The sequence below is a fragment of the Lagopus leucura genome, unplaced genomic scaffold, assembly GCF_019238085.1.
Source record: "Lagopus leucura isolate 7727_CA_CO unplaced genomic scaffold, USGS_WTPT01 Super-Scaffold_100157, whole genome shotgun sequence".
Lineage (NCBI taxonomy): Eukaryota > Metazoa > Chordata > Aves > Galliformes > Phasianidae > Lagopus > Lagopus leucura.
This window is the reverse complement of record NW_024962334.1, coordinates 9,072,807-9,143,822: the sequence shown is the minus strand read 5'-3', so window position 1 is coordinate 9,143,822 and position 71,016 is coordinate 9,072,807. Positions and strand designations below refer to the sequence as shown.

Here is a 71,016-nt window from a genome sequence, read left to right as displayed (position 1 = left end):
CTGCCCTCTGAAGAAGAACTTTTACCTGACACCCAACTTGACCCTCCCCTGTCACAGCTTCATGCTGTACGTGACACCAAGTAAAACTGAGACCTTTCCCTTTTTGTCACCAAAGTGGTTCAGTTCAGCCTGACTGAATTGCTCTGAAATTGCCAAGCTGGTGGGGGGATTTCTGCCTCCAAACTGGAGAAAAATTTATTCTGACAAATTCTGGCCAAAGCATTGTCACTTTTCATGTTTTGAATGTGTCATTTTCAAATATTTTCTTTATATAAATAACTTCTTCTAAGACTCCTTCCTCAAAAACACACAGGCACCTAAAATTCCAAAAAACTTCCAGTAGAACTGAGATCTGTTGGTTCTGCTGATAGCAATTTTTTTTTTTCCAGATTGATCAGGAAAACATTGACTTGTATTGCTGTATAACAGTGTGTAGTGACACATAGAAGCCTATATTTGGCATTGTTCTGCCCATCTCCTGCAGCAGATGCTGGTTGCAGACAAAGAAGCTGGCAGCCAGGGAATCCTCTGAAGACTGATGCTGACTTTGTTTGGGAGGAACAGCTGGTGGTGTTCTGTGGGGTCTGGGTCACCTCCCTCTTCTCCACGCTTTGCTTTCCACTGTCAGCTCTAAAGCCGCACAGATTATGGCTTTGACAGCTGCAGACTTGCACAACCGCTCCATTTCACCACAGCAAAAATCAGCGTGTTGCAAAATGTCCAGGACAGTAACTCATTCATAACAATGTGAGCAGGGAATGGGGTTTTCTCAATCATGTTTTGTGACAGAGTCACTGCGTGGCAGAAAGAAGCAAACAAATACATCTCTTGTGTACAGGATCCTTGAGAACAAGGACCCTTCTGTGCTCATCTCTTGGATGATGCTACTTTCACATCCTGTTTCTTTACCACTTAAGTTTTTAAATTCTTGCTGTCTTAGACCTTTCAAATGCCAGCACCTGGGCAACTCTGCTTTGCCTCAGGGCTGAGTGCAATGCAAGCAAGGATCAATTAGCAAGGTGACAGAAGACAGGGATGGATGGGATACTGAGAGGACCCTTAGCTCAGTTCCTTCTACATGGATGCTCAGCCTGCTCCTACAGCCCCTGCTTTTCCCCAGTGCCTTACAATTCACCCCAGTGCTTCTGCAGCCTCACTCCTAGCAAAGCTGTCTTAATACTCAATCCAAAATTCCCTTGGTGTGATTTAAGTCAGTTTTTTGTCCTATCTGTGGAAGATCAGGTGCTACTTACTTCCAATTTCTTTTCTCTTTTTTTCCTTTTAGGTCATGCTTTCTAAAGTGTTAATAGTAGCCAGTCTTATTTAGCAGCTGTCCAGTTGTCCTTAACCTTTTTCCAATACAATGCTCAAAACTTGATGCAGAGCCCCAGCTGAGGTCTGACCCCTGAAAAGCAGGACAAATGAGTCCCCTCCCTGGAATAGCTGTTGACTTCTGCAGTCACGTAGCATCACTGATTCATGCTTCCCTCTTTTTTCTCCAGAACTGCTGTCTTCCTCATCTCATACCCTTGGCTGAACTTGCCCCAGTGCAGGACTGTTACTCCTGGCCTTTGTAATTTATCAAGCTTACTTCGAGCAGTCATCCTGTCCCTCTTTGCCTTTGAAGGCATACCTAAGGTGGTGGAAAGCAGAAATAAAAGGATGAAAACCTGCACTGTTTCTTCATCCAGAGCATTAATGAGAATGCTGACACCTGCAGGGAAAGAGAGTACTCCAGGGGTCAGTACTAGATCCAGTTCTGTTAAGCACCTTAATTAATGACATGAAACCAGGCTGAGTGGCTGATACACCAGGAGGTTGTACTGCCATCCAGAGGGACCTGGACAGGCTGGAGAATGGGCTGCCAGAAGCCTCATGAAGTTCAACAAGAAGTGCCAAGCCCTGCACCTGAGGAGGAACAACCCCAGGCACCAGGACAAACTGAAGCACAGGAGGTTCTCTCTGAACTTCAGGAAGCACTTTGATGTGTGGGTGATGGAGCTCTGGTACAGGTTGCCCAGAGATGTGGTGGAAGTACCCGTCTCAAGGAGATGCATTTGTGCTGTGGTTCTATCTCTCCCATCTCCCCTTGCTCTCCCCAGGGACAAGAAGAGAGGTTTTCTTTGTGCTGCCCACAGGGAGGTGTGAGGAGGGTTTGGTAATGCTGCAGATAAATCTGTATTTCAGCTGCTGGTAAACAGGAAGCTGCTGAGCAGCTTCGTGCTCTTTCTCGGTTTTTTAGGTTCTTTTGGTCTGCCTTTTGTAGCTGTTCTTTTTTGCTTATTTCATCTCAGGAAACACATTTTCTGCCACCTCTTTCAGGAAATGTGCAAGATAGAAAAAGTGTTGTAAACCTCATGGTTAGCTCAGCCTGCTCGGAGGTTGGCGGTGAGTCAAAGCACCGGGCACCAAGGACAGCTGCACTGGCAGAAGCCCACAGTCAAGCTAATGGTGGTAGTAAGGCTAAAGGGATTTGACTGCAGAATACAGGCTCTTGAACATAGTTATGCTATGATCAGACTTTGCACCAGTATCAGTAATGGCTTTCAAAGCCTTTTAGTTGAGCATCCGGGCACAGCTGCTGTCCACAGTTGCAGCACCAGGCTCTTTGGAATTTATTTTCAATCCCAAAGGTCCACCAGTGATCTGCTGAGCTGCCCAAACCAGGCTCCCTGCCACCCACTGCAATCAAGAGCAGCCCCTCCAAGCCACTGCTGCAGAACTTGCTGGGGAGAGAGACAGCCACTGCAGATATGTGGCCTGCAGGGATCGGTGCTCACCACCTTCAGATCTACCCCTGATCTTGCTGCTAGTGATACCTTCAGGCCCTCCATTAACCTTGAAAGGGAAGATGGGTTTCCTGCCAAGGGGCTGACTTTGCACTGATGGGATGGAGTTCACATTGCACATCTACACTTCATACCATCTCTTAGCCTTCACACCAGGGAGGACAATTTAGGCTAGGGAGGTACAGCAGAGACCCTATGTCCATCACCTACACTCGCCTCCTCTCTGGTGGGCTGGGAATAGATGTGCACAGCTCAGTAAAAATAAGAAATACAGCCCAAAACATTCTGAAAAATGCCTGGTCCAATGAGAAGCTGGGTTGGAGAGAGGAGACTTTCCAGTATTTTCCAGTACAGGTGCTTGGGGTAGTTTTCCTTCTCAATGCCAGCCTGCAGTTTCATGTTTTCTTAGTTTATTTGAAATGCAAGAGGGATTCTTCTGGTTCCAAATGAGTGGGACAAAACAGATGGATTTTTGCCAGTGCATAGGTAAAATCTATATTTCCTTTTGCGACATCCAGATTTATTTTTTTGCTGTCTTATTCTTTTCTGATACACTGCAATAGTTCCAAGAAGCACTAAGATTTTGTACCTTCCCTTTTTTAGGTTTATAGGTATAGGATTAAAAGTCAAACATTTAGTTCACTGCAGTCACTAGGTATGGGTGTGTATTTCTGACCAAGACCAAACACAAGACCACCATTCACATGCAGGATTCATGGTGATCTCTCCACATTTCTTGAGGAAAGCAAACAATACCCAAGTAATCTGGAAGTCATGGCTGAGCCACAGGGCTTTACGCAATCTTTGAAGAAAAAGGAAGTTCTTGGATTTGTCTCAAGTAATATTGAATATTCAGTCATGAAAAAGATTGCCTTGGATGCCTGTTGCATTTACAAGCTGCTCTGCTTGTTTCATGATTATTCTATTGAATATTAACAAAGTAAATGATATCAAACTCAAAAAGCCTTCCCAGCATGAGCCTTCCTTAAAGAAGGGCCCAGAGCACAGGTGATGGCAGTCAGTGCTGGGAGACCCTCACAACTCACTTTGCCAACAGCAGTTGTCAGAAGCTGGGACAAAGAGGGTTTGTCCTTCTGATTACATAGGACTGTTATCAGAATGAGGGGTCGAAAGGCAAAATTTCTCCAAAAGAGCAGTGATGCAGTGGCACAGGCTGCCCAGGGAGGTGGTGCAGTCACCATCCCCACAAGTGTTCAAGAGCCGTGTGGATGTGGCACTGAGGGACGTGGTCAGTGGGCATGGTGGGGGTGGGATGGCGTTGGACTACGTGATCTTAGACAGCTTTTCCAACCTTAACGACTCTATGATTCTATGAAAGACAGATCAGAAGAACACCCCCCCCTATTCTTGCAATGTCTCGCTTTAATTTTCTAAGTCTTCAGTTTTGGAAAATGGAAAATTAAAACAGAAATTTTCCACTGCAATGCAGTAAAATAGATCTACAATTCAAGAGAGTAAAATGAAATCATACCATTAAAAAAAAAAAAAAAGGTTTTGGGGTTTTCTTTGCCTTTTGAAATGTGAATTGCTATTCTGATAAGACATCAGACAGCAGCTGACCACAGGTACCACAAGAGGTTAACAATTGATGTACTTCTCAGTAATGCATGCTGCTCAAGTACGAGTGTGCTTCTAATATGTTTTATTTTGTCAGTGTCAAGCTTTGTGTAAAGCACATCTTTCTCCTCTCCCATTGCACAAAAAGAGGAGGTAACTGTACAGAGAAATAACACAGCTGTCTTGAGCCTCTGCAGAACCTCAGATAGAAAAGGATTATTATACCTCTCGCCTCGTTACAAACTCAGTCCTGCCTGCCTCTGGGAATCACAAGCATAACATCGAAGAAGATTTTAGTAAAAATTGGGTTTTGTTACATCTTAGGTCAAGGGACCAAAACTACAGTCTGGTAGTGGCCAGCATCATGCAAGGGATCCTCAGGTGTTACAGGACCTGCCAAGAGCAGCTTTCTCCAGTCTTCCACCTGATTTCTGATCCCAAGGATGCTTAGTGGTCCTCCAAGAAATGGAAGAAAACTTGTGTAGGCTTTTGGGCATGCATGAAACAAACAAGGAACCTCAGAAACAAACTCAAACTCAGAAGTCTGGAAATGACACCAAGAAGTTGATCTGGCATAACCTAGCCTCAATTACAGTGAGCATAACTCCTGTTTCAGCACAGCTGTGCTGTTCCACATCATGTACAGGAAGCACAGCAGAAACATCTGCCTGCTCTGGCTGAGAATAGGAGCAGCAGGGAGATAGTTTTCATGCAGAGAGAGAAAATCATGCTTTCATGAACGACAGCCAGGGATATGAGGTCTCCTGAAACAGAGGTGACCTGTTTCACTTGAAGCATTTTTGGAGATCTAGCTTGGTGTGTAAGGGTGACCCTCTGGCTACTTCTGAAGTGTGAACATACAGTGCCTGAGCCGAATACATCCTCTGTTCCCTTCCTAGCACATCTGATTTCAAATCCTCCCTTGTCTTGGGTGCAGGTGCTGGGGACCAGCTTACAGCAGGTGGAAGCCCCAGGTTGCTGTCAGAGGCATTGACTTACTGCCACCAGAACACACAGGTGCAACAATATGGTGATAGAGAATGCTGGAGCAAGCAATGCAAGCAAGTGGAGGTGCAGCCGCAGGAGGAGGCATGGAGCAGCTATTTGGCCTCAAGGAGTCCAAAATACAAAAGGATGGTGCAAAAAGGGAAATGACAGGGCAAGTGAGAGGGTTTGGGAAAGTTGGCCCTGACAGTGGCTTGGCAAAATGCATTCCCATGCGCATGCCTTCAGATGCTACCTACCTCTCCGTCAGTTCAGCTTCAGCCTCCTCCTTCTCCTCCCGGGCTGGTGCTGTGAGAGCTGTGTGCAAGCAGCGGGGGGCTGCAGGCAGGAGCAGTGTTCAGCACAAGCAACAGCTGTTGGCTGCAGGCTGCCGGGACGTGTGGGCAGGAGCAGAGGCTGGCATGGAGACAGTGCTTTGGGCACAGAGGCTGCCCCCCTTCTAAGAACTCAGTTACACTTACAGCCCAGTTTTCTGGACTACGTGTTGCTCTGTATAAAAGCTGTGATCTCCTCGATGGCTGTGGCTGCCAGATTTCTTCTTTGCCTCAGACTGTGAGATGCGATCCTGCCCAATAGCCAGAGCTCCCTCCACTAGCAGGAGAGGACTTGGGCTCATCCAGGCCTCACACCTCAATCCTCCTCTCCCTGGAAGCCAGCACCAATATCCTGATGGACAAAATGTCCAGGGGCAAGGGCTGCCTTGAGATGTCATGGGATGGCAGAGGCCACCACAGGACATCAGAGGCCACCATGGGAGATCAGAGGCAGACATGAAGGACATCCAGAGGGCATCCAAACACCATAGAAGGGCAGCAGGAGGAGGGATACATACATTAAGCTGTCCAGACCCAGTTGCTGCCATGAATCCAACACAGATACAGTTGTCTCTAAAGCACCTGGACACATATGTCCCCAGTACATCTAGAAACAGGTGTTTTGGTGTTCGTGTGTTGGGCATTGCTTGCATACGTGTCCCAACAGCTGTGGGCACACAGACAGAAAGGTGTGAGTGAGTTCTGCATTGAAAGAATTCACTCCCCCTGAGGATATGTTTGAAATAAAACACTTTCCTTGAGGATAAGTTTTGAACTAAGCATGTGGCTGCACTGCTGCTGAAATATCATTTCCTTCATGGCTGCAGCCAGTTTGGGGTGTTCAATCTGATCCTGCCAATGTCCATTCTCCCTCTGCTCTTTTGAGCCCACATCGCCTGAGGAAAGTGAGCCTGGCACGATTTGAAATGCAACCAAAAGGAAAACCAGAGCTCCTTCTGCCTCTGAAGCAAATCTCTGCAAACCAGAGAAACCTGCACTTTGAGGGAGTTTCCAAGATAGCCTCAGTGCCCAGGGAGGACTTAATGGTTGCAGGAAGCATTCACCTCCCGTGTTTGCAGCTGAGCTGTTTGATAGCACTACTTGGGCTTTATGGGCAAGGGAGCATCTATCTTACTGCAGATCCTGGCCAGACTGCATACGCATGGCCATCTCTGGCAGGGCTGGGGGAGCAATTAATCCAAGCAGCAATTGTGGTTGGGGAGCACAGCCAATGCCCTCACCAGCCCACGGTGAAACACAGCCAAACTGTGCCTCTGCCACCTGCAGCAGCAAGGCCTTGTACCACCAGAGGTAGGCAAAGAGCTGAGGTGAACAGTGAAGTCAGGTAATGAAAGTGAGGATTGGCGTACTGTGAGGGAGAGGCCAAGCGGTGCCATGGACATGCAGGACAGGTTGGAATGGGCAGTGCAGCACACAGAGAGAAACAGCGGAGGCAGGAGCCTTGGCCACACTTGAGTTCATCTTTCTTCCAATGCCTCTCTCATCTGTGTAGACCTGAGGAACCAATCTCTGCTGGCAGCATCACCAGATGGACAGAGATGATCTTCTGCCACTAACAAACACTTACCTTATCCTGCTGCAAACTTAGAGCAGGACCTGGCCACCAAGCATCTGGTTCCCCTTTATGCAAAGCCTATTTGAATACATGCCTGGGTTTCCACTTTTGGCACACAGCTGCATGCCTGTCTGGCTCTGCAGAGCAGGTGGCTGGGTGCCCACCCACCAAGTGCTCTGTCACCAGCAATCATCACATAGCCTGGAATTGCTATTTTATGTCTCTCAGAAAAAGAGGAGACATTTTCCAAAGTATGTACGCTTCTTTCCCTTGCCCCGTAGTTTTTCAATATTGTGAGGATCAGGCTTGCCCAAGATTCCTACCAGCAGAGGGGACAGGATCTGGACAAAACTCCAGCTGGGCAATGGCAACCAGGATGTAATCTATGCTGCATGACCAACAGCTGGGAGCAAGCCAAGCTCCACCATTTACCCCAGACCTTGATCACTGTCTGCTGGCCTCGCAGCTCAGGCTCAGCCACCTATTCTGTGGTGTTATTTTTGTGGTACCCTAAAGACACAGTACTTTCCCAAACATATGCTATAAAATAAGCTGAAGTGTCTTCAGAAGAGATGAATTCAGAAGCTTTACCTTCTGGAGGCAGTTTCATCTCACACCCCCATCTAGCATCCAGTCTCAATGAACTTGGGGGACTCCAGCTCTGACCCCATTTCCAACAGCCCAAATGAATGGAGGAAGAAGATATGGGGTAACTACAACAGTGCTATGCTGCAGTATTGCTCTTGTTTTGGGAAGCACTCCTGAGACACAGCAGAACTGGCTCTCTGAGGCAGCACACAGCAGCTGGACGCGGAGCCAGCGTCTGGCCTGAGGTCCTGACGTCAAAACCTGCACTGTTGAAACATCTTGAACATTCACCATCACACATCAAAACCAATTGGCGTCAGGGGACTGTTGGTATTGCTGTCCAGCCTGCAACAGGGAGCTGAGGTTACAAAATATCTCGTGTGAAGGAGGGGGCCAGAGCCAGGACTGGGAGGGAAGGAAGTGGGAAGAGAAAGAGGCATGAAGGCCACATTGTCCTCACCCACCTGTCTGCTTTTCTTTTTGTGTAAGTAAAATTAAGAATGTATATATTTCTGATTGCCACAATGGCTCCAGTTCTACAGCAGGACCACAGCTCTCTCCTTCTGCAATGAACTCACTCTCTACCTCAGCTATGTTGAGATTGAGAAATCTCTGGGAGAGGTCCCCACAGAAGAGGTTTCCAGTGGAAAATACTTAGGAAATCATCCAGTCCAATGGTCCACCTATCACCAATAGTACTCACTAAGCCATGGCGCTCATCACAGTGTCTAAATGTTCCTTGAACACTGCCAGGGTCAGTGACTCCACCACCTCCCTGGCAGCCCATTCCAGCACCTGACCACTCTTTCAGAGTAGTATTTCCTAACGTCCAACCCGAATCTCCCCTGCTGCAACTTGAGGCTATTCTTCTTGTCTTATCACTAGTTATATGAGAGAAGAGGCCGGCCCCCAGCTCACTACAACCTCCTTTCAGGTGGTTATAGAGAGAGAGAAGGTCTTTCCTGAGCTCCCTCAGTTGATCCTCATAAGGCCTGTGCTCCAGACCTTCACAGCTTCATTGCCTTTCTCTGGACATGCCCCAGGGCCTTGATTTCTTTCTTGCAGTGGGGGGCCCAAAACTGAACACAGTACTTGAGATGTGGCCTCACCAGTGCTGAGCACAGAGGTAAAAGAAGAAAACCACTTCCCACTGCTATTAGTCATCTTACATTCGCCAGGTACAAGAACTTCTCTGCCTTCTGCCACAGAGCCCTTCAGGAAAAGCTTAGGAGTTAAATCTAATGGGCACTGTGAATGCAGGCAGAATTTCTACTTTTCTACTTTTGTCTGTATTTAAATTTCTGAATGCTCCTGCATGTCATAAAGATGCAGATACAAGCCAGGGTGCAAACCATGTTGTTTTTTGCTGTCATCATTAAAATGAAATAGAAACTGCTCTTTCAGCATAAAAGACCAAAATTATTTCCTGTGTTGCCCATATACATAGCACTGGCAGATGTTTTTATCATCTCTTTTTGCCAGCTTCTGCATGCTTTCATTGCCTATCTCACATGGACAATTAGGAACAACCCTCATTAGTGCTTATGAGTGATGTAGCTGTAGCCAGCTGGCAGCCAAGACAGTGCAACATACCTCAGCATCATTGAGAAAGCGAACTTTGAAACCTAAATATCTTGTCATCACATTGGGTGTGAAAGTAGCTTGAGGAAGGGGAACATGAAGGAAAAAAATGTGCTGTCTTCTTGTCAAAAATTCACGGAGAACATAATACTTATCCAATCAGACTTGGCCAGATTGCACTCCCATTTGAAACATTTAAGATGCCATTGAGCCCTGACTTCACTCACCCCCAAAGAGAGGGTCTTCAGTTTGCAGGGTCCCCAGGGTTGCCCAGCCATCCCTGTCCAGGGCCTCCTTCCCCTCTCCTGGGACACATTCACACCCACAGGGCCTTTCTGGGAGCTCACACACTGGTGTGGTCCCATCCCATGTCCCTGCGGGTCCAGGGCAGGTGGAGGAGAGGGGCACTGTCCCACTCACCTCCCACCACTTCCCTTGGGAAATGTTATGGAAAGTCAGTACATGAGGTTTCAGCTTCTAAATGCAACAGTTTTTTTGGTCCCCAATAGATGGGTGTTTTTCTTCTCTTTTCACTAATAGCAAACCCCATAAATGTTCATTTCAGGTGTACCTGAAAATTCCCTATTGCTGCTGAGATTTCCATCTGACTTCACGACCAAACCGTAGATCACCCACACAGATGCAGTCAGTGCACAGAGCCTTGCAGGAGAGACACAGCTGTGTGGACACCACAGGTCGGAGAAGCAGCCCAGCTGGACACTCCAATCAGATCTGAGCTCCCAGCCGCTCTGCTCGCCTGTATCAGGGGCAGATGCAGGCGTGGATGTAGATGCTGTGTACACCTGCTGAAGAGCAGACGCTCAGCTAAGCCTCCCTTGGAAGAGCTGCGGCTGCACAGACCCCTGCCTGCTGCTGCTGCCCATGCAGGGCGGTGGTTCAGTCTGTCCCAGCGTGCCACCTGCTGCCAGCCCGCCCCACTGCGCCGCCAGCACTGCACAGCCCGGGCAGGCAGCGTGCCGGGCACTCCTCTCGTATCAGCTGGTCTTATTCGATAATGACACTAATCTCTGGGTTTAGGAGCCTTTCATTTTTTACAAGTCAATTCAAGAAATCCACAAAATCTCAAAGGATTCCGAAAAACTTGCCCGTGCACGCACATGCCTCACATCCTTGAGCTGGATGAGAAGGGCAGTGCTGTTGTGGCTGGGCACGGGCAGCACAAGCTGTCACCCATCAGGACGGGCATCGCGGCAGGCAGCCCAAAAGTCTTCCTGGATCTTGGGGGTCTCCTACACTGAGCGTGTGGGCTAGGGAAGTTCATCATAGCTGAGGCCCAGGGAAGCAGCTCTAGTCAAGTCAGTAAAATGCTGCCAATTTACGTCAGCTGAAAATCCCCTACTAAATGTGTTTTAATGGAGAACTGCCCAAGGTTCCTCCAAAAGCTGTAGTTAGATACCGTCACAATCCATCCTCACTAATTGATTCACTGTATGCCCTGTTTTGCATCCTGTCCAGCATCCTCCACAGGCTGGGAAAGTCTTCACCAGTCACACTGCATCAGCAGCAACAGGTACCATCTTTTGCATTGGTGGGAAAAGAGAGAACATGTACTCAGGCAGCTGAGCCGTTTGGTATCTCAATAATAGAAGAGAGCTTGAAAGTGAAGGGCTTTCTGAGTCTTATCTGCAAGCAGACAAGCTCTCCAAGAATCTTGCTTTTTTTTTTTCTTTTTTTTTCTTTTTTTTCAGTCTGTGTCAGCTGCTGTTTAAAACCTCCTTCTGCAAACCTCACTTTGCTCATATCAACCACATAACACTACTGCAGCAGTGGCTTGCGATGGGGTTTGGCAGAAGTCCGGCTTCTCAGGGCTGTGGGAAATTCTGTAATAGAAAAGAATCTCACTTTGTTTCAGAAGAAGAAACAGTAGTTTTTGACAAAATGGAAAGAAACATGGAAACTGCTCTGAAATAATGTGGTCTGAGCTGGGAGTCCACACCGAGAGCTGTGGTGTCCACCTCTAGGAAGCCCCAGAACATCAGCACCCAGAGCTCAGCCATTCTGAGGCAGGGTTCTGAAGCTCAGTGAGAGCAGAATAAGCATAAGAGCCAGAATGGAGCTCAGGATTGGTTTAGATGCTTTGGTTGCTTCATTTCACACAGCTGTGGCGGTGTGGTGGCATCTGCCTACATCTTCTGAGAAAGAGAGGCCACCAGAGAGCCCCAGGCCAGGCAGCATAGTATCAATGGAGAAGACAAAGACTCCTCTGCCACGTGAGTTGAGTGGAGGAGAGATCCTGCAGGACTGGCGCTGCTCCCAAGTTCCCACTGTGCAACCCAGGAGCCAGGGAACAGCTTCAGGAAACAGCTTGCCAGCCCCTGTTGCACAAATCTTGTCTGCCCTGCCTGTACTTATCGCAAGACCTCGCCAAAGGACAGATGGCTGAAGATGTTATGAAATGTCTCAGAACTTAAATACTGAGATTTCGTTTCAGTCCATCCGTGCTTCACACACAGAGTCCCTGTGTGCTGTGGAATGTGCCTTGCATCCGGTTTTTGGCTCAAGAACAATTTTGGTGGGCTCACTGCTGCTGGCCACCTGTCTGCTCATACTTGGGTGCACGGATTGCCAGATGGAAACAAAGCAAAGTGCAGTGGCTGCATTAGAATGAAGCATTTTGAGCAACAATGAATCCTCCATACAAGGAGACAAGCAAAATGTTGGAGAGAAAGGCCTGGGGGCAGAGCAGCAAGTCGTGCCTAGCTGGATTTTTACGTGCGCATTGCTGGGCTCAGTCTGAACATCTCAGGCAGCGATATTTATGGCCAAATCTGTGACAGGAACAGCTGTGCTCATAGGGAAAGCCAAAGGAAGGGCTTCTGCTCTGAAAAGCCTTCTGAAAGCATGGGCTGAGACTCTCCGGGTGGGTTTCATACAGTCACACAGGGCTGGTGCAGCTGAGTTGAACTGGACCACAACCATTGTATCCCCATCCTTTCTTAACATCTGGGGAGAAATGTCTGAGGAGAGGGGTTCCTGTATTAAAACAAAGCTTTTACAAGCACTGTTTTCAGGCTGTGCTTTCAGCCTGCCTCAGGCCTGTGAGCAGACATGCCATGCGAAGGGGAAGTGCTGGATTTTGGGGAAGTGGTGGCTAGAACAGCACGAGAGTGTTTTTGGTTGTGGTTGTGTTCTTGTGGTGCAAGTTTTAATTGCCTCATTGCTAACATAAACAATTCTCAGAATGTAACTCCGGATCTTTCTAATCAAATAAGATTTATTTTGCTTTAGGCTCATCACTGTATCCAATAGAGAACTGGGAAACCAAGGTGCTTCTCTGGAAATGTCCTCACACAAGAAAATACCTTATCTATGTCTTTCATCTGTTAAAACTTCATTTTAACTCTGAAAAGTCAAGTTTTGCTTTTCCAAAGCAGCAAGGCCGCTGCGTACCACCTTCTACAAGATGCAAAGAAAATTAGATGTCAGTGGTAGGCAGAGTGGTTTCTCTTTTTGTTTGTTATTGTTTCATGTGGTTTCATAACTGCCTTCTTCACTGGCTGCAGTGGGGAGCAGTGACTTTGTGGGATTGGCAGCTCAGGAACTGTGTATACAGGTCAGGTCTTGGATCTTCACAACAGCTGCAGTGTGCTCATTCCAAAGAGCACTGAGCAACTTGGACTCAGAAAAGAGGATTCATTTTCCCTCTGTTTCAGAGTCGTTCCTACCAAAACCTGCCCAGTAGCAGCACTGGGCCTCCCAAAGCAGCCAGGGCTCCTGTAAATCAGTACAGCCTGTTCACAGCAGGACCACAGGGTGGTGCTCTCCCCACCTGAAATGCTGCATACAATTTCTTTAGGCGTCTTTATGTAGAAAAAAATATACATTGAGAATTTAAAGATGAAACACACTGGTAGCAACAGATCACTACAGAAAAATACAACCATGCTCTGTAAGTTGTCCTGAGCCATACAAATGAATTTTATGTGGAGGCATTAGTTCTGCTAGGCTTTAGAGGGCAGACGCACATTTACTTCTCCTGAAGGTAAAATGCACTCTTCTGCCTTGCTCATCATCTTTATTTTGTGACTGACACAATTCATAAGAGATTAGAGTGAACTTCTTCATGCACATTTTTCTTAATAGGATTCTTAGATAGTTTTAAGATTGCTAATTAAATATATAGCATAGTCTCTGTGAGTTCTTTAAGAACAGCCAATCTTGCAGTACATAATAGGGAGCATAAAGTATGGAGAGAGACACTGCATGTGGTGCTCAGGGACATGATTTAGCAGTGGGCTATTAGGGTAGTATGGCTAAGTGGTGGTTGGACTCGATGATCCTGAAGGTCTTTTCCAGCCTGAGCAATCCTATGACTCCGTGATGATTCTGTGTGTGCATGTGTGACAGTGTTTAACTGGCTGCAGAAACTTGCAGATCTGTTCTGCTTTATTTGTGAAAATAAGATGATCTGCTCTGTCTGATCTGCCAAGAAAACCAGCTAATAATAACTGGAGTGATGCTCTTTTCACAGCTGAGTAACAGAGCAGTTATACTTGGAGCAGATGGAAAAGCGGTACACCAGTCACTGGTTGCAAGAAGTCCTTTAGTATTTTCTGCCTTGCCAGAACATTGCTGCTAAGAGAAATCAGAGTTATGTGTCAAACATAGGAATCATGTCATTTACAAAAAATCAGCCCAGCAAGGGGGCCAGATTCCTCCTTCACTTTACACCCAGATGTGTAATGATGCTGGTACAAAGCCTGCTGCAGGCAACAGCAGTCTGCATACTAACCATCTTCAATACCATGCAGCCTCTTTGGCCAAGACTGCTTCTGCCCAAGCACTCAGCTAGCTCCTTACAAATGTCCATGAGATCTGCTGAGCAGAGAGTCCTGGACTCAATGTGCCATTTCCATCATAAATGTCCTGCAAACTGGCCACGTGGTGGAAGAAAGACTGAGGTGCCCCAGGATGGCTCACTAAAATCCAGCTCATCTGCTGGGCCACTCACTGAGACACGTTTGTTTCATGATCTCCCTTCTTCCCTTCCAACACATAAAAGATGTGGAGTTGTTGAAGCAGGTCCAGAGGAGGGCCACTAAGATGGTTGGAGGGCTGGAACACCTCTCCTATAAAGAAAGGTTGAGGAAGTTTGGCTTGTGCAGCTTGCAGAAGAGAAGGCCCTCCTGTGGGGCCTCACTGCAGTCTTCCAGTACTTGAAGGGAGCTTACAAGCAGGAGACGAACTGACATTTTACATGGTCTGACAGTGGTAGGACAAAGAGGAATATTTTTAAACTAAAAGAGAGGAGATTTGGGCTAGATATTAGGAGGAAATTCTTTACTCAGAGGGTGGTGAGGCACTGTCTCAGGCTGCCCAGAGAAGCTATGGATGCCCAATTCCTGGAGGCGTTTAAGGCCAGGTTGAATGGGGCCCTGGGCAGCCATATCTAATCATTGGTTCTACAATTCTATGATTCAGCCCAGAGGCTTGGCTTGGGATAGAAGGGCAGTGTGAGAGTGCAAATGCCAGATATTCCACCACCCTCAAACTCTAGAAGAGAGGAAACTACTGCAAAACTGTAATAAAGGGTTCTGGGGTGTGTTTCCATCTTTTGGGAAAGGAGAAGTTAGAGAAGAAAAGATCACAACCTCTTCCTCATCGTAACAAAACAAAACAAAAAAGACTGCTGCCAATTTCACCTCCATGGCCACTTTGGATGATGGGGAAGGCTGCTGCTTCAGCAGTGTAGTGATAGCCTTCCATCTGCAGCTAACAAATATCATTTTTTTCACAGCAAATCCCTCAAGCACTTGTTATGTGTGCACATGTGCATACCATGGGCTGTCCCTGCCCTGACTGTTATGGAACCTGGCATGTAAACGTGAACATATGTATAAATTTTGGAAGCCACATCCTGGCTCTTTATCTGAGATGTTTACGCCTGCCCAGACATTGGTTTCCACAGGGCTGATGACCAGGACAGAAAGGCAGAACTCAAGGGCAACATGAGGCTGATCAGGGATTGAGTTTACAGTATGTATGTCACCTGCCTCGTGAAACCCATGGGACATAGATGTGAGCAACAGTCTCAGAAAACAACCCCAACTCCAGCACAGATTCTCCTTTAAAGATTGGGTAATGTTGTTTTGGATTTTTTTTGCTCAACTAGGCCTCTTGGGGCTGTGTAGAACTGAACTGGCCAAGGGAAGTCCTGGCTTCTCATGGAAAAAAGGCTGTCATTTTTATGGGGGGGGGGAGTCACATTTAAGTGTTTTTTTCCTCTGTCCCAAACTGAAATAAAAATATGTTTAAGGAAGCAGCTACCAGGAGAACATACATTGATTTTCTGACTTCACCTCTGCTTTCTGGGCAGGTAAAGAGCAAAAAAGCCCACAAAAACGCTAATTTTTTTTATCCCAAGAAACCTGAAGAACAAGCTATGAAGCTCAGAAGCTCCAGCAGGAGGTTGAATAAAGTGACTTCGAGATGCTCGGTAGGTAGCTGCCATCATTACCGCATAGTCGTAGGGGACTTCTTTGCAAGCCTCTCTGCTGCATTCCCCACTCCTAACGGGGATATGATTCCTCCTTCATATCCTGCTAACAGGGATAGTCATCATTTCTGATGCAGATGAGCTTAACCTTTTCACTTTTTCAGTGTAAACCTTTTCTGAGGAGCTGTCTTGCATGTCTCTGTGCTTAAAAATAAATAAATCAATAATGAAGAAGCTGACAGGAAGTCTCACTGAATTTTCAGAGAAAAACAAAACCGAACAATAACTCTAACAATAACACTTCCACATTTCTTTCTGATTTTTTTCTGTGATGCTCCAAGACAAAGATCAGTTCGTCTGAAAAAAAAACAAAAACCAACAGCTTCTGGAAAACCAGAACCTTCTGCCCAAAAGCAAAATAAACGTGGAATGTTTTGCTGAGTGCTTCTCCCAGAATGCTGCCTATGTGACCCCATGCAGCCGTACCTCTGCATCCAGCTCTGGGTGAGGCTGAGAGCCAGCTGCACACTGCTCAGAACGGCCACGAGGACATTGTGCAGGGAGATGAACAGTACGCAGAGTGCATCATTTCCCAGTCAGCAGTGCCGTTACCCACTGTGCTCCATCACAGCACTACCACCACGGTGCTATTTGCCATCCCCTGCCACCCGCTGTCAGCCCGGGCCGGGCGGATCGCACACCGCAGTTGCGGAGCCGGGCCGGGGAGCTCGGCAGGTCACAGCCGTCGCCATGATGGCGCGGGCCAGGGGGCGGCCGCGGGCTGGGACGGGCCGCGGGTGGGACGTGGCTGCTGTAGTCAACGCAACGCTGTTGTGTTGTCTGTAATGCCAAGTAAAGCGTAGGCTGACGGGCTCGGACGTCTTGCGTGCCTCAAGATGGCAGCACAGCACCGCCGGAAGACCGCAGGCTCAGGTTCCCTCCATGGCCGTGCCTGTGGGAGCAGATGTGGCAGGGCTGCTCGCTGCCATGGGCCTCCTGCTACCAAACACTGCGCGTGTCGCCTCCAGAACCGGGCGGCCACGTACCTGAGGAGAGACGGTCCCTGGTGCTGTCAGCTCGGGTTGACCCTAAGCCACCCACCAGCACAACAGCATCAGCTGCTGGAAGCCAGCAGCGCTCCCTGCTCCCCTTTCCTGATGCAGGCAAAACCTTTCAGCCCTTTGGTTTTTCCCTGAACGTAGCAGGCAGATTCCGCTTTCCATAACCCAAAAGTGAAAATGGTACCAACATGACTTTGGCCTGAATCGTGAAGTTTCTTTCTTGTGACTCACTTCCAAATAAGTTGGCGGCAGGTCTCTCACCAGCTTCAGTCAAACTGGGATTCACAGAGTGGTACGGGTTGGAAGGGACCTGTGGAGATCATTGAGTCCAACCCCCTGCTGAAGCAGGTTACAGGAGGTTATAGGAGGTTACACACAAAAGCATCCAGACAGGTCTTGAATATCACAGAGGAGACTCCACAGCATCTCTCGGCAGCCTCTACCAGCGCTCTGTCAACCTCACTGTAACTAACTTCTTCCTTGTATTTGTATGGAACTCCTTGTGTTCCAGTTTGTGCCCACTGCCCCTGGTCCTATTTGCTGCACACCACTGAAAAAAGTCTGGCCTCATCCACTTGACTCCCACTTCTTAGATATTTACAAGCATTGATAAGATCTTGTCTCAGCCTTCTCTCCTCCAGGCTGAACAGCCCAGGTCTCTCAGCCTTTCCTCATAAGAGATATTCCATGCCTCCCATCCCTATAGTCCTCCACTGGACTCTCTGTGACTGATATAATGTTAATTTAGACTTTGAACCATTGTTTGGCACCACTATGAATTTTTCTATACCTATATCTATTTCTAGCCCAAATTCATGAAGAAATAAGGCCACTGTGGCCATGCTGCCCTTGTACGTCCACCTGGCTGAATCTCATTCATTCTCCAAGTCCCAGTAACTTTTGATAGTATTGGCCAGTTTCAACCATTGAGTTAAATGGTTACATTCCTACCTCCAATCAGACTGGCAGGCAGGTGAAGCTGCTAGAAAGAGGTATCAGCTGGTCTGTACCATTCTGGACAACCTAAAAAACAGTGGCAAATCTGAAAGTCTTGGTACCCGAGGTACTTACTTTAAAAAAAGTATTCATATCATAAAAATTTAACAATTAGTATCATAGCATCTGTTTTAATTATTAAAGACATTGATGTTGTTTTGAGGGTAAATCTTTAGGATCTACCTGTTTGTGCTCTAGTCCTAAGAGGAAATGACTCTGTTCTTTCCCAAAAATAGGACAAATAAGATAGTTTCACTGCTTCTTTTCTTCTCTTAAAACAGAAGCATCCAGAATGGGAGTTTTGTTTTCTTATTACTTTTCACAGACATTTTGATTCCTGTGGTTCTTGGAGGTAGCTGCTGGAGTTTGCAGAGACAAATGGATGAAGAACAATATTCATCTGGTTGGGACGAAAATTACTCATTTGTTCACTTTCTTAATGAAAGCAATGTCTGCGAAATGGGAAACTATTTTACCTTTTACACCCATTTCACTACTGTTCTCTATACTCTGGCATTTTTGCTCAGCCTGCTAGGAAACACTCTGGTGTTATGGATCCTACTCAAATATGAAAACCTTACATCTTTAACGAACATCTTCATCATGAATCTTTCTGTCTCTGACTTAGTCTTCTCATGCATGCTGCCATTCTGGGCAGTGTACCAGAGCTTCGGGTGGATTTTTGGTGAGTTCCTTTGCAAGGCAGTGAATGCCATTTTCTCCATTGGCTACTACAGTGGTGTTTTCTCTCTAACTCTCATGACTATTTTACGGTACTTGTCCGTGGCGAACCCTCTTTCTACTCTGAGATCCCAGACGCAGTACTGTCGTTCTCTGGTGTGCTTGTTTGTTTGGACTTGCAGCATTTTAATGGTAGTTCCTGAGATTATTCACACCACAGTGACAGAAACCTTGGAAGAAGTCAGTATCTGTGATTATGATGACTGGGAATGGAAAAAAGTGGACATTTATCAGAGAAACATACTCTTCCTGATTTCCTTTGGGATTATCGTATTCTGTTACATCAATATACTGATAATTCTGCTTGGAACAAGATCTCGCAGAAAGCGCAGAACTGTGAAACTCATCCTTGTTATTGTGGTGGCTTTCTTCCTGAGCTGGGCACCTTACAACATCCTCAGCTTTCTGATTACTTTTCCACCATCTACATGCCAGTACAGCAATGACACCCACCTCGCCTTTCACATCAGCCGTAAAATTGCTTTCTCCCACTGCTGCCTCAATCCCGTGCTCTACGTATTTGCTGGAGTCAAGTTCAAGAGGCATTTGTTTCGTTTATGCAGACAGTATTTACCCTGTGGTGATGAAGTCTCCAGCCCCCGGATCGGCTCTCAAGGCAAATTCCACTATGAAGATGGGTCCATCTACTGAAGGGAGACCAAACTATTAGTGCTAGTCTCTGATGAACTTTCAGATTTTAAAGGCCATGCATGATCTCCAATTCCTATAGGCTCTTCCCTGAGACAGTGGCCGATTTTGTCTTTGCAAACATATTGTGAATGGGAAATGATTAGAAAAATGATTAGCAGGAGGATGGAGAAACCAAGAAGTGACCTCAGTGGTCTGTAACTCTTACCTTCTTTATGCTTTTTGGCACAGTGATACTTTTTCTCATTCATGGTTTTCTTTAGAAAAAGAAAAAAGAATGCTTGCTTTTTTCTTTGGCAGTTAAAACTTCAGGTCTTAAAGTGAATAGTGCTGCACATTTCTTTCTTGCCTGATTTTAAATATTCATATTGTTTCTAGCATGGTCACTTAAGCATTTCTGTAGCTTTTAATGCTTGACATTATTTGTCAGTGCTGAACTCACTGATGTTCTCTGTGTGCTAAGGTTCTTCGACCTATTGATAGGCAAATATATATAAAGCCAACAGAGTGTAAAAAAGCTTTGCTTTTTTACCTCCTTCACACCTGTCTATGTACTATAGATACCTATATCTCTGAGGTATGTGAACATCTTATAAATGCTTATGAAAAAAAAAGTCAAGAATTGTAACAGAAGCACAAAATATTTGAACAGTCCTGCCTTGCTCACTTTTTAACAAGTTATTTAAGCCTGCTTGTAGCTTAAGCATATGTTACCATATATCTGAACATGTAAAGGTGACGTGAAATATTATCCAATCATACTGTTGTCAATCATAACCAAAAGTAACTCATGTAAAGATTTCTCCTACTGGTATAATAAAGCGGTACTAATAAATGTTCAGAAATTCAAAGGAATATTACATTGTTACTTTTGTTTTCCGCCTTTGAGAACTACCTATGAGAGCTGAAGTATTTTCAATTGCAAAAGTAATTGTGTATTTTCATACATTCATTTATTTTGGAAGAGACTTCTGCCAGTCCCCCACCCTGCTCACAGCAGTTTGCTGTTTGATGAGGCTGCTTAGGGCCTTGTCTGGTGAAACTGAAAATCTCCAAGAATGAAGACTGCATAATACTTTTCAGGCTTCCTGTCCCAGTGCTTAACAGTTCTCTTGGTGCTTTCTTTTTTCCTTCTACATGAACAAAATTCCCTTTGCTGTAAACTGATGCATCTTTCTCTTGTCCTTTAAATGCACTCCTCTGAATAGAGCTGGATCGTTGTTCTCTGTCTTTCCATTGCAGAAACAAAGATAGCAATCAGTTCTCCTCTGAGCCTTGTTATTTTTCTGAGCCAAAACAAACCCCAGCCAATCTAGTCTTCTTATCCATCATGTGTTTCGGCACCCTACCTGTGTTGGTCACCTTCCGCTGGACTCACTTCAGTCAATCTCTCGTATTGAAGGCCCCAGACTGGATTTGATACGGCACTTGTGACTACATGAGCATCAGGTAGAGGGGAGTAATGGTTTCCCTCAACCTACAGGGCTGTATATTGTAAGATTTCACCACTGCAAGGACACTTAACTGTGCTTTGTTCAACTAGTTGTCCACTTGAAATACCAGATCTTGTCCAGTTCGTCTCTAATAGGGAAGCTCACTGTCCAGGCTGTTGCAGGGAGTTAGGGCATCCGAATGCAGGACTTCGCTTTTGCCAATGGTGAACTCCCAGGGCTTCTGTTCCTCCAGTTTTTTGAGGCCTCCATGCATGGCAGCCCTGGAACTCATTGTACAAACTGCTCCCTTTCATTTGATGTCATCCATGAACTTGCTAAAGGAGCAACCTTTACCACAAAACACCTCCCTGAGGCCTGCCACTCATAACCAGCCACACATGAAGATTTCAAACCACTGACTTCTACCTTTCCAGCCTGATAGCCAGTTTTTCATCTACTTTTTAGTCTACCCATTCAGTCTGTATCTCCCCAGTCTGGCAAAAAGGATAGGGGTACTTTATCAAAAACTTTGCAGAAGTCAAGGTAAATGACCAAGTAAATGCACTTTGTTCCTCTCAACTCTGGAGTCAGGTATCTCATTGTAGAAGACAATTAGGTGAGTCAGGCATCATTTTTTCTTGGTAAGTCTATGCTGGCTGTTTTCAAACATTTTTGTCCACATCTGTGTGGTTATGGCTTCCCAAAGAGTTCATTCCTATACTGGGGCACAGGGGTAAGACTAACTATCCCATATTGGGCAAGCCAGTTGCCTTTTTCAAACCATCAGTGACACCCCCCACCAGTCACCACGACCTTTCTTAGGTAACAGACAGCGCCTTGCAATGATACTGGGCAACAGCCTCAGCAACACCATATGCATCCTGCTCAGTCCCACAGAAGTCTACAAATCCAGTTTATTTACATAGTCCAAAGTAATTCCCCTCTGCTATGGGTGGTACTGCTCTCCTCAAATTCTACTACTGGACATCAAGACATGCAAGCACTTGGAGCTATATCTGTTGTAAAGCGAAAATGCTTTGGTGTAGCTTCTGTCTATGTTTATATGCATATTACTGAAACCATTGGGTAGTCTTAGTACGTGTCTAGGGATGGGCAGCTCAGCATTCTCATTACAGACTTACCTGAAAAATCTCTTTCTTTCCGGCACTTCCAGGAACATGGAAAATACAGACTGCTCTGGGTAAACTGTAATGCTCAGAGGACTTTGAATCTTTAATTTCACTGAATAAATCAACTATTATTTGGCTTGAGCAAATGAAGAACTGAGAGAAAGAACTTTAAGAAGTGAAAAAGGTGAAATTAATTGCTTTTAGAAACTACAGTCTGTTTTAGGGAAGGGAATGGGATCGGGTTGGGTGGTTGCACTCTTACATCTGGCACTTGGTATTATGACTTGTACAGTGCCACGAGGGCCTTTATGCAGGATGGTACCTCTGATCTTAATTGGAAAGGACAGTTCAGTGGACATGCTCTTCCTGCTCCGATTAAGTCCACATAAGGCTTAACCCCTTGGAATAGGAGAACAACCAGCTTCTCCTGCAAGCTCTCAGCTGGACTGTGTTTCTCAGTCTACCTGTCTCTTTTCAGCAGGTCCATGCAAAACTAAGCATCACTACCATAAGTTTCCCAAGCTTTCGTGTAGCTGTGGAAGCCTGCATCTGCCAGCATGCTAGGGGGTAGGGCAAGTAACAAAGTTAATCCCTTCTATAGTGAATGCATATTCTTAAATAAAATTAGAAGATATCCACACCTTTAAAAAGACATCCCACTCCTAGTAAAATCAATTATAATTTTTCTTCTGAACATAATCAGAGCAAGACTCAGACACTACACTCATAAATGGGTACAGTGTGCTGGACAAAGCATTGCATGCACTGATAATTGCAAGGAATATTTTGATCAGGAACAAAGATGCCTCCTCCTATAACTAAGTATTTGGAAAGTACCAACAGTGTTATTAAAATCATAAATAAAATTCTGTTTTGTCTTCTCCTTATGGTTACTTAGCAATTGAAATGTTCTTACTCATGCGGTGTTGAAACAGGAGGGCTCTGTGTTAACCAGTTTGAAGCTTGACTGGTATTTGCTGTATTGATCAAACACCTATGTGTGCTTCAGGATGCAAAACTAAAGCAAGTGCAAAAATTAGAATGGAAAATAGTGCAAGTTTGCTGTCAAGTCAAAATGAGAACAAACTGTAAGGAGTACCAGTACAGATGACCTATGAAGAGCAGTTATCCATCATCATAAATAAGAAACACAACCACTAGTACTTTACTTACCAGTACAGAGTTTTCTTGAAATGAACTCACCCACTCCTACGCATACCAAATGTCAGTTAGCCACAAGCCATTCATTTACATAAAGAATCTGATCCACGTTAGGATACAATGAACACTGAAGTCATCTCACAGCATGAGTTCCCATGGGAGGGGACTGCCACCAGGCATCTTTCTCTGCATTTCACCTTCACATACGAGCATTAGTGATGAAAGACTACAGAACCTGGTAAAGCTGGCCATACAGAAAATTATTTGGGTTTTTCAAGCGAGCTGATCACTCATTTCTTACTTTGTTTGAAAAGACTTGCATTTGAGATAGGATAACAACATTGGCTGGGGTGGGCAGTTGCCTGGAAAACAGCTCTGCAGAAAAGGATCTGGGAAGTCTTCAAACATAATTCAACAAACATGCTTGAAGAAAGAAGGCCAGACACATCCTGGGCTGTATTAGCAAGAGAATAGCCAGCAGAACCAGACGAGCAATCATTCCCCTCTTTTTGGCACCTGTGAGGATGCATCTGGAGCAGGAGGCCACCAAGCCAGAGATTGCAGCGTATGATGGATGCAGACAGGCTGAAGGAGCTGGGTTCATCTGGCCTCGGGAAGAGCAGGCTCAGGAACAGCAGTGTCTGCAGCTTCCTGACTGGAGGATACTGAGAAGATGAAGCCAGATTCTTCTTGGAGGTGCATAGCAATGGGATTGAGAAGTGACAAATATAAACCGGTACATGGTATATTCTGGTTAGGGATGAACATTTATTTTTTTACTGCAATAGAAGTCAAATACCGAAAAAGGGACTTAGAGAGGTGGTGGAATCACTGCTCATGGAAGTGTTTAAGTTAACTGCACACAGCCTTGAGCAACCTCTTCTGATTACATCTGTTCTGAGAAAGAAGTTGGATTACAAACCTCCAGACGTCTTAAATATAAGCTACTCTACTATTTTATGATTTGTTGCTGGAGAAATGTTAAGTGAAATAAAAGTTATTCCATTTTTGTTTTAGACTAGAATTCAGCCTCTCGAGAACTGAACGTGAAACTTTGAACTGAAAAATTAGTTTTTTTGTCCAAAACATTGATTGATTTCCTAGTGGAGATTATACCTGTTAAAAAAAAAAGGATGCTACAGCTTAAATATCTCATTTTGCTTTTGTGTGTAGGTAAGGAAATGGCAATTTCTAGCACCTGGAAAGATTCATTCATGGACACAGAAACAAGAAATCCCTCCCTCACATATGGGCATATGGGAGCAGTATGCTTTACTGCAAAACTTAAATAGGTATTGCACACAAAGGAGAAGTTTGAAAGGCTTCTACATTTATTTGCAGTCTTTTACAGAAATGTCTTCTAGTGCCACCAAAATGCAAAAAAAAAAAAAAAAAAAAAAAAAAAAAATCTTATTCAAAATTTATTTTAAGACAAATGCTGTGTGAAAGGACTGCAGCTAGCATTGGACCTAAGCTCAGCTTCCAACGTCGGAAGTTGATTTCAGCCTTTATATCTTGGCCTACTGTTCAGCCACTTGAACAGAATCTCAAGGATACAACACGATCTTTTCATGATCCTTAGCTATTGAAATGCATACATTATATGTGCAATCATGTAGTGTTCCATCAACTAGTCAAAAGATTTTTGCCAACAAAGGCTTTCTGTTTGCTGTAGTAACTGGCATTACCTTTCTTGGGCTAGTGATATTGGTAGTGCTTTCTATTCAAATTGTCACAGGTTATGAAGAAGTTAATAACAGATTTTCCCAAAATAAAAACAAGGAAAAACATAAATGGAACAGAAAAGGCTCTTTTCTTTTCTTTTCTTTTCTTTTCTTTTCTTTTCTTTTCTTTTCTTTTCTTTTCTTTTCTTTTCTTTTCTTTTCTTTTCTTTTCTTTTCTCTTCTCTTCTCTTCTCTTCTCTTCTCTTCTCTTCTCTTCTCTTCTCTTCTTCTCTTCTCTCTTCTCTCTTTTCTCTTTTCTCTTTTTTTTAATTTCTCCGTAGGGAAACTTCTAAAACCAAAAATCTGGAAACTCCTTTGTTGCTAAGAAATTAGAAGACACAGAAAATTCTAAGGAAGTGTTGGTCAGCTATGGACTCACCTGGAAGTAATGTGTTTTTCTCTATAGACACTTTTATCTATTCAGGCAGATGATAATTCAATGACAAATGTCAATAATCAAATACTTCTGAAAGTATCTTGCCTCTACATCATTAAAAAGCAGGAACAATCCATTGTGCTTGATTATATGTGAGGAAATTAAACCACAAAAAGATTTTTTGAAAATGTGTAAAACCTCCACTGCAATGAAATTCTGGGATCTGATTTATCATTGTTTGCATCTCAGGTTACTTTTGGACGACACCCGGCTGTCTACAGATCAATGGAAAACAACCCTGTTTTCAGCAGATGCTTCTGGTTGTGTACTGCATGATGCAGCGAAGCATGCCAATAGAAGTCAGCCTAAAGGTTGGTCAGAACAGTGTAAGCCATTTTATGAGTCATGTGCCCAAAACATGCATAGCCCTGTACCTGCACTTTTGAGGACATTAAAATGCTTCCCAGATATTCAAAATCATACCTTAGGTGAAGACTGTTCACCAAAACTATAAGGTCACTTCAACATCCTTATGTTGAAGGTGAGAAAAATGCGGATGATGGAGATGTGTCAGTGACTACACACCACGTGCATTTCCTTGGAGTCTTGAGAATACGATGCTTTGATCTCATGGCTGCCAAAGCTGAAGTTTATGACATTAATATAGTCATAAGCATTGAAGCAAGAATCGATGACAAACTGTTTGGTCACAAGTTTTATTTGAAATTGTTTATTTAACAAGGCAATGGTGATTAAAAAAAAAAAAAAGAACACAGTTTTCCAGTATACTTTAAATACAAAAATGTTGTCAACTTCAGACACTGTGAAAGAAATGTCTTTTCAGAGAGTAGCATGTGTGATAGAAAAAGAGTGGAAGTAGCTTCCTTGTGGAAGGACAAGCTTGTGCCGGGAGGTGTGGGAGCACACTGCCAGTAACCCACATTAGCAAGGAATCTTATGTTCCAGTTTCACACCAGCTTTCTCCCCATCTCTTAGAAATTAGGGGAACTCTCAGAAAGAGTACTGAGGCAGTGGCACAGGCTGCCCAGGGAAGTGGGACCTCCGTCCCTGGAGGTGCTCAAGAACCGTGTGGATGTGGCACTGAAGGACGTGGTCAGTGGGCATGGTGGGATGGGTTGGTGTTGGACTAGGGGGTCTTAAGAGGGCTTTTCCAGCCTAAATGGTTCTGTGATTCTATTCTGTGATTGCCAGACATGGTCTTCATCAATTGTCCCTATCGATCCCTACCTCTGTCTTACAGCTGTGGGAAAAGTGTTTTCCTTTCACCAACGGGAACAGAAATGGGAAATGTGCTACATACTGGCTTCACCGAGCACAGCCTTCAGTCACTTCAATTGTGCTTGATGCATAAGCAAGAGGAAACAAACAAACAAGTGACACTGAGCTGTACTGGAAGTGATAGTGGGCACTATATGAACAAATTATATTTCCTGATGGGCGACACAGTGTAACACCGAGAACAGGGTACAAGAAACAAACCCCTAAAACCACCCCAACTCCTCGACTCGATGGGAGAGCAGCGATTTTATTCCCAAACACATCTTCTCCCCTTTATTTTCACGCCGTCGCCTCCCCCAGGCCGCCTCCCGGCCCGGCCCGGCCCGACCCGACCCGGCCCGTCCTCCCGCCGGGGAGGCACCGCACCGGCCTCACGGGAGCTGTAGGCGGCGGCGGCCGGCGGCACCGGAGCGACCCGCAGCGCCCTGCTGCGACATGGCGGCCACCGCGCAGGTACCGGCGGGACGGCCCGTCCGGAGGAGCGCGGGGGGCGGCGGGGGAGAGGCGGCGGCCGCGGGGAGGGGGAAGGAAGTTCGGCGGTTCCCACTTGTTGCGGCTGCGGCCCGGCTTCGGGGGGAGGAGCCGCGGGGACGGGGGATCCGTACTGCGGGCCCCCGGGGTGGGGAGAGCGTAGGGCGGCCGGGCCCGGCGCCGTCGGAGAGGCCCGGTACGGGCGGGGACCGCGGCCTGGCCCGGCTGCCCGGGGTGCCGTCGCCGCACCCCCCGAGCCGTGATTCCGTTCCAGAGTAAACAGCTCCGTCTCGTCGCCCCTAAATGCCACCCCCAAGCAGGCCCTGCCGTTCCCCTGGCCGGGCACCGCTGCTCCCGGAGGAGCGGAGTCACGGGGCCGGGATAGAAACCAAACACCGGCCTGCGCGGTGCCTCACCGGGTGCGCAGTGCTGACACGCAAATATTTGCCCGGCCCTAATCCCGCTCGCCCTTGTGTCGGCAAATCTCTGTCGGATGACAGGGGCGCTTTTGCCGGACGGGTCTGTCTCCAGACCAGGTGCCAGGATCGCAGCCGGCCCTCCTCCCGGTACGTTGTGCAACAGGCGGCGAGGAGAATAAGCGAGGCTTTGGCGAAAGGCGTGAGCGCCCGGTGAGTCAGTGCGCAGAAAGGCTGTGCAGCTTGCGGGCTGGTGGGCACGCTGCTGCCCCAGCTGACGGCCGAGGAACGTGGGGCGCTGCCTGTTTGCTGTGCGGGCTGTCGGCTTGTTTTTGCCGGCGCAAAGTTTTGTTTGGCGTGCGGAGTTGGTCGGCCGTAGCTGCCACGCTCCCCCTCGGCCTCCCTGTGCACCGAGTTACTTCCCAAGTGTAAACAAAGGAGAAAGAGCAGCAGGCGTTCTGCCTTCACATTCTAAATAGTGAAAGTGGCTGTTTGGTTTTATTCAGCTCTGATGGAGGCAGACTGCAGTTAAACATCCAGGGTACAGCCTGGACTCGTTCTTGTCAGTAACATGGCAACGAGTGTTCTGTTGGTGTTTTTCTTGTTTTCAGTTCTGATGTTATGTAGCAGGAGCGCAGCAAGAAAACACGTTGTCTTCCAACTGCAGTGCATGTTGTACATTCCAGATATTGTGTGAAAGGCGTTAACTTCTTCACGTCTTCCAAGGATCCTTGTGGGTGTGCTTAAATTGAGAAGACGTTCCAAATGTTCCAAACAATGTTTCCAAACATTAGCGTTTAGAAAACAGGCTGCACTGCTGTTCCAAAGTTGTATCTACGTTATCTATGGTGGAAAACATGCAAGCTGGTTTTCCTTTTCTTTCCTGTCCTAGTACATATATTCAGCAGTGTTTTGTGTGAACGTGGTTTCACTACTTCTTCTCAAGGGCCAGTTCGTTATGAAGCCTGATTTTCTTTTGCGCAGGAGCCTCTTTTGTACAGCACCTGACAATAATGAAAGAGTGTATTATATTTGCAGTTCCTCTCTCTGCTGTCAGACCATTACATAAAAGGAATGGGAATTTGTCTTCATGCCCTGTTAGCCAGGCTCTGCTAAGACTTCGTCAGGGAGAGATTGAGACCTGAGGGGAGAGAAAACTATTGAAAATACATTTTAAGGAGTGTTTGTAAAATTACAGAAAATATCAAATTGGACTGAAGGAAAAGCAGTGCTGAAAATTATTTATAGCTTGGATTGTTATTTGTTTTGCTTTGGAAATTATAATTACCCCTTCATGGAATGAACACTGAGCCCTCTGGTATTTTTTAGGTATTGTTTAGATTATTGAACCAGAGAGAATTGTAAGAACCCTAAGTGGTTTTATTATTGCATATTATTATTTTTGTATCTTTACACACCGTGTTTATATTTGTTTGGTTTTGCCAATGCGAATATATATATATTTTTAGCAGTTTGAATCTAGTCTGTTTTCTTTTCATGTTTTTCTGTAGCAATTCCAATTTCTCCAGAGACTGACGGTTGCTTGTGTCCAACAGTGTTGGACATACTAGTAGTAATTTGAAGTTTGTTGTTCAGATATATTCAGAAGGCTTCACATTTTGTAACACTGATAGAAGGAATGGAAAATTACATGCTCACTCTCAGCCTCACAATGCATGGAAACCCCGTGAAACCTGCACAGCGCATTTGCTGTTATACCCTCTTGTTAATTTGATATTTTTGTCCATCACAGTGTTCTTCAGTTGCTGATGGAATAGTGACCTAAGCAGAGATGTTTGTTAACCTGCGTGTGTGCCCACCATGAGATTTAATTTCCTACTGGGAAGGAGGATGGACATGCAAAAGGTCTCCCTACTGCTGTGAGCCAGCGTAGATTTTGAAAGTAAACAGGTTGGATCAGTCTCTCCTCGAATAACTTGTCGTCTCTGGGCTTGGCATCTGTCAGCCTGCCTGTTCCCAGCAGGTGTGATGGTTGCAGTATTCTACAGATTTCTCTTCCAAAGGCTTCCTAAGTCTTTGGGGTTCATAACTGCAGTCCCTCCTTCTCCCCCAGAATGATGACCACTGGGAGACTCAGAAGAAAATGGGTAGAAAGGAAATGCTCAGTGTTTCCTGCTGCAGAGGAAAGAAGGCAGGAATCTTTGCTATTGGCCCAAGGGTGGCATGATTCACCCAGCAGCCAGTCAGCCTCAGTTGTCGTAGCCTAGTTTTCGCTTGATGTGCTTGCCTCCTGTTTGATCTGCATTTGCGTGTCCAAAACCTGTAATTTTTAGCATTGCTTGTTGCTCATTCTCTGAGAACTACATAGGTGAGGAGTTGCCCTAAGGAGCTACTGCTCCTGTTGACTGGATGGAGGACAGGTGGAGTGCTACATGTGGGCTGTTCTCAACATCCAGCTGCCACGCTTCCCAGAGCTATTAGTTGGAGGCAGCCTTTTTAAGTGCGTCTGAAATCTCTGCTTGGAGGCACAGCGTGGAGCAGTAGATACCAAGGTAAAAAATCCTGCTGAGCCAAGCCCCCATTTGAATGGAGGCAGTTCAGAGTTGTGATGTGATCGTTGCTGTTTTTAACGCTCCTAAAGTCTGAGAGGTGCCTTAGACATAATGATCAGGCCAGGCTTGCTCAGGATGTTAATATGGCATCCGTTTCTCAGAGACCAGCTTTGGTGACTTGAAAATGAGGTTTTTGGAAGGCTCCAGGCTTATATGGTGAGCAAGTTGAGCATCATGAATCACTAGCACTCCTCTGCAGCTGGAAGTCCTCTTCCTAATTCTACAGGTAACTTTGTGATGCTCCCCTGAATAGCATCTGAGCATGTGGTGCCTGGCTTGAAGAATGTGTGAGAGAGATCTCAGTAGTTGGGCGAGTTATGGCGAGGAAGAGTGGCTTGGAAGAATGCGACTGTAAAGGGGGAAAAATCTTTTCACTTTTGAATTGTACTTGTCTTTTCAGCTCACCAGCTGAGGTGGGAGGGATGCATTTCCCAATGAAATAGGTTTGGAGCAGCTGAGGAGAGGCCATGGTATGGGTATGGTTAATTTAGGGGTGCTTGTAAGCAGTGGCATAGCTTTCCTGACATGGGATGAGATGTGGCATGCCTTAGGGAGAAAGGACAGATGAGTTTGTTGAGAGCGATACTAGAGCAATTCCTGTTATCGGAGGAGCACTCTTCTCTTTATGAACTGACTGCTTCCTCAAAAGCCAGTTTCTCCCATCATGAAACAAGGTTGTCTTTGTGAGATAAACACAAACACATCCTTGTTTTGTAGCTGCTGAAAGCAGTCATTTGGATTCACACTGTTCAACAGTTACCAATGTGAGGCAATGCACTGTAGTCTCCACATTAGGAAACTGTGTCCCTGGCCTAACACATCCGTCCTGTTTGTCCATTTGGTGTGATGTTTTAGACAGGGTTACATTAAGCCTTAGAGGCCTGATTTGGTAGGTGCAGTGTTAAAAGAAGTTGCTATAGTTACTGGCTTTCCTTACTAAGGGTTAAAGTTTACTGTCTTATGGAGTTTTTAATGCTACTGGTAAACCCAGATGTGTTGTTTGTTTGTTTGTTTTCTAAGAACCATTCTGAAATACAGTGAGTAAAATAGAGAATGCAGGCCAGTTGTCCATAGCATGGTGAAGTTTGCACAGAGATCATTAATATCTTTACTGACTCACTGTTGGCTGTTCTGACAGCGAACAGTATTTTAGGAATGCCATTAATTTGAGTTGTGAACTGAAAATATCTGTGGAGTGCAATGGCTTACCCACAATTGGGCTTTAATGTAAGGAGCCCTGTCTACTTTTCAACGATGCATTTGCAAAATATGAGTGTTTTTGTGCATTTCACCTCATCATTTTCACCTCTTTTCAGCTATACTTTGATACTCTGACTTTTTTTTTCTGGATGTGCATTTCCTACAAGATACTTGTTACTATTGTATGTCCAAACACTTCAGAACAAGGTTTTCATGTTGGTGGCAGTGGGAATCCAGCGTAGGTTTGCAGTGTATTCTCCAACAACCTGCTTGTAGTACTAGAAGAAGTAAAAATATATATATATAGTCTAAAAGCCATGTTTTTCTAACTGAAAGGTGAAGGTTTGTTGGTGTAGAAAATGGAGGGGGAAGATTCACTTAGAATTTCACTTCTCAGAATGGAACCTAATTTCAAAACTCACAAATTTCAGCTGGCATTCAGGCTCTGCCTGCCTTTTGCTTTTAGTCATCCGATCCAATGTAGTCCAGCATGCCTTTTTACCAGCCATGTATCTTTATGTGGTACTAAAGCACAAAGGGTTGAGCTTCCCAGCGGAGTTGCATTTATGTGTGCTTGAGAGCAGAGTCATGCTGCCTGTTTTGCAGTTCACCTCAGACTCTTCTTTGCTGCAAACAGTTCTTCAGCATAATGGACATGCAGGTGCCTGTGTGGTACCAAATGAGAAGCTAGCAGCTCAGCTACAGTGAAATCCACTGGGACTACATATTTCTTGCAACATCAAAATAATTTTTCCAGGCAATTACTGGAATGAAATTACTAACTTAAATCAGTGGCATTGCTGTCTTGAGAGGTAGACTTTCTTTTCCCAGTTCTTCCCTTGTCTTTGTGATATTTCTGTGCTGTGTTCTTTAACCTGTGTATCTCGTAGCCATTGTGTGTAGTTTGTTTTCCTCTGTTATATTCCAGAAGCATTGGAATACAGTCCCACAATCATTGTTCAGTATCTGCTTTTCTTCACGCATTACACAAGGGAATAACACAGTTAAAATTAACGTGACTCATGGACATAGGATTTGGCTCAGTGTCAGCACTTCCCTGTTTTGTTTCATACAGTATTTCTGAGTAACAGGTATAGAATTGCAGACACCAAATAACTGAAGGTCTTGTGATCTCTGTAAGGACAGTGTCTGTAAGGGAGATGTGATGAAGGGTCCTTGTTTGGAATGGCTAGATCAGAATAATTAGTTAGCATTTCCCTGAGAAGTTGGAAGTAGTAGAGTTTGGTTTCCAATGAATTTGTCTTGCAGATTTGATGTACTTTTAATCTAGATTACCCTAGGACCTTCATGTTAGCTCTGCTCTTGGTGTATGCTGAAAATACACTCAACTGAGGTAGGGATTCTCTGACGTCAGGCTGTAACCAAAGTAACAGGCAGCCTCTTAGCCAGGGAAGAGAAACTCTGCTTACTCAGTTCCTCCCAGCCTCTTGGTTGGAGTGCGCATGGAGGTGAGTAATATTTTGAAGACTGCTATCTAATGTCAAGGGTGAATAAAAGTGACCAGTGAATTCAAAAAAATGTAGCTTCTGGAGATGTAGACATGCCCCCAGTAATACTAGGAGAGATTTCATGAGATCAGAGTAAAAGTAGGTCACACTAGCTATACACCACTAGGCAATTTAATTATGGTCATTAAGTTTTGCTTGTGGCTTCTTCTGTGTCCCTCTCCCCTTCAGCTAAATCTTTTCCTGTGAGTGGGTTGTTTCCTTTCTGCTTCTTTCCTTAATCTCCAGGACATCCTCCTCTGCAAAGAAGATTGTTACCTCCACACGGATGCTTAAGCCCGCAGGAGACGGAATAACCATCCTCAGATATCAGCAGGCGCAGCCCAGAGGACTAGTGATGTGCCTTCCCTTCCCTGCCATACTCTGTGTCTGCTCCGTGGTGCAGCTCCTCTGAGTCCTTTACACTGTTCTGCAAGTTAATGCCCTTGGCCTTAGTCAGATGCTGTTATGTAAGAGGTTGTGATACATCACCTAAAAAGCTTTTGACCCTAAGCAGGTCACTTGTGCCTCACACATATATTATGCTGCTCTGACGGGGCAGATAATTACTGACATACAAAAATAGAATAGGAAATGCTTGGTCCTCTGAGATAATGACCACAGGGTTATGCCCTAAACAATTCTGGGCAAAGTGTTCTGTGATCAGAAAGGACTAGATCAGGTATTTACAGATGCTCTTCCTATTTTGAAGCTTCACGAAACAAGTTAAGGTACATTGTCAGCTTTCCTTGCTGATGGGAGAGCTCTGCACTCTTCTGTGGAATGTGTTGTTTTCTGAGCACATCTCTGGAAGGACCATGGGTAGGAGTGCACCTTTCTCCCTGTTTAGCAGAGAAGAAGGCAGTTAGAAAAGTGTTGGCACATTCTCCTTGTGCAATAGCCCAGGCTGAAAAATGCCCTCACGAAGGACAAGCTAGATCCTCCTTCTTGCCCTTGCTCTTTTCTCCCATTGCATGATAGAGAGCATTTGGTTTGGCCATACCTTTTGGTTTGCCATCACCCACACTGCAGTCTTTTCTTCTTATGCTCCTTTCTGTAACAGTTGTCAGACTGGACAGATATGGCTGATATTGGAAGAGGAAATGTTGACTCACTGGATTTGTTATTTTTGCCTTTTTTCATTGCTATCTAAACTCAGCAGGTTGCCAGGAAATTGCACACTTTACATGATCTCTAAGTAGAACCAAGATAGAAATATTGTATATATGGTAAGATTGGTTTTGGTGTCCTGTTTAGATTGCATGTGGAAGAACATAGTATTTTGAAGGTTTCTACCTTCTGTCAAGATTGGCTTTAAGGTTTGCTATGAGCCACTTCTACCTTGCATCAAAAAGAAAAGAATGCAGTCATTTCCAAACAGCACCATTTTATGTAGCACAGAAAGATGTTTCTTTTCTGATCCATTCAGACACCTGCTCGAGCACTGCCAGTGTAGTTAATTTGGAAGTGAAGGAAAGAGATGAGAAATGAAGTAGGATCGCTTGATGTAATCACGTTCATATTTCAAAAGCTTGTTAGCTTTTATTTGCAACTTAATTTCATTGTAGCTCAGTTTGAATGCTAATAAAACCACAGAAGTTGACCTGCAATTTTTCTGAAGGTTCAGTACTCCTGATGTGCTTGCTTGAAAATTTGGCAGTACCATTGCAGGTAGGATTCTGAACAACTTATGAAGGTGTGATACTTGGTAAGACCCCAGTGGCTTTTTGGAATGATTGTTCCCATGAGCGTTTGAAAAGTTGGGTAACCAGGCATGGTTATTTTACCAAAGTGCCTGAGGCTTTTAGTTGATTTTTAATTCATTTATTTTAAATAATGAAATTTCTCTATGAGTGCTAGGTATAACTTACTCATCATTGTTTTGAACAAGGGAAATGGATGTTCTAATGCATAAGGTATCTTTATCCAGCCAGGGATGCTGTAGCAGAGCTTAAAATAAAGTGGTATCCTCTTACACATGTCGGGAACAGTGGGTTCTGAGGTGGGGATGAGGGTTGTTTCTCCTGATAGAACCAGTCCCAAGTAGTAGCTCTGATTAGTAAAAAACACATCCTGCGGTGCCAGAAGATCATGATGTATCATTTTTGGACACCTTGATCTGTGCCTGCTCTGCATCCCTGTGATGGCAGTGGTGTTGTGTCTTCTAATTCTGCAGGCTGCAGGGAAGGTCAGGCAGAGGATTTTTGCAGGGAAAGTCCCGTGTCATCAGAACCTTCCTCAGGGTCACGAGATCAGTTGTGTGAAATGCCAGCCTGATCTGAGCTATAGGACTGTGTTGTAACTCCAACGAGAGAAAACTGCTCTCTGAGGTTTGCTCAGTAGTTTTGAAAGATGGAAACAGAAATAACTGAAAAGGAAAGTGAAATCTAGAAAGAAATAGAGAGGAGGTTCCTGAAAAAGAGTTGACACTCTGAGAATGTATTCCTAAATGGGATTTAAATTCCAAAGCATCTCTGTTCTGGTCATTTGAGGTGATAAAGTCTTGCATTTTTTACAGAATTGCAGGTGTCACAGTGAAGAATAATCGTCATCAGCCCCAATGATCATCAAGAATATGAACTTTGTTATCTAGATGGAAGAAAAGATTAACAGCCCAGAAGGGGAGCCCTTTTGGTTTTCAAGATGGAGGCAGCTACTGGTGAAAGCCAACTGCAGCGAATTATCAGGGACTTGCAAGGTATACTGACATAGTGAAACATCCTCCGTGTTTTAGGTAACAGAGCAGCTGTGTTTTTGATTGCATAGTGCTTCTGTGCAGCAGTTGTAACAGCGCAGTCGTGGTTTGCTAGGTGCTCATTATAGTTGTGACTGATGTTTTGTGAGAGAGGTGCTGTACTGTTTTCAAAATCCTAAATATTTAAATATTGCATATATATGCATATATATATGCATATTTAAATAAACAAGCTTATAAATAAGCCTTACAATTACAACAAAAAAAAAAAAGTTTGCAGAGTGAAATTAAAATTATTGTGTTGTGTGGTGTGAGCTAGAGCATGTTTGCATGAGTAGAGCTAAGTTATAAGACTTCATGTGAGAATGAAAAGGAGGTCTGATTTTTATGCCATCCCTTGGTGGAAAGCTGGTGTTGAGCTGCTCCTCGTATGTGAGGGCTAAAAAACAAGAAGGGCAGCCCAAGGTGGGAATGGAGATCCAGAGGGAGAGTATTGCACAGCTGGATCTGCTCCATGTAGCTAGAGCTACATGCTTTCTGTGCATTCGCCTTGTCCTCTACTAGCAGTAGCCAACCTCATTTTTCTACAGCTCTACAATGGGCAAAATTGGCAGCAGATCCATAATCATTTTTCTGCTCTGTCTCTGACTCAATCAGCTGCCTATACTGAGATCTGAGTATTTTTCTTTTTCCTATGTATTAAAAATAAGGCGTAATATGCACCAAAGCTTGGAATCCGGATCTTCCTGTAGCATAAAAAGGAGATCTACATGCTTGCTAACAGCAATAAATTTTAATTTGCAAAGTGGATTTAATGGGATTGGGTGCCAAGGCTCAGTCAGGCATCCAAAAGGAGTACAGAGTCATGTGGACAGCACATTCGGAATCAGTAATTTCTGGTGCTGAGAAGTGAACACTTTGGGGAATAGAGCATCCAAGGACACGGCAATTCGCTTTGACTTGAGGTTTCCTCACCCTCCCATGGGAGTAGGTTTTAGGTGAAGGGAGTTGCTGCATGCTTATTTTTATGTACGTTCTTTTCCCATTTGTGTTTTGTAAGCAGCACAAGCTGAACCTTCCTGAATATTGCATGGAGAAGATAAATGTGCTGACTGAACAACTGTTCTCGTTTTACTGATCCCCTTTAGCAGATTACATGCTTTGTTGTTTCTAATCAGAATTCTGTTTGGCATGTGGCAGTAGCAGAACCTTAATGTGCACATGAGACAGTGAAAATGTATTTCCTTCTTCTGCTGAACAACCAGTTAGCAGTTATCTGATAGCGCTTCTTTGGTAAGTGTAAGGAAGAGGTTTTGCTCTTTTTAAGAATAAAATAGTAAGTCAGTGTGCCAGACTGACAAAACTTGAGCTCTAGTTTTTGTTATGTGCAGTATTAAATTGCAAGCACATCAGCAAGCTTTTTGCACTGTGATTGAGACATCTGAGCTGAAACTAAATACACGTGCATGATATCCAGGTGAAAAACCTATTTACTCACTTGCCTGTGAATTCACTGTTATATATTTCTTACATTAGTTAATCATTTTGGTGTCTTGTTTTAAAGATGCTGTGGCTGAATTAAGTAAGGAATTTAAAGAAGGAGGGGAACCAATCACAGATGACAGTGTCAACTTGCAAAAATTCTCCTACAAGCTTGAATATCTTCTACAGGTAAAAAGTGATATGTGTCATTTATAATCAACATCAAAGTGAGGCCTTATTTTCTGTTGTTGCCTCGTTAGTACTTAGGGTTTAACTGAAATGATCACAAGTTTCCATTTGAGTCTCTTTTCAGGACTGCCTGACGTGTGCAGCTTATTGTATATATTTTGAGTGAGAGCAAATAATTGTAATCAAAAAGCAATGCTGACAGGCTGATTGAAGAATAAAGCATTTTTCTATTGATTTGAAGGATTTGAGCTTGATTTTGAAGATGTACACTTCTAAATTATCATGAAAAAATTGTAGTAATGACATCTTGACAACAGCAAAATAAATAGTAGTAGACAGCCAATAATGCAAATACAGTGGCATCAGTAATTTACAGCATTTTTAGCGATTTCATTGCAGAAATTCATTTTTATTGTATGCAAATCTTAATGCCAAAGGCTGATTGTTTTAATCTGAAATACTGCTTATGGTCTAAAATGTCAGTGAAAGGGGACATTGCTGGGCAAGGTGAAATTAAGTTAGCACTGTCTGTGTACACATACACTGTAATCATGCCACTGACAGAAACACAGCCATGCTAATCTAGCCTTGATCTAGGCAAGGTAGTTCTAATTGGGTTGAAAGGCTTCAGCAGGTGCTGAAGAAAACCCTTGGGATTCGAATGCTCCAAGCTGTGGTCTGTACCCTCACCACATCACTGCTCTGAGTGTGGTTTCACAGCTTGTTCAGGTAGGTGCATGTGTCACATTGCCACACTTGATTGAAGGGCTCTCAGCAACTCAATTTCTTTTCCTGAACACCTCCTAAAACTGCTGCTAAACTTAATTTGAACAATTTTTAATGGCCATTTGTATTTAAACTTAATCAAGAACTTTACTGTCTGTAAAGCATGTTTAGTAGCCACTGGATTATATCAGTGCTTACTGTACAGTGTTACTGTACTTTCTGAATACATTGTCTAAAGCTGAAGAGGAGCTCTGAACACAGATACTGTGTTGGAAAAACAATTGGAAAGGAGTGGAATTCCACAGTAAATATATGTAAGTATATTTATGTTTAAGTTTTGTTCATTGCTTTTTGTTTTCCTTGCTTAAGTTTGACCAGAAAGAAAAAAGTACATTGCTGGGGAACAGGAAAGACTACTGGGATTATTTCTGTGACTGTCTGGCAAAAGTCAAAGGAGCTAACGATGGAATTCGCTTTGTCAAGTCTATTACGGAAGTAAGTGCATCAGTTAATCATCACAATCCATGCTTTGTGTTTTGGTGTGTCTTTGCAGAAAGCAGAGAAATAAAATTTACTGCTTAAATAGTAAAGTATAAAAATGCAAGGTTACATCTTTTTGGTAGAGTACCATATTTTATAGAATTAGATAATCTTTTATTTATTTTGAAGACCACTTACACAAATGAATAGTTCTATTTGTATCTGGTTGTGCCATGCCTTTTCATTAAATAAGTGTCATTTTCTCTAAAAATGAATGAACAATAAGCCAAGGGTAGAGCCTGTATCTTCAGTATACTTTAAGAAAGGACTTAGTCTAAGTGTAAGAGAGAAGAACCACCATGTTTGAACATTCTTAAGACTTTCTCAGTTGGTCAGCAGAGTTAAAGAGAAATGACTGAGAGCAGAGTTTCATCTTCTGACTCAATTTTCTTCCTTTATGTCAAAAAGTCAAAATGATACAGTGGCTCAGGATTGTTGCCATTATTTCTTTGAGAAAGCTCACAGGAACAAGACAAAAACTTTTATTTTTATTAGAAATAGTAATAAAAGTGTAATTTTCTAACAGCCACATTACATCGTCAGCTCAATCATTGGGTGAAATAAATGCTGTGAGAAGCTTTCTGTGCTGATTCTGTCTTTAGAATCATTTGAGAGAGAACTTTCCTTCTGGGGAAAAGAAGTGGTGGTGCAAACCAGCCCTGTCCTGATACTCAGTTCTTTTATCTGTAAGCAGTGCTAACTTGTATTAGCAAGTTACTATTCACAACATGTTTACCAATTCTCTCAACAATTCCACCACAGCATCATCTCCAAATAATGTCATCTTGAGTCATATGAAAGAGAGCCATAGTACTGCAGCAGAGGCAGGCTTTGTATTCCCTGCATCTCTTATTTCTCACAGAATCACAGAGTTGTAGGGATTGGAAGGGACCTCTAGAAAACCTCCTGCTAAGTCCAACCCCCTGCTAAACGATGTCACCTACAGTACATTGCACAGCAGTGTGTCCAGATGGATCTTGAATATCCCTAGAGAAAGAGACTCCACAGCCTGTCTGGGCAGCCTGTTCCAGTGCTCTGTCACTCTCATGTTAAAGAAGTTCTTCCTTGTGTTTGTATGGAAGGGGAAGTGTTCCAGTTTCTGCGTGTTGCCTCTTGTTTTATTATTGCACACCATCCAAAAAAGTCTACTCCCATCAATTTGACTGCTGCACTTTTGGTATTTATAAACAGTGATGAGATCCCATCTCAGCCTTCTCTCCAGGCATTGATTTTGCCTAAATGATCTTTGACCAGCTTCTCCTCAGCGTCCTCTTTTTCTCTGATCATGTGCATTCACTCTAGTATTTCCATGCCTAAAAAATAATTGCTGTTCAAATTGATAAACCAATGGGAATAAGAAAAGTATTCTTCCAATGGCTTCTGGTGTTGGGGTTTAGTTTTGTTTTTGTTGGTTTTTTTTAATTCTTCTTAAGAGGTTCACTGAATGCAGATGCTCTTGGTCTGACAAATCAGATCTTATCAATTTAAGGGCTAAGTATTAATAAAGAATTTGTGCATTTGGGAGGTTATTGTATCCATGGGTATATGCATCTTGGTTCTATGGCTAGGCTGGCTCTAAGGCTCTTCCAGCTGTGGCCATACACACCTTAAATTACTTGAGCAGTCACTTTCAGATATGGTATGCACACTCAGATTTTGCCTTATATCAGGAATTGCCCTTAGCATAGTCTGTATTCATGTACTTGGAATGTTAGAAGATTTTGTTGCTCTTGTGATGTTTTGACATTATAAAATGGACAACTGCTGATTGCAGTTATAAATCTGTCATTCAAAAAAGATTTGTCCCAATGACAGTACTGGGAGAATGTATCTATCAGTGGCACTGCCTGTTACTTCCTTCACAACTAGTGGCTTGTTGTGTCTTTTTTGAGTATGTATGTATGTATGTATGTATGTATGTATGTATGTAGACTGTCTTCATCATGCCTTCCTACATGATTGCAACCAATATTCAGGTCTTTTTCTCTGTGGTTTCTCTCTTCCAGCTGCGAACATCTCTTGGGAAAGGAAGAGCATTTCTGCGTTACTCCCTCGTTCATCAAAGGCTTGCAGATACCTTACAGCAGTGTTTTATGAACACCAAGGTGACCAGGTGAATAGAAGAGTAGCTTGCTGACTGATAACTGTTTGCTCACTGTGAACGAGCAACATGACCAGGCAGCTACTGAGAGAAATTGAAACCTTTCCAAATAGTTAGCTTACAGGGCTGGTGATAGGATACACAGGATAATAGACCTTATAGCCTGGGTCACTGGCTCATACTTATCTTAGACTGGTAAATACTGGAAGTTGTTACAACTGAATGCTTGTAAAGTGGATGGTGTAGATGCATCTATATGTGGGCTTTGAAGATGACATTTTTATAAGCATTGAAGATCCCTGGCTGGATCTTCTGTACTGTATATCATAAGGGAGGATTAATTTGCTAGCGTTGCACAAAGCTTCAGGAAGCATTTGCACATATTCCTGGCTTGTCAGACAGAGGAGTAGCTCACTCCAGCCAACAAACACCAAAGACAACTTATAGTTAATTGGAAGGGACACTTGCAAGGCTTTTAGAAAAAGCCATCTCATTGTACAGTGTATTTAACTTTGTAAGCTGTTTTCTGTCCTTTATCCTTGACATATTAAGTGTGTGCTTTACGTATTTAGTGTGATTATCCATTGTATAGTAAGTATTTTGTCTTGTCAGTGTTTTGCCCAAGCACTAGAGCAAAAAATGTTTTGTACAGGGACTCCTTTAATGATATTTCTGTGAGCTTCATTCAATCTGTTTGGTTTCATTTGTACCAAAGGATTGCTTTCAGTTTATACTTAAAGTATCATGCCAGTTTTTTCTGGGTAAGAGTGAATAATGATGTTTTTTGTTTTTGTTGTGTTTTTGTTTTTTATTTTTTTGCAAGTGAAACTGCTGCTTCTTTTTTATGTATGAATGAATACTACTTCTGTCTTTTTGTGTTTGTTTTCAAGTGACTGGTACTATGCACGAAGCCCATTTCTGAATCCCAAAATGAGTTCTGACATTGTGGGTCAACTCTATGAGCTCACTGATGTTCAGTTTGACTTGGCATCACGAGGCTATGATTTAGATGCTGCTTGGCCAGCATTTGCCAGGTAAGATAACAACACATTGTCATCTTCTGCTTTTAAATGTAGGAAAGATGTGTTGGAGCAGGTATATGCTTTCTCTATGTAATTAGTCAATGACCAAACTGGTATTTTTTCCAGACCAGTGGGAAGTATAAAAACTTGTAGATTTGATCCAGATTCATGCCTGTTAGTGGAAGTTTTCTGGGGCTGCATGCTGCCACCATCTGGTTGAGCATCCACCACACTGTAGTACAGTTTCACAAAGCTAAGTTGCACTGATTCATGTGAATATGAAAAGCCACAGCTCCAACCTCGTAATCCTTATAGGTGCTTTTGACATTCCTGGTTTGTTTTCCATTAGCTTCAGTGGTTTTTAGCCCAGACAACAGGCACAGTTGTGAGTGGTAGTTATAACTAGACAAATCCTACACACAGCAGTAGAAAGATGTGTACATATGATGTCTTTAGTCTTCTCTTACATATTGTATCTCCGTGTGATCAACAGGAGGACGCTGTCCTCACTTGGGTCTTCAGCATACTTATGGAAGCCCCCAAGTCGCAGTTCCAGCATGAGCAGCTTAGTGAGCAATTACTTGCAGGTAAGCAAAATACAACTAAATGTGTGGCAAAGGAAATCTTTAAATAATGGCATTATTCCAAAGAGATTGGAGGTTTTATGATAATTATGACTCATAATGGTAATCTACAGTACTTTAAATAAAGAGTACTTTAAATAAAAGCCAATTAAAATCAGTCCAGTAGCTGATTCAAATCCATGCCAATCTTGTAGATGAAAAAAATAGATACATTCAGAAGGCAACATAAAGATAGGTATGTTTTCATTCATTTTATGTGAAAACATACCTTTTGTCCTATAAGTTGATGTCTTGTAGTTTTACAAATCCAGCACAGAAGGTCACTGTGCGTTAAGAGCCTGAATTTGTTATCACTTGAACATAGCATGTGTAATTCCTCTTGAAGCTGGTAGGTCTACATTTTTTTTTTTCTGGGTTAAATTTCATTGCAAACTTACCTTACACTAACAAATGGAAATAATTTTTAAAAAATTGGGTGTTCAGATGTTAAGGTGCTACGTACTATTACAATGCCTCCTCAGTGTTCTTGTCATCACCAAAGAACAAAAGCAAAAAGTTAAGTCATCCTGATTTCTGGAATGTTTGAGTCTTTTTCTTTGAAAAATGCAGCTCTGATTCAAGTTATAAATTTTTTTTTTTCACATTCTGCTTGTTTAGGCTCCAGAGTTTCCCTCCAGCCCTGATGCAAATAACTCACTAAATGCTGAACACTTTGAGGGCTTTGAAGAGATGCGTGTAGAACTTGACCAGGCTGAGCTAAGGCAGAAGGAACTTCAGAGAAGTATTCACCAGCTAGAATTGGAAAACCAGGAGCTGCAGGCAGCTGTCAGCCTTCAGAAAGAACAGTTGCAGCTGGAAAAAGAGAAGAGCAATAACTACAGTGAGGAGAACTCCCGGCTGACAAAGATGATCACAGAGTTACAGAAGCAGTGTGAGGTTTCGCACTCCACTCAAAGCACTGTTCATGACCTGCAGAAATGCCTTCAATCGCTGGAACTGAATGCCGCGGAGCAGCAGAAGGAATATTCAACAAAGCTGGCGCAGTTGGCAACCAGTAAGGAGGATTATGCCTCAAAACTGCAGCTGTTGAATGAGGAGTTGGAGGTCTGTAGGGCTTTAGTTGCTATGAAGGAGCTTTGCATCGATGAGCTTAAAGCAAAGCTAAGTTCCACAGAACAGAAGAATCTCAACCTCCTCGCAAAAGTTGATGCTGCCTTAGAGGAAAAAGGACAGCAAGCTATGGCCCAGTGTGACTCTGCCCTACAGATACAGGCATTACTAGAGAAGCTTCAGCAGACAGAAAAGGAAAAGGCAGAGATGCAAATACTCAGTGATGAACACACATATCAGCTGAAAACCGCAAAAGAACAGCTGCAGCTGAAAGAAGAGGCGCAGAAGGAACTGGAGTGCAGATATAATCGCCTTGCTGCTGATTCCAGAGAAGAGAGTGAAAAGCTGCTGAGGAGCATGGAAGCCATGGAAAAGGAAATGGATGCGCTTCAGAAGGCCCTGACCCTGAAAGAAAAGGAGATGGCTGAGCTCCAGACCCAGGTAATGGGGTCGCTGGCTCAGGTGGGGTCACTGGAAAAAGATCTTGAGGAGGCAAGGAAAGAAAAAGAGAAACTCAAGGAGGAATATGGTAAGATGGAAGAGGTGCTTAAGGAGAAAGCCCAGTCACAAGCAGAAAAATTTGAACAACAGGAGGGTCATTTAAAAAAGGTGAGTGAGACTGTGTGTAGCCTTGAGGAGCAAAAGCAGAAGCTCTTGTATGAGAAGGAGGATCTCAGACAGAAAGTCAAGGAGCTGGAGGATCAGATGGAGCAGCAAAACTCTGCAGTAAATGAAATGAGTGAGGAGAGCAGGAAGCTGAAAACTGAGAATGCAGATTTGCAGCAGTCCAAGAAGAAGATGGAAGAGAAGCTGAAAAATCTGGAAGCCTCTAAAGATTCTCTGGAAGCCGAGGTGGCCAGGCTGAGGGCCTCTGAGAAACAGCTTCAGAGTGAGATAGATGATGCCCTTGTGTCAGTTGATGAAAAAGAGAAGAAGCTTCGAAGCCAGAATAAACAGCTGGATGAAGATTTGCAGAATGCCAGGAGACAAAGCCAAATTCTGGAGGAGAAATTAGAGGCTCTGCATTCAGACTATAGAGAATTAAAGGAAAGAGAAGAGACCACCAAGGAATCTTATGCCTCACTTGAAGGACAGCTGAAGAGTGCTAAACAACACAGTTTACAAGTAGAAAAAAGCTTAGACACTTTGAAGGAGAACAAGGAGTCACTCCAGTCACAGCTTGCAGAGAAGGAAGTACAGTTACAAGGCATGGAGTGCCAATGTGAGCAGCTAAGAGAAGAAGCTGAAAGACATAGGAAGAAAGCTGAGACTCTTGAGGTAGAAAAGCTCAGTTTTGAAAATACATGCCTTCAGCAGACAAAGCTTATTGAATCCCTCACATCAGAAAAGGAATCAATGGAAGAGCACCAACTACAGCAGGCAGCTTCTCTGGAGAAAGATGCGAAAGAGCTGGCCTCCAGGCTTACAGTAAGTGAAGAGCAGCTGCAGGTCAACCGAGATGAAGTGTCTAGGCTGCAAACAGAACTCCTTGATGTGCGAGTCAAGCTTCAGCAGACCACTGATGAGAGAGAGCAGTTGAAAAGTGAGCTGGCAATCAAAGAACCTGTCTTGGGGGAGCAGAAAGTGCTTGTCCAGCAGCTGAAAGAGCAAATAGAGTCCCTCAACAGAAACCATGTGCAAGAACTGGTGCAATGGAAAGAAAGAGAAGAAGTGCTGAAAAGAGAACAGGAGACAGTAGCCCTTCAAAAAACTGAGCTGGAAAATAATTTGCTGAGTCTAAAGGAAGAACTCTCCAAGGTTAAGCAGTATTTGGAAGCTGCTAGAATGGAAAATGTAGAAAACAAAGATCTCCTCCATAGGACCAACACAGATATGGCTGAACTCGGTATTCAGATTTGTGCCTTGTCCTCTGAGAAGGTGCATGCAGAAGAGCAGTTAGCCCAGGCCAAAGAGAGGCTCAAAGAATTGGAAGAACAGGCAGCAGCGCAACAGGAGAAACTGAAGCATGACATTTCTAGTCTCAGACAGGAGAACAGGAGCCTACAAGAGAAACTAGAGGAGGCTCAGATATGTATCTCAGCTGTCCCAAGTCTGCAAGCACAACTGGAGACAGCAAAGAAACAGGCACAGAGCTTTCAGGAGACCAGCCAAGAAGAGCTGTCTGCCATAAAATTTCAAATGAGCACAGAGATTCTAAATTATCAGACAAAATTCAAGGTAAATGAATGTGATTATTACAGCTGAAAGAGCTGTGCAGGATTTCCCCTGCTTTACCATCTGCTGCAGGAATCACAGGGCAAAATCCTAGGGTTTATGTTGGCCAGGCTCTGGGACTAGTGTGCAACTAGCCTTAGCCTGGGAATCTAAAAATATCTCAACATGGAATGGCCTGGCTTGAAAAGTACCTCAAGGATCATCTATATGGATGAGCTAGGATGGTGTGGAGATAATATAACGTTTGGTATAATGTGCAGATAATTCCCTTGTCTGTTTTTGTGTTCAGTTGCTCAAGGTGGCAGCCAGGAAGACCACGTTTTTTCTTCCATAAAATCAGAAGTTAACCTTGTATATGTGAAATGACATGCCTAGTGGTTAAGGACTTTATTGTGTTCTGCCATTCTGAGATAAGAGTCTAAGATTAATCAGTTAATCTGGGCTCTATGCGTGCCACTGGTGCTATCCAGAAATCCCACCAGTTTGAGAAAATAGTGTACATTTATTTATGTTTCTTCCTCATAAACACTTCTTAAACCTCAGTATAGAATCATGGATTCATGAGTATGATTTGGGCTACCTCACTCTTTTGAGGCCCGTTAAGCTAAGCTGCTTTTTTGCTGTCAGCTGTAATAGCCCATAGCAAGTAACATCAAACCACAACTAGTCTGTGACCACAGAGGGTTCTGAGTCCATAAGCTGGGTTTCTCATAGCTGTATTTCATGAGTATTGCTTTTATACCAGACAGGGCAGTATGGTCATGATTCAGGATTGGAAATTTTTTTAGGTGAAGTGGGGGCAGCTAGAGGAATGCTAACTTCTGACTCGATCTCTCTGCTAGGCTGCCAATGAAGAATGTGGGAAACTAAAGGAGCAACTTGAGGAGCAGAAGAGACAACAGCATGCTACAGAGGAAGAGATTGCAGGTTTACAAGTAAGTGCTTGATCTGATTAAGCAAAGACAGAGATTTTTGTGTCAGAATGCATTAGTGTTAAAAAGGGAGAAAGAAGGCAACAGAAATGGGTGTGAGTCTAAGAATGTCTTTGAATAAATACAGGTGTAGCAGTCTAAAGTTTTCCATGGAAATGGAGATTATTAAAATCACAATGGCACTTAGGACTTTTTAAAGCTAGTCAGGTTTCATGTAGGACCTGAGCATGTGCACATTAGTTAAATGGGGGATGTGGGATTGGAAGGTATCAGTCTTACACCCATTCCACACAGTCACACATTTGGATCCAACAGTTTGCAGGCTGCAAGGAGCACTGTGCATCAGAGAATTGATCTGACTGAGAAATAGCCCAGCTGGAAAAAAAAAGCCATGGGTTTTTTGTGATGTGTGTATTGGACAGTTGGGATGGGAGTGTCAAGTGTGAGCAAGGGATAGGGAAAGAAGGGAATTGAGGTTATTGAACCTGGCCGTGCCTGCTGGCAGGTATTGGTGAACCTACACAGTGACAGTGCTGTGTCAATACATGCCTTGAGGACTCGGTTTGGCAGTTTTGCTGCAGAGGCTAGCCATGAAATAAGTTGTTGGTTTTATTGTCCTTCATGTTCCATATAGCTTTAATGAACAGGACTCTTTTTTTCACTTCTAGGTGGTAAAAAAAAAACTTAATAATGGCTTATTCTTTTGCCATTATCTTTGAGAGATTTTGCTTACTATGCGGACAAAAGCTGAAATGGCAGAATAGTAAGAATTGGAGGCACTGCTTAGTACCATCTTACTTTTGAGTTTATCCCATACTCAGTGTGACAGAAATAAGCAATCACTAGTACACAAATAATTTATGTCTATGTATACAGTAATATCTTAATTGGTGGCTTGGTTTTAACTGTCTCTTTCAAAGCATGATTTAGGTGTGTTGGTAGCAGTCCAGTGCTTGCTGAAGTGTTGTTTTTATATGTCAGTAAATAAAAAATATTTTGCTAGGCTGAAAACACAAGCTTGTCTAGAAAGCTGGATGAAGCAAGAGAGCAGCTGTCTGAATTGCAATCTGCTCGGCTGCAGAAGGAAGAGGAGGTGACATCTCTGAGAGAACTCTTGGAAAGGTGGGAGCTCTAATTCTTTTACACAAGCCATTAGCTGCTAGCTGAGTGAGGGACCAGTAAGTGAAGTGTACTGAGAATTGCTGTGGTATATTATGTACCCCAGGTTTTATATAGGGAAATAATGCATGGGTTCTGTGGGGAATATCAAATTGATGCTTCAGACAAGAAACACATAAATTATACAGCACACACGAATGTAAGGTTTAGGTTTTAATACTTGATTAATTTAGCTAATGATGTAAATTTATTGTTTGTCTTCCTTTATCAATCTGCAAGAAATTTCATAAACCTCTTACCTTGGAGTTTAGTTATAACATTTTAAAAATTTTTCTTTTTTTTTTTTTAAAGAAAAAATCAGCATTTTTTGACGGCTTGTTCTTCTCTCCTTTCCTTGATGCTTCAGGCTCACAGTGAGAATTATTTAAATGGGACCACGTCCTGCATGTCTTATCTTAATAGCTTTCTTTGTTTCAATCATCTAAAGCAAGCTACATTTCCAAGGACATGAGTCAGTGTGAGGTGGATTGTCTGGCAGTCCCAAACAGTTCTTAAGTCATGAATACTGATGGGTTGACAAAATCCTATGTATTTATACATTTTTATACTGATACCATCTATTTTCATGGGAAGGCTGGTGATTCTTACCTATGATGGAAATTGTCAGTACAAAACTCAGCAAAATATTTGAATTCAACTGAATTGGCTGAGTCTGTTCAGACTAACTGGGCCCTTTGTGTTACACTGGTGAAGTATTTTTGGTCCATTGCTAGGACTAAGTACTCAACTTAGAATGTCATCAAGCCACAACCTGCATTCTGCAAGGCTTTCTGGTGACACTTCTTACCACTGACTGTGAGCAAACTTGGGTCTCATAACCTTATGGTTTTTAATTGTTCTGTGTTTGAAGAACATCTTGAGAAACTGTTTTGCTTTTCTTTTGTGAACAAGAAGGCTATAGAGGGGTGTTAAACGCTTTTTTGAGTGCAACCTGCAAATGCTGGGCACCCTGTGTCTGTAGGACTGTGTCTCTTTCACTCAGCTTGCAGCTGCTGATGACTAATGTTAGTTTCAAAGGAGACTGATTTTGTTCCCAGTGTAGCAGCCATTGTAATGTCTGCTATAAGCAGGGCATCCAAGAAATTACTGATTGCTGACTGTGTTCACTGGATAACAAATCTGTGTGCGCTGTCAGTGATGCAGAAAACTGGGAACATTCTGGTTAGGTATAAAAAAAAAAAAGTGTGTGCTGAGAACAGTTTCATTGATACCACATTCCACGGGAAAGTCTTGAATGCACCTGAACTAATAAAAAGATTTTTAATCACCTTTATATTTGATCAGGACCCAAAAGGAAGCGGATGAAGCAAAAAAGCAGGCCCTGGATTACAGTGAGAAACTCAGCAAGGTGGCAGCAGACAAAGACAGCAATGACCAGAAGTTGTTTGCTGAGCTGGATGACCTGACAAGAACAAAACAGTTCCTTGAAGAACGTTTAATAGAACTTATCAGGTTGGCATAAAAACTAACATCAAGCAGAAGTTAAAATCCTAGCTTAGGATTATAAGGGATACTGCCTGGGTGGTTCACTCTTGTATTTCTGATCTGAAGATGGAGGTAATAGCCAAGATCATAAGAAGATTAAATTTTACATTTCCTTAACAAAGTCAAAAATATAACAAGAGTGCAATCCCCTTCTTAATTTCCTGTCTGTTTGCAAAAGCATGTAATTCTCTGCATCACATGTACTTTTTCCTCCATTCCCAACAATTTCAATAGGTTTCTTGATCTATCTTCGTTCCTGGAAGTTTCTCAGAAATTACAGAAAAAGCAATTTTTGGTGATGAAGCTTCACTGGCATTCAAATTGAGGTTAGTTAACAGTAAACGAGCATGAATAATTGATATGCTTTTCATTTCTGTAACTGTCTCTCTGTAGAGATAAGGATGCTTTGTGGCAAAAATCAGATGCTCTGGAGTTCCAGCAGAAGCTTAGTGCAGAGCAGAAGTGGCAGGGTGACACAGAGGTTAACCACTGCCTGGACTGCCAGAGGGAGTTCTCGTGGATGGTGCGCCGGCACCACTGCAGGTCAGTTTGCTGAACTCTGTTCAAAACCAAAATCCACTATGAGCATTTACACTGATGGAATACTTCTTGAAATTCGTAGTTCATTTGTCAAAATCATTGATAGGAGTTGTGTCAGAGCCTGAAAGAGCACAAGTCTGTGAAGGGCTGAGGCATTACTGGAAATGTCTCTGTTGGGAACATTCAGTAGTGGTTAGTGAACAGTGAAGTGATTTCTAATAAACAACTTTCAAATTGGTCGTTTCTAGTAAAACCTGTGAGATCTGCAAGTGTTTTTACCAGCACCCATTGATGATCTAAATGATTTTGAAAAACAAAACTGTGACAACTTCGTAAATGTGAAGTGCGCAGAAAACAGCATGGTCTGTATTATGACCTCTGCTTTGGAGGTGACGTTTGGGCTTTTCCAGAGAGTGAGACCATTATGACAAAGCCCCAAGCTGTGTCATGTAAATGTGTTCCACCTGTATGTGGTACTATTCTAACACCCTTGGCTTTGAATAATTTCTAGAATGTGCGGTCGCATTTTCTGCTACTATTGCTGCAACAACTACATGGTGACAAAACCTGGTGGGAGAAAGGAGCGTTGCTGCAAAGCCTGCTTTAATAAGCCCAGAGTGATTGTGGACAATGCAGATGACTCTGGATCTAGTGCCAACCAGGAAGGATCCCCAGGCTCACTGGAGTCACCAGTGTCACCAGGTGAGAGGGCTATTAGCGTGCTTTTTGCATGCCACAAGTAGGTGGGTGTCTTAGACATTCTCTGCGTGGCCACCTCGGTTCCAGGGACCTTCATATTCATGGACTGTTTTCCACATTAAATTGTTCCCATCACTGTGTTTGAATGGTACTGACAGAATTCTGTATGTATGTTAAACACGTGTCTGTCTGCCTGAGGATTACGGTTGGTTCTTGGTAGTTTCCTAATGCTTCTGCAAAGACAGAGGGATGGCCTAGTCTTACCCTTAAGGATTTAGGTTGCTTTTTGTTTTCTAAACTAGTTAATATTACTAATGTTTCTTTCATGTCCTTTTATGGCACAGTTGCAGGCGAAGCCTCTAAACCACCAGATGATGCAGCATTTGATATAATCACGGATGAGGAGCTGTGCCAAGTACAAGAATCAGACTCGTTCCACAGTGAAAGTCAGATGGATAGAGATTCTCTGGATCAAAGCGTGACAGATCTGTGAGTAAACACTGTTTTGTGGAGAGGGAGCTCTTCTGAATTTTGCTTGTTAGGTTCTTTTAACCATTCAGTATAGTTAGCCAACCTCTGCACAAGGAGAAGACACATCTGTGCTCAGTCACATGTTCACTACACAAGATAATTGTGAGCCATTTGTGCAGTCAGCATCAAAACTAGTAAATCCAGACAGCTCCACCATAGCCTTCCAGCTTTCTCCACAGCACAAAGGAGTAGTCCCAGGTCTGTGCTCTCCCAGACCAGCTATCACCATTAAAATCAGTGTGCAGGCTGCCAAAGGTTGCTGGTTGTTCACACCTGATTTATAGTAAGAGCTAAATGATTCTATTGGATTCACAGATTCACTGGTGCTTATTATAAAGAGAACAAGAAGGGAAGGGAAGTAAGTACATATCTGTTCTTTTTGTGACACTCTTCACTGAATTGAGTGTGAAATAATTGGTCTGTCTCTATAGGATTCCTAAATACTTAAAAGATATTGCTTACAGAGAAGAAAAAGAACTGGAAATGTGCAGCTAAATCTGGCAGAGGTTCTTTTTTTTTTTTTTTTTTTCCCTCCATAAGAAAATTAGAGTAAACACAGCTTTCAGAAAGGTTTTTTTACATCTGTTTCTACATAAGTTAGCAGCAAAGAGAATCTAAGACCATCTGGATATCTGAACACTTGGTTTGAAAAGTGCACTGTAGTACTGTAGCTTGATGTATGTCCATGCTTATATAAAGCTCTTGTTCAAATATTTTCAAACGTTCTCCAAAAATTTCGTTTTGTATAATGCATCATCTTTCCCAACAGTAATTTTTGCCAATACGTGTTTCTTGAAAAAGCTACAGTTGTTATATATCTGAGCAGGGGGGAAATAGAGCAATTTCACCTAATTTTATACTTCTTTTGCTTCTGAGAGGAAAAGCAGCTTGTTTTGAAAGCAAATACCTCACAGCTGAAATCAGATAGGATTACATGTAGAGCTGGCTGTAATCTCAGTGACCCCTAGACAGCACAGTATTTAGGATCTCGGGAGTAGAGGCTTGCCTGTATTTCTAGTACCGATTGTGATAATCATTGTTGCTACTTGCTGCTGGGGATGGGGCTGAAAAGCACCCTGATAGTCCCAAGTTGCTTATTTTGAAATCTGTTTTCTGAACTTCTTGCAAACACTGTATTTGCCTAATGATTGGCAGCTGTCTTAATCACAGAGTCTTGCCAAGCTTCTTCCATATCACAACAATGAAAAAATCTTGAAAGATTTTGCACGCTGTCACTTGGTGTACAGAGATATCCCTTTACTTTGATAATTTCCTAGCTTGCTTTCTCTGGTTCTCTGTTGCTTTCAATCTTACATACAGAGTTTGGCAGTTTTAAGGCAGGGAAGGGCACTTTTTGTGTGTGGGGGTGTTTTTTTTCCTTCATACTAGATGTAGCATAGTTAAATCCTAAAAATTCTGAGAAATAGCTGGGATTTCCTGCATACCAATGTGTGGGTCACTCACAGCATGTAGTGGCAGATCTTCAGGTCCATTCATTCTTTTTCCTCAGCTGTCTGCATGTCACTTTCACATGCCCAGCTATGTCATGGGTCTGCCGTGGCCCCTCTGCCCACTTCTGCCCATGTGTACTCCTTCATACAAGGATTCTTGTGTACTCTGTCTCAAACTCAGAGAGCTCCATATCCTCCATGCTTCATCCCAGATCATTCTCTTCCGAGAGTTGTCAGTGCATCCATTCTTCTAACCCTTCTCTGTACTAGGTGTTATTTTTTTCTTTTCTCTTTGATGGGCTGGAAGGAAAGGTAGATAACTAATTTAGACTTCCTGGCTAGGATCTGACCTGCTTGCTAGCAGCAAGCCCAGTAAATCATTTATGCATTCCATGATAACGTCTTCACTTTTTGTCTTGGCATTAGAGGCATTCGCAGAGGTGATTCCTGGACTAAGCAGCAGTGAGGGGGCTTTGCATATCTTCCACTCTCCATTTCAGGTTTCTGATTTTCAAATAATTCAGTAAGATTCTGACTTCGGTTGACTAAATTTCTTTCCTGAAGTCACTGCACTACTGACAGCAGGCAGCTTATGACTTTTTGCTGCTCAGCTACATGAAACCAGCCACTCAGGCACTTAAGCTGCAGCTATCAGAGCTCAGGTGCTTGTGAGACAGAAAATCTTCAAGAGCAAAGTTGGACCAGCTGTTTTCAGGTTTGAATTCTGAAAAGGTCCTTTAGTTTATAACTCCAAAGCCTTTCATGATGTTGGTCACAGCATTTTTAGTATCATATGGGAGAAATGCTTTCCACATACAGGAGCAGTCCTGCTGTACTACACCATGCAGCTGGGAGACAGTGACTAACTATAGAGACCTGAGGGTAAGCATAAGAATAGGGTAAGAATGAAGTGATATTTTGTTTTCAAAATGCTCTTCCAGCCTCCAGCAGTCTGTGTCTCAAGGATTCTCTGAATTGTTCTGTTGTTGTAGGCTTTTTCCATGCTTCAGTTCTTCCTCCTTATCAGCCCCAATTCATTTCACTTTTAAAAGAAAAGGAAGTGAAACTGGATTTCAGCAGATCCACCAGAGGTCTGCGCAGTGGTGCATGCTCATAATGCTCATAATGATCCCCTGGCTGCCACCTAGCGGGAAAAAGTCATACAGGAAGAAATGCTACTGTCAGGAGGATGAGAACAACTTGTGGGATTGCATGAAAAGCTGCTCAAGGAATGAGAGAACTTGAATGCCACAGATAACAGTGCTTTATCAGTTCAGGAAATGTGTTAGACAGTGGGCAAAGTTGAACGTGCAGTTTTATTAGCAGTCACAACAGTAAATTCTTCCTAGTTCCAGCCAGTGTTATGGTGTAATGATGTAACAGTTGAATGCTTAGCCCACTAGGCTCATGTATGACTGCAAGTACTGATGCAATTTATCCAGATGCTGCTAATGACCAGGTGGATGCACTGTTACCTGGGGTTGTTCTTTCCCTTCTCAGTATTGTTTGTAGAGCAAGATCCCTTAGAATTTAAAAAGAATTGCTAAACTGTGTATTGATTTTGAGATTAGTCTACAGGAAGTGTAACAATTCTGCCCTTGCTACATGATTACACCTTATTGTTCAAAAGCACATCTAAGTGATGTCATGTTTTATTAGGTCCCATTGACTTTTGAATGAACCAGCTGTTTGATTCTCCATATATAAGTGCCTCTGGCATTTTCTGGCAGAATTAGTTAGCCTGTCTTAGTTACCAGCCTGCTGCAATGCAGACAAGCAAAGCATCAGTTAGAGAAGCTCTAACTCACTTGGAAACTATCAGAATTTGTTTACTGACTCTCAAACTCATTCTTTTCTTTGCTGCTTACATCTCTGCCTCAGCCCTGTAATTCCTAGTTGGTGGTATTCCAGACTGTATCCAGTGCATCTGCCTTTTTTGAGGTAAGGAGTGGATGAGAGATTCTTCCTCTTACCATGGTGTGTAGCAGGCACACAGCTCTGTCATCATGTGGCGGCTTCTTCAGTGTCTTTGCTTGAATCATCCAATATTTCTTGTATGGGAAGAAGACGTATAACAGTGATTCTACGTGAGAAAATACATTCTGTGTACCATGTGTCAGAATAAGGAGCTGGAGAATGTATTTGTAAAATGCCTCACCGACTAAATCCAGGACAAATGTCATATCCCTGGGGAGGGTTTGTTTAAGAGATGAGGCCAGACTGTGCTGCTTGTCTCTGCCACCCAACTCTAGATTTTCACCTTTGATGAAAGCTTTTAAACCTGGCAGCATCTCAGTAGGGAGTTTATCTTAAGACTGTTGAAGGGATGTTCCGGATACATGCATTCCTCTTAGCTCATGAAGCCAGGATGGAAGCTGTTTGCATTTTGCGTGGTGATTAGTAGAACAGGGCTGCAGTTCTGCCCTGGCAGTTTTGTCATGAGAATGTGCAAAATAAAAATGACGTAATTTGTCATTGTGGCTATTAAATCATTTCTGTTTAAGGAAGACCTGAGCTTCCAAATAATATTTGACTCCATACTATTCAGAAAATCATCGCTTTCTTTTTTTCTTCTCCTAGAAACAGCACGTGTAATTCTTCAACCTTTGATGAATCAGAAGAGTGGCAGGTTGCTCAAGATGCTGAGATAAGCTTGTTGAAGTCAGGAGAAATCATGTAAGCAGAACTATTTCGTTACCACCAAAGTGGAAAAATAAAGGCTGAACTCAGATATCAGCTATGTGAATTGTGCAGACTTCTGGAAGCTCAGATTGATTGTGTCCCACAGCAGAATTTGGTCTGAGGAGGAGCAGAGAATGTATCTCAACTGAGCAGAGCAGCAGCAATGAGCCAGGTCCTTTCTCTTAAAAAACTTATATGCGAGTGGGGAACAAGAAGAAAAGATTTTGGTTTGTGTCACATCATAAAACCTTCCTTCCTGTTCTCACTGCAGGAGGTGCTGTGAACAGAGAGGGGGCTTAGAGGGAAGTCTGCATAGTTCTGATAATCTCTGAGGAAACTGTAGGCAAAGGCAGAGTGCTGTGCTACTTGGGCCTTTGTGATGGGGAGGGAATTGGTGAGCTTTTGAAGTATGTGCCTGTTATTTATTGGTAACCCCAACCTGTTGCCTCACAGGAGCCATATTCCTGATTGATTCTTGATTGGCATAAAATGTTCAGCAAATGATCTCTCAACCTCTGTGAGCTGTGTGCACACAATTCTTGCATGTACTCTGCTCAGAAATTGACTGTTACATGCAGAAAGTGACAGAATGTCATTTTCACTGCCACAGAGGGAATCTAATGCACAGAAACACTCATGACCTGGAGTTATTCCCCTTTGCTCACCATTCTCTTGAGCCTTGCTTGGAAATGCTGGCCTTTTGTGGTGAATGTTTCAAGCTTGTTTCTACTGTTCAGAGAACCAGCAAAATAAGCAGTAGTTGAGCTGCAGAGCAAAACCAGGAGTTATCATTAGTTTGTTAAAATTAAAGATCAGTTGAAACAATGTAGTAGCTATTTCAGCTAAGGGCAAAAGTAACAACGTAAATAAAACTTAGTATAAAGCTTTATCTCTGAACAAATTACAGGAGCTATAGTAAATGAGCTGTCTAGCCACAATGAGTGGTAACTGAACTCTTTACTCTAGGACAGGAAATCGTCATGGTGACTGAGTGGTATCTTATGGCAAATGAGTTGATTTTTTGCTTGGGAAACAATTTATTTGGCCTGAAGGGTGATGTGTTAGATCAGTTTTAGTTAGGATAACATAGGTGAGCTACTCAGCTCTTAGAAACTGCTGGTTTCCTCTGAAGAAGGCAAGCAGCATTCTTCTGTTAAAGGTCCCCACCACTTGCAGTCTGAAATAGATATCAAAATGAAGTAGGCTAATGAAATGCTTCAGGAGTCAGGATCACCTAGATGCTGAGTACTTCCTTTTTAATTGGAGGGTCATTAAATCAGCTTTTATCCAGCTTATTTGGGTAAAACAGAGCATGCAGTAAGAGCTCCAGAGGAGCTAGACAAAGCTGTTGTTACATTCCATCCTTCTGCCCTGTCTGAACTCTTGATCCCTGTTTTCTGTACAAATAATGTCTAGATGAAAACAGTACATTGACAAATTTCTGTTTACATTTCTGTGAAAGGAACAGTAGAGGGCAGCAGACTTTTTTTAAATCACAGGAGCTCTAAAAAGCTTTATTCAATAAAGATTTTTCTAGTCAAAGTGAAATAAATAAGTGAATCATATCCATATTTGCTGAAACAGTGAAAGTGCTTTCATCTTTTCCACAGTTCTTGCTCTCTTCCAGGGCTGAATTTTCCTGCGTCTTGTTAGACCTGTTCAAAGTTGCTGTGGAGGCTGCCTCAAATAAACAGAAAATACAAAATGGCTGTTGTTTTCGTCACAGCTATTAGATTGCATCTCTTCAAGTGACTGTATTTTTCTCTCTTACAGGGTCAAATTACCCCTTACAGTGGAGGAGATTATAAATTTTGGGGAAGGCAACAGAGAACTGTTCATCAAATCCAGCACTTACAGTATCATTCCCATCACTGTTACAGAGGTTGGGCTGACAATTAGTTGGATATTTTCATCGGACCCTAAAAGCATCTCCTTCAGCGTCGTCTACCAAGAATCAGAAGACACACCACTGGATCAGTGCAAAGTAAGGCTGTTATTTCCCTGTGGCATCTTTAGTTTCTTTACTGCCTTAGGAAGTGTAACATACTTCAATAGGCTCCCCAGAGGAATCAGCCAGTACAGCCAACTGATTTCCACAATAGTGCTAATTACTATTGCATTGTAAGGAGTTCTTTATTCCAATTACGTTTTCCTAGAGGCAGAGCTGCATCTTTAATTATTTGACATTGCCTGCAAAAGTTGAGTTGAAAAAGCCTATAGCTTCTACTAGTCTCATCATCACTCACTATTATTAAGCAAAAATAAGTGCTCAAGCTTACAAAATTCTTCTTTTCTTCCTCCTCAGCATAGCTTGATTTGTAGCTGCTTAGGGCTGATTTTGCCAGGCTCTTAAGCAGAGACTACAAGGAAACAGATAAATGGACTGGGTTGTTTGAATTTCTTAGAGTCAAATGTGTGTTTAAGGGTACTGATGATTTGTACTGAATTCCAGGTTCTCATTCCTATGACCCGCTGCAATTCTCATAAGGAAACTATCAGAGGGCAGATGAAAGTCAGAAACTCTGGAATTTACACACTGATATTTGACAACACGTTTTCTAGGTAGGTCCTACCTGAGTGTAAAAAGTGAAGTAAACTTGCTTTTACAGGCTGTGCAAATGTTTAGTTGTATCTTTACTCTGCTGTTTGGAAGTAAGTGTGAGAAACTGCTCCCTGCTTGCCAAAAGATCTTCAACCTGAGTTTTGGTTTTTGTTCTTTTTTGTTCTCGTCTCCCCACCGTAGCAGACTTTAACTTGTTTGGCTTGACCTCTGAGAAGATAAATAGAATAGTCAGAAATGGTATCTTTGAAACAAGAGACCTGACAGCCTTTGTGAAAAAAATCTCTTTTTAAAACAAATCATTTTTTTGCCTGACTGTAAAATGAAATAATTTTTAGGACTTTCTGTCCAGTTGATTTCAGCTAACACAGTCATCTTCTTCCTTTTGTTTCTTGACAGATTTATTTCAAAAAGAGTGTTTTATCAGTTGACTGTTGAGCGACCTGTCATCTATGATGGAAGTGATTTTCCATAGCCTTGAATATACTGTGTTATTTTTAATTAAATTTGTAAGAAATGCTATTTATGTAAGCATTGTGGTTACCACTATTTGAAGACTTTGAAACTATGCAATAGTTATAATGCACATAGAGAGCATGTATACACTAGAAAACAAAGCCTTTTTAGGAACACTAATGGTTCTGTACTGTGTACAGATTCCTCAGAAGCCATCTTGTTTGATTCAACAGTGCAAGTGATGTTCCAGCCAAATTTTTTTCAGTGGGGAAAAAAGTAAGTGTGGAAGTGACTGAAATTCTCTGCTGAAAATTAAACATTTCTTACAAAAATATCCTTCAAAAGGAAATTCAAATAAAAATGCATTACTTTTGTTGACCTCTTCACTGAGGAATAAACATATTCATTTCCGTTCTGCTCTACTGCTCTCACAGTCCGAACAGCAACTATGCAATCCTTCAGTCTTTGCAGACATATATTCTAATTCATCTAGAATTTTTTATCTCTTTCAAGTTTTATAAGCAGCAACTATAGAGTTTTTTTTACATTTTGAGCTAAGATTTGGTAAGTCTTAACTGGCTTTTATAAATGCTTTGGTCTTTAATGCCAGTTACAAAGCAATAAAACATGAAGCAACAATTTATTTCACTTTTGCTCTTCGTACTCTGTAAGTTGTTCCACTGGAATCAGCTCATTTGGTGAGTACCAGTGGCAGAATCAGGTGTATAATTTGTAGAATAAAGTACTACTCACTGTGTGACACTTGGAAGAAGAGCATTTCTGCTTCCTGCTGTAGCCCCTTGGTCAGCAGCATTCACAAGAAAGCACAATCCCTGAGGAGGCTATGTCCTTTCTCTCTGTAGACTAAGTGGAAAGCAGCCGTAAGTTTTGAATCGGTCTCCAGAAATCCATTTGAAATTGAATACATACCCAGCACTTATGGAACTCTCTGTGGGGTATCTGATTCTACAGCAATAGGCTGGTTGCTAAAAGATGGATGCGAGGCAGTGTTTGACTGTAGGGAAATTTCTGGGGAAAAAAATACTGTAGATAAAGCTAACAGTTGCTAATCATTCATTCCGTTGTTAACAATGTGTAAACACACCGATCCTGAAGAAGATTGTGAAAGAATGACTGCCTTTCATGGATCACCTGGACTTTAAGTTGCATGTTCAGGGCTTTCTAACAAGGACTTGCACTCAGGGTGGCACCAAGCTGGAATCGGGGCCTTTTCAACGAGGCTGTCTGGCTCCTGGATGGTTTACTCTTCCAACATCTCTTCCCAGCATGTGTGATGTGCTGTGCTGGGCAGAGGAGTTGGCAAGAGGTGTGCGCTGCCTTACTCCTCCTGAGTAACAGAATGCAGTAAGAGTGAGACCCTTCCCTGGCTGTGTGCATGAAAAGGAGGTGGACGAGAAACCAAAGCGGGCAATAAATGACACAAATACAGACATAAATGCGCTGCTCTGAATTATGGCATATTTCAGTGTTGAAGCTATGTTTTTATTTAATTGAGCAAGAAGAGTTTATTTATTGCTGAAGAATGGATACTGTATGCCGTTTGCTATGCAATTTCACACAGCTGTTACTGAAGTCTGCTGCAGTTTTCCTTTAAGCTTTCAGGTGTGATTTTTAAAAGCATCTTGTTGCTGTTTTACTTAGAATACTAATCTTACTAGGAGATCTTTATTAAAATGCCAAATGTAAGTTAAAGGGATGCTGTCAAATGTTTTAGGCTAAAATATGACATCTCTGCTCAGAAGTATTTATCTGTAGTCAGAATCTTTTGACAGGCTTGCCTCTGGATTTCTTCTCTGCATCCTTGTTCTTAAGATTTTTTCACTCAATAGCAAATATTTTTAAGGCACCATTTATTCTTAAAGAAACTGGCTCTGTGTAGTAGGCCAAATTTTTGCAAGCAAGTTTTTCATGTAGACAAGCCTGAGGTTTGCCAAAACCTGTGTTTGGAAAGTGGGTAATAAAAACACTGGATGATTTTCTTTTTACCATTTGAGTCTTTCTGTTAGCTTTTCTTCAGGTTTTCCTGTCACATGAGAGACGGGAAAACCTGGCTTTTTTGCTCTCCGAACGAGGACTAAGAGAAGGAGGAGCAAGATCCTGTAGGTTCAAGATAACAAATTATTGTTTGCTTCTCACAGAGGAGAGCATTTAAACAGAAGTCATTTCAGAAAAGCAAATATTCCATCAGGTAAAGATGCAACAAGTGGACATGAGCTCAGCTGTCGGAAGGAACTGTTCAAGTAAGGGAGCCCATTGTGTCACCTAGATGAGGGAGTCTTTTCCACCTCAGGGGCTGTGCAGAGAACACAGCAAAGAACGTGTTCTTGTTACAGAGCTGTTGTGTGACTGTCCCAGATCATTTATTGCTGGAGTCACGGGGCCCCGGTGTAGGACTGCCCACCAGCATAGGTTTGTGCAAGAGACTTCACTCAAGCACTTTATACCCTCATTTGTAAAGAACCTGTTCATGTGAGGTATGCCTTCAATGCTGATAAATCTGTTTGCCTACAGAGGTTCAGGTGTGTTGTTGCACTGGGCCTTTGGTTAGAAGACCATCCCCTGCAATACAATTAAGAGAAATACTTAAAATGAATCACAAAACTGATTTAAGGGGATGTCACGCCTGTGACCTTTATATACAAAGAGTGCATAAAAAGTCAGCATATCTAATTGGGTGTTTTTTTCTGGGTGCTAGAATAAGGAAGGGTAATTTGTTTTTTGTTAGGCAGAGATTTATGCAGAGGAAAGAATACAGTTATTTTAAGAAAATGACATAATTCCTTTATTCAGCATTACTCAATGCTGCTTTATGAGACATCACTGAGATTTGCACAGTAAGAAGTAGCACCGCTTCAAAAGCCTGAATTTGCTCTTTTTAAAAATCAAAATTGCACTATAGTTTTAATTATACTCAGACACTTATATTGTAAGTTGTTCAGAAACATTTTCTGGTTTTAGCTGCCAAAGAATTGCAAACCCATTCACATCAAACTTCACGTTCCACAAGGGGGAAAAAAAGAGATTTGTGTATCCCAGCATCTGTGCAGTTACAGAGGTGTAGACAGTCGTGTACTGGAATGTTTGTTTCTTGATGCTTTTTTTTTTCCTTTTATAACCTCAGGAATTAAAAAAAAATAAACTTCTTTATCATCCAGCGTGTATGTCTGCTTTGTGCCAGGCAGAGATGGCTTTGTCATGAAGATCTCATGAAGATGTCATGAAGATAAATTAGATCTACTTCTAGGCTGGAAAAACGTTGGGAAATAAGAAAAAGTTAGAAGGTTAGAAAATAAGATTGAGTCCATTTATACTGAACGATTGTGTGAGTGAGAGGCATTCTTTACATATTGTCTCTGCTTCTTGCCTTGGAGGGGTTGGAGAAACGTCTGTTTGCATTTGTAGACTCGGCCCCATGTAGGCTAACCTGAGCTGCTGGGGCCATCAGAATGGGGACAGGGGGCCCCACCACCATCAGTCATCACTTCTTCTTTTCAGTTGCTGTGTCCTTGTAGATTTCTTCTGGGGGCTGCAAGAAGAAGCTCAGAGGCACCTCTGGAATCAAGCCTCAGCCATGCTTAGCATGGAATACAAGGGAACTGCAAAGACCAAATACATCCGAGCTGCTGTGCAGCTCTAAAAGGGAGGCTGTAGCTGTTGAAAGTCTCTGTGTAAATCTCCAATAATCAATTCTCAGCCTTATTAAGCAATGCATCCTCCATGGATATGCAGGCAAGATAATCTGAGCCCTAATGCTGTCTTACATGGGATTTTAACCCACCTATGTCCTACTGTCAATCCCAGTTACTGACCTTAGCACACCCAGTACAGCACTGCTGTGTGGACCATGTGAAAGTGTATGGCTGCACGGGGCAATGATATACTCTCCATTAGTCCTTGAATTGTCACTGTGCAGGCCAAATACAAGGTCTCAACATTCCTATAGCCCAGGCTCAGAACAAAACCAGCTCTCAAGGGCATGGAATCTATGGTGTCTGAGCAGTGAAGTCACAGAGTGTTGATCCAGGTTGTACCTGGAAATGATGATTTTACGTGTACCAAACTCACATCAATAGTTCAGGTTTCAGGATGAATACAACCATACTACGTAGTGTGACTTCAAGCGATGTTTACAGCAGCCGTGGCGATCCTCATTGTCCCGTAGTTGCTCTGCTCCCTGGAAGAGGCAGAGGCCGTATTCCTGTACCCCCCATCTGCGTTTGAGGTGGGAGCTGCTGTCGGTTGAACAGGTTTGTCTGCAGGAAGTGGCATTTCCTCCCCAACTCTCATGTGCTTCCTCTCCTCACACCGCAGACAGGCTGCTGCGATGCTACGTGACAGCCTGACGGTCGTGGCCACCTCTGGGGCCTTTGAGACATGGAATTAATGGCAGTTCAGAGCTACTGGCAGCAGTCCCCATTGTGGCATGGCTTTGCATGGTCTGAGGAATTTAGGAATGAGGCAGTGGGCTCCTGGCCTGCTTGAGGCTCTTGGAAGCCTGCTGTCATTTCACTGAGACCTCATTTTATGCACACAGTTATTTTTGTGGGTGACTGAGGCAAAACCCAGCTGGCTGACTCACAGGGCCTCAGGAGCACCTGGCTGTGCTGCTCTGCTCTCTGGTAGATGGAGTGCCTCGTCCTCGGCTTGAGGCCTCTGGACTGTAACGCCTAACAGGTGCTGAGGGGTGAAAAGGCGAGGATGGGGCCACACTCCAAAATGTGATGTGACACACAGACAGCACGGAGGCCCCTGAGGAGCAGCACCTCCGCGCTGAGCCCCGCTGGGAGCGCACACTGCAGGCGCTGCCTGACTCAGAGCGGGACGTGACCGGGGGACGACCCGGTGCCCTGACCTGCTGAAAGTTCAGCACCATGTCACCAGCCTCAGCAGTTTCACTCACCGGCCCCGCATGAGAATTTCCCACTGCGCTTCTGCTGAATGAGGACACAGCACTCACCTGTGTGCTGAAACACGGGCATCCATCCCTCTTTGCTGCCCGCTGCTCACAGCCACCAGGAATTCCATGGCTGAAGCTTGCACAGCTGGTTTTAAGGAGGACAGCGTTTTGGGAGCAGGGTAAGTCCTCTTGCTTTAATTGATGCTATATAGAGCAGTGCTGGAGCGGAGAGGGGTCATTTCCCAGGCCCTCATTTCCACACTTTTCCCTGCACGTGGAAGATCCGAAGGGGAGTTTTTAGGTCTGCTGTGTGTATTTGAAGCTGAGGTGGTTTTGTGTGTCACTCCCGTGTGGCACATCTGGGGGGGACAACTCAGGGACACCTGCTGTCTTCACCACTCACCCTGTGTGCAGACCTCCCAGGGCAGAGCAGCTCTCCTGAGGCAGTCCCTGGGCAGCAGCATGGATTTCCCTATGTAATTGCCCCGCATTTGGGCAAGTGAGTACTTCACTCATGTACTTCACTATGTTGTGTGTCTGCTGTCAGTTACTGGGAATTGCAAACATAGGGAAGCTATTTGCTTCTCCTCAGACACGGGAGGAAACAGGTTGGGTGTATGGACGCAAAGATGGAGTGGGTTTGTAGGCAAAGACACCACCAGTCCATCCCCGCGGTGGATGTGTACGTGACAGTGCTTTATTGAAGGGAATTTCAGCTTTTGCTCAATTTGAGCTCCACACAAATCACAAACGCCGCCTTTACACATACAGGAAAAAAATGCATGTCTCTTTCAGCACTTATTTCTCTAAGGCAAAAATGAAGAACAATAAAAAAACCCTCAAAACATGTATGTCAAAGTAGAACCCCATCTACCCACATGTACTGTGTTAGTTAGGAAAGCAGTGCCAAGCCTTGCAGAAAACTGGTGTTTATTCAGATGCTTTAATGAGTGATAGTCACCTAACGCCAAAGCAGATTATTAAAATAGGTTATTTACAAGAATGCCTCCTGGGCACTGAAACAAGCAGCATAAGCTTGGGGTGCTTGGGGTGGGAATTGGCACTGCTGGGAGCCTTGTGGTGCCGCAGACCTCCCGTACCCTTATGGTGCCAGTGTTGGCCCATCTGCAGTTCCCAAGAAACTGGTAGGTTTGCTGCAGCTCCCACCTAAACGCATCTTGTACCCCACCAGCCCCAAGAGGAGCATCTCAACCAAAATGTGCTAACAATAGGTTTGAGGTCTTATGACTCTCTGTCTCATCAATTCTGGGTTAAACGTCTTTTGTTGTCTTTGCAAAGGTGCCATCATTGATGGCTTGTTGAATCATCAGTTGGGGATTTAAGTGCTTGGGGACAGAAAACTCAGAGCATCCAGTGGCCTTGAATCCTTACTGCGAGTTGTGGCTTGTCAATGCAGAGAAATACAAACTGCAGCAAATACATTGCACCTGCTCTCACCCTACACCAAAGAGCTAAAATACAGGAGAAGGATTTAATTCTGTAGTGAGTACAGAATATTAGCTTTCCTTTGACTGTCCCACAAAGCAGCATTGTGTCCATTTGTGCAGGGAGTAGCCTTCACTTTCTGAAACCAGGCAATGGCCAAAAATTGAGTTATCATGGAGCCGTCCTGCAGCAAGGGCCCAGCTCCTTCTCACCACTTCCCATGGATGGAAGTGTGGTTCATCCTTACATGATGTTCATGGCTTTTCTGAGAGACTTGCTATTTGGGCTGTGTTTTGAGCAATGGATGGGTTCTAAGAGCTGCCTCAGAGATAGCTCTTATTCCTTGTCAGCTTGCCTCACAACATGCCTGGCTCCAATTTTGCTGCACGGTGCAGAAGGTTTCACTTCTCTATGTGAGCGAGGCCTGGTCTGGCTTGGCAGGGCACGAAGGAAGCACATGTAGGGCCCTCAGTGTCCCAGCTCAGTCCTGGACACAACCAAGGAGGCCAGTCCTCCTCCAAGGCGGTGCAGGAGTGATGTCTAAAAGGACATGCTTGATAACCCTCAGGAGACACTGGCTTACACAAAGACTTGGCATGAGGCAGGAACAACAGAGGAGGCCAAATGGGTGCTGAGGGTGAGTGAGTTCCTCACCCGCCGCCGCCCCAGCATGGCAAAGGACCAGTTGGAGCTGTGCTCCTGGCTGTCACCCAAGGAGGAGCACTGCTCCTGGCCTCTAGACCAGTAGCGGCCAGTGCTCCGCACCATTCTGGCCAGTGCCATCCTGAAACGCTCCCCAGCAAAGACATAAAGGAAGGGGTTGAGGCAGCTGTGGAGAAAGGCGATGCTCTGGGTGACCTGCAGCCCAATGTCCAGCCTGTTGATGGTCTGGCAGCTGTACACAGCCCCGGTGTACATGTTGATGGTCTTGATCAGCAAAACAATGTTGTACGGGAACTGAGAGAGAAGAAAGGCAGTGATGATCATGGTGATGATCTTCAATGACTTCTGCTTTTGGCATCTTTTGGCTTGGAGGAGGGTGTGGATGATCAGGGTGTAGCAAATAACCATGACCAGAAGCGGGAGGAAGAAGCCTATAGTGACCTTCAGAGCCAGGACAGCAACTCTGAAGGCCATGCCAACATTGGGCGGGTACGCCATTTTGCACACTGTCACAGCACCGATCTGCTTGCTCTGGCTGTACATTATCTCAGGGAGGCACAGGCTGACAGATGCCAGCCAGACAGCCAAGCACACGAGTTTGCTGCGCAGGATCCGCCTTTGCTTGGAAGATTTAGCTTTTGTTGCTTGAACAATGGTGATATACCTGTCAAAACTGATGCATGTTAGAAACAAGATGCAGCTGTAGAAGTTGATCTTATACATGCTATTGACGACTTTGCACATGAAATTTCTGAAGATCCATCCACTGGAGGCAGCCGTGGCCCAGAAAGGGAGGGTGAAAAGGAGGAGCAGATCTGCAACAGCTAAGTGCAGCAGGTAGCGGTCCATCATGCTCCTCCTGAAGCGGTATTTGCAGTAGATGAGAACGACCAAGGCATTTCCCACCGTGCCCACAAAGAAGATGAGCCAGAAAAACACGGACAAGAAAGCTCGAGCAAACTGCCAGACCTGCCTCCTGTCACACATGAGCTCTGTGTCGTTGGCAGGGTTCCCAATGACAGACAGCCCTGCGCTGTCATTCCTGTAGTAATCCAGGCTGGCTTTGCCAGTGTGGGGAACCTGTGGTGGGACACTGGGTAAATTCACATTGAGGTGGCCCATAAGAGCATACATTCACCAGATGTAGCTTAAGATCCCCAGCATCACCCATTTTAGTTGGGAAAAGCCATCAGCAAAACAGTGGTTTTCAGATGGCTTGTAATGCACCCACACCCAAGAGAAGATTCAAATACATAAAAAATCCAGACTCAGAAATACGTGGGGAAGAAAGCTTTGTAACACTGCTATGGTGGGGCAGCACAACTGGCTCTTGGGAGTAGAAAACTGATGTTGGGGGAAGGAAAAAATGAGATTATATAGCAACATTTGTGTGTACTCACTGTGCTTGCAAGTGCCATCTACTCAATTTTTTCCTTGTCTTGAAGGAGATACTGCACTCTGGAGAGAAAAGATGGGAGCAAAACAATTTGAAATATCTCTGAAATAGGACTGTGACTCTGTTCTTCAATTATTTTATTTTAATATAAACCTCAGTAGGATTCTCAGCTAGCTTTCTGAACTGAAGCTTTTTAACCCTCTTAGATGTGTCTGGCTGGTAGATGGGCAAACCAAGCAGAAACCAATGTCTCTGAGATGTTTCCATTTTGCTAAAAGATGGGCAGAAAAGATCCTTAATGCAGGAAAAACTAAGGGTAAATTAGGGCCTCAGCTTCTCTCTGCTGCTGTGCCGATTACACCCTTTGACTTACTAGGGTCAGTGTGATTTCATTTTTAATAAGACGTACAGTCCCCAGTGCGCACATCAAAAAAGAAAGCCATCTCAATGCGCCATAACTTCATGAGAATGTTTAACGTCTCTCACGAATTGTCTAGCAACTAGCAAGGAAAAGTACCTGCCTTATAAGGATGGCTTGCAGCACTAAACTATTTGCATCCCCTGCACTCTGCCTGCAGCATCTCCTATCTGTTGACTGCCATGCTCTTCGCTGGGCCCCTCGCAGCAGCTTGTTATGCCCCCAGACACTAGAAGGACTGTTTTTTACTGCAGATTGCTTTGTACAGGAGCCGTCACAAAAGTCAGATGAGCCAGGTCACACAGCCACCACTGAGCTCAGCCTTTCCTTGGGAGAACAGCCCACATTCAGATGCTTTCTCTTAGGTTTCTCCCATGCACCAGCCAAAAGTACCGTCCCCAGTGATAACCGGCGTAGGAGCTGATGCAGCAAGCAGGTCACCTCTGCATCTTGCACTCATGTTGGCTGCGCACTGCCCGGCATAGGATGTTTGCAGCAAACATTTGTGAGGTTCTGGAATTTAGTCTAAAATATAAAGTGGTTGTTACTGGATATTGAAAGCACAAACTGGGGACCAAGCCTTTTATTTCTGTCTCCATGCAGTAACTTCAGTGAATATGGAATGAGATTTGCAGCACAAGCTCTTTTCAATGAAAGAACAGAGTACTGAGAGGAGATTGAAGAAATAAAAATAGCCACAAGCGTGTGCTCATAGTTTCTTGAGTTTTCTACATGGAGGATTCTGTTGGCCCCTGGAGGATCAATTACAGATATCAATTTGGAACAGTGTCATCCATGCACTGACGCACAATTTTTGAAGTGCAGAGCTCAAGCTATATGCTGTTTGCCGTCTATCCAAAGCAGCCTGCCATCAAAAGTATGTGGCCAAAGCATAACAACGCAGCTGCGTGGCTCAGAATTCACACCAGCAAAAACAGGCTGGAAAGAAATGCATCTGTGTAACACGTACATTTAAATATTAAGACATAGCAATAAAGACCAGCTGTAGCTTTGTACATGCAAACGATGATGGGCAGGGCCGCGTTAACTGGAGAAAAATGTTCTCATCCCTGTCGCACATGGCAAAGCCCCCATCCCCATCCCGTTCCCGTCCCCACCTGGCTCCAGCCGTGTTGCAGCACACAGGCTCACTCACATCACAGTAAATGCAGAGGCAGTTGGAAATCAAGCTGGGTTTGTACTGTCTGAGAAGCAAAGCGTTGCGAAGTCAGCTTCAAGGCAGAAGCAGCACTGTGCTAACCACAGCAGTGGCCTCTCACTGGGGTTTTGCCGCTGTGCTTGCCAGAGGTTATATTAATAGTAGCAGTCATTTGGTTTGGAGCATAATGGCCATTCAGATGCTACAGCGAGCACTTGATTTTCTCCTGCAGTGACCTCCTACTTGCTGCAGGCTTCAGAGTTCCTCAACACATCCAGATCTCCTTGCAGAATTGGGAGATTTCACCAAAACTACCCATGACCAGGCCAGACCTCAAGAAATAAGCTCTAAGAGCTCAGTGTGCATTGGTGAGTGCAGGGAGCAAGATGCCTTCTCAAGGCCTTGTTTCCAAAATGTTGCTCTGGCATCTGCTGCCAGAGCCGGTTGGTTGTAGTCACTCTGGGAGCACTGCAAAATACCTGCGTTATCTCCTACTCATCTTTGTTGCAATAGAAAAGATCCATCCTAACTTCGTGAGGTCAGTGGCTGCTTTTCCAAATTAAAGAGCCTGTTTGTAACACAGATTCCTGTCCGCTGAGGAAAGCGAGTTGGCTGAAAGTAGGGCACTCACCGGTGGTCGCTGCGGGGAGGTCGGCCGCACCGCTGCACGCCCTGCTCTGCGCAGCCACGCTGAGCCCCAGGCTTTGTAGGTTGCGTTGGGTGTGTGCTCCTGGACCCAGGCCCAATCAAACCTGTGAGCGGCTGTTCTCTCTGTGGTTTGCATGGTTTAGGTGGCTCAAACACACATGGGTTTTTTGTTGTTTGGTTTTTTTTTAATTTTTTATTGTTTTGTTTTTTTTTTTTTTGCTGTTGACTTTTCTGGTAAGCTCCTTCAATAACAAAGGGGAGATGACTCTTTTATCACTATTTCCAGCTGAGATGCATCAAGAAAAGCAGGGGCTGCTGCCAGCATGGTCACATCCCAATGAACAAAACAATCATCGTGAAAAAAAAATCCCCAAACAAGAACAGGGTCACCCTGGGAGCCACCAGTGTGCCCAGCGAGTGAGCAGCCGGGTCCCATTCTTCTCACTCTGAGTTGGCCCTTGGCCACGGACACTCAGTGATATAGTGCCACTTGCCAGTGGCATCTGAGTGGGTCCAGAGGATGTGTCTGAACGCATCAAGGCGGCTTGGTGTGTGCAGGAGGGTGCAGAGTCACTTTGTGAAACCAGGGAAGCATAGGGCAGGACTGCAGGTAACAGCAGGATCCCTTTGCTGGTGGCACACCTTGTGTGAGGGCACATAGAAATTCTCATGAGGAAAGAAGGGATAAGTGGTAGATAAATGCATGAACCTGCACATCGTGCACATCGGCATAGAAATCACATTTATGTTCCCTTCTCTTTAGGACCCCCCAACACCACGATCTTTGCTGAACTGCTGTACGGCTGATACTGGTTTCACTCATCCCCAGCAAAATTTCCTCAATGCCATTGAGGCCCAGCTCTAATTACTAGCCAGTAATTAAGAGAACAGCAACAACTGGGACAGACTCTGGGCTGAATTCAGCTGTCATTGGTACCATCCTTCAACACTGCCATTATCGTTGCCTTAGGGCCAAGTGTTGCCACAGGAAAGCACCACGTGCTGCTAATGCCTTCTGCTCAGCAGCAAAACCTGCCTCAGTGTTCTTCCATCACTAGAAGGAAGAGGGCAAGGACAGGGATTTCCAACCATACAGGAAGTGTGTTAAAATCAGGCAAAGTGCTCAGCTGGTTTGCAGCTGGGAGATGAAAACCCTCAGAGAAGCAAACAGGACCAGGGAAAAAAATTAAATCTTAAATCTCAGAGACCAGAGCATGGGCTGTTGTTAATCCTGCTGGTTATTTTTTTCCTACCATGCCCCATTTATTGTCATTGCAAACATGACATTTTTGTCCACCACAGTGGGAACTGGGCCATAATGGCTTGAACATTACACATCTTGCCACATTTCTGTCCAATCGCATACATACCCATGCTTAGTGCTGTCCACACATAATGAGCCTCAAAGCAAATCCTGTAATTTCCCTTCAGCTCATATCATTATGAAATTGAGAACCACTGCTTTCCTCGCAAACATGCTGCTTTCACTCCTGCTAAAAGAACTTGAATTGCAGAATTTTTGTTTGTTTAACATATGTGGGAAACAAAGACCACTAGCATTCCTTATGTCTTCTTTCTAACTCCAAGGTGTTTAATTTAAGACACAACTTGGTAGAGAGCTTTTAACTCCCAGTTTATCCCACATACTAGCGACAGAGATGTGCTCGGCTTCATACGCTCATCAGTGCTGGAAAGATTTTGCAGAAATAGGCCATAGCTTGGGGTTACACCCTCTTCTGGGGCTGACCTCAAAGTTTCATTTTTCACAGCCAAAACTGTACTGTGCTCACACTGAATCTGAACTGAAATACACACACCCCTCTGGAAAAAAAATACTGATTTTCCCCTGTGCTCTGCTTGGCCTTTTTATGGGAGGCTGTGGCCAGAATTGGCTCTTGGTGCTATAGGTGTCCTCTGGCCAGCAGCTGTGCCATGTTCCCGTGGAGCTTCCCATACATCATGTGTCTGCTTCTGGCCTCTGCCGTGAGCACAGAGTAATTAAAATGATCAGACTTGTTTGTGAGTTAGATGTCAATTTTTGACATGTTTATGACCTGCTTGTTTGGGGTTTCTTTGAGGGTGCATCCTGTTTTCACCACTTTCCTCACTAACCCAGTTGCAGGTGGAAGTGCAGGCTGCCTTTCTGTGACTCCGAACCCAGATACAATGTGCTGGTGCTCCAGAAAACCAGAAACTACCCACTCTGTCCTGTGAATGCATTAAACATCCAGGCTCCCAGGGCAGCAGTCACGGTACTGAGTTCAAGAAACATCTGGACAGCACTCTAAGCCACATTGTCCGATTTTTGGGTGGTGCCATGAGGAGCCAGGAGTTGGATTCAATGATCCTTATGGGTCCCTTCCAACTTAGGATATCCTATTGCAGTTCCAGCTCAGTTCAGACCAAGAGTAGGGTAAGCTGCCACTGTGGGTGCCATGAAATAGGTGATTTTTCCTTTGGTTGATGATCACTCTGGTGCTCTTTATCACTTTTCCTATCCTCAGACCAGCCAAGCTGAATGGGAATAATGTCTGGGCTGTGGCTGTCAAAAGGCAGGCCTGCTATCATGCACCTACCTGCACCATCACCAAAAAGCAACCTTTACCA

At 43.8% G+C, this 71,016-nt stretch overlaps 3 protein-coding genes across 7 annotated transcripts; 2 read left to right on the top strand and 1 right to left on the bottom strand.

Moving 5' to 3' along the window:
• Positions 1-18,323: 18,323 nt before the first annotated feature.
• Positions 18,324-19,838, top strand: XCR1 (X-C motif chemokine receptor 1). Its single transcript, XM_042889076.1, has one exon. The coding sequence runs from the start codon at positions 18,324-18,326 to the stop codon at positions 19,335-19,337; it is 1,014 nt and encodes a 337-aa protein (XP_042745010.1). The 3' UTR covers positions 19,338-19,838.
• Positions 19,839-26,850: 7,012 nt separating this feature from the next.
• FYCO1 (FYVE and coiled-coil domain autophagy adaptor 1) lies at positions 26,851-60,937 on the top strand. Of its 5 annotated transcripts, none has more exons than XM_042888483.1 (19): positions 26,851-26,910; positions 35,141-35,320; positions 36,882-36,988; positions 38,084-38,209; positions 40,261-40,367; positions 41,246-41,389; positions 41,871-41,964; positions 42,619-45,249; positions 46,089-46,181; positions 47,182-47,300; positions 48,642-48,809; positions 49,236-49,385; positions 49,894-50,084; positions 50,426-50,570; positions 53,945-54,004; positions 54,644-54,739; positions 56,519-56,729; positions 57,198-57,307; positions 57,705-60,937. In XM_042888483.1, exons 2-19 carry the CDS (start codon positions 35,266-35,268, stop codon positions 57,778-57,780), a joined length of 4,683 nt encoding a protein of 1,560 aa, XP_042744417.1. In that variant the 5' UTR covers positions 26,851-26,910; positions 35,141-35,265; the 3' UTR covers positions 57,781-60,937. The 5 variants fall into 5 exon arrangements, with proteins under 5 accessions (XP_042744417.1, XP_042744418.1, XP_042744416.1 ...); XM_042888484.1 differs by lacking the exon at positions 26,851-26,910 and adding an exon at positions 27,360-27,494; XM_042888482.1 differs by lacking the exon at positions 26,851-26,910 and adding an exon at positions 27,360-27,557.
• A 3,767-nt stretch (positions 60,938-64,704) lies between these two features.
• On the bottom strand, positions 64,705-66,206 carry CCR9 (C-C motif chemokine receptor 9). Its single transcript, XM_042889240.1, has 2 exons — positions 66,189-66,206; positions 64,705-65,868 (listed from the first exon to the last, which is right to left on the bottom strand). Exons 1-2 carry the CDS (start codon positions 66,204-66,206, stop codon positions 64,705-64,707), a joined length of 1,182 nt encoding a protein of 393 aa, XP_042745174.1.
• Between the last annotated feature and the right edge of the window lie 4,810 nt (positions 66,207-71,016).

Coding starts and splice junctions, on each gene's coding strand:
- XCR1 (XM_042889076.1), top strand. CDS start 18,324: ATGGATGAAGAACAATATTCATCTGGTTGGGACGAAAATTACTCATTT.
- FYCO1 (XM_042888483.1), top strand. CDS start 35,266: ATGGAGGCAGCTACTGGTGAAAGCCAACTGCAGCGAATTATCAGGGAC. Junction 40,368..41,245: donor ATGAACACCAAGGTGACCAG/GTGAATAGAAGA, acceptor TTTGTTTTCAAG/TGACTGGTACTATGCACGAA. Junction 50,085..50,425: donor GGAGTCACCAGTGTCACCAG/GTGAGAGGGCTA, acceptor TTTATGGCACAG/TTGCAGGCGAAGCCTCTAAA.